General features: G+C 46.2%; 9 protein-coding genes across 9 annotated transcripts; all 9 read right to left on the minus strand.

Annotated features, from left to right (window-relative positions):
• Positions 1-12,048: 12,048 nt before the first annotated feature.
• On the minus strand, positions 12,049-20,070 carry LOC135932624 (mucin-5AC-like; the record flags this gene model as incomplete). The annotated part of the gene is made up of 6 exons (XM_065470117.1): positions 12,049-12,161; positions 14,836-15,463; positions 15,496-15,695; positions 15,858-16,198; positions 16,919-17,588; positions 19,830-20,070. Coding segments are annotated over 6 exons (2,193 nt in total), but the record flags the coding sequence as incomplete, so codon positions are not given.
• A 580-nt stretch (positions 20,071-20,650) lies between these two features.
• LOC134620668 (GATA zinc finger domain-containing protein 14-like) lies at positions 20,651-22,084 on the minus strand (the record flags this gene model as incomplete). Its single annotated transcript, XM_063466932.2, has 2 exons — positions 20,651-21,322; positions 21,569-22,084. Coding segments are annotated over 2 exons (1,188 nt in total), but the record flags the coding sequence as incomplete, so codon positions are not given.
• Positions 22,085-23,482: 1,398 nt separating this feature from the next.
• Positions 23,483-24,055, minus strand: LOC134615935 (GATA zinc finger domain-containing protein 14-like; the record flags this gene model as incomplete). Its single annotated transcript, XM_063460625.1, has 1 exon — positions 23,483-24,055. A coding segment is annotated over one exon (573 nt), but the record flags the coding sequence as incomplete, so codon positions are not given.
• Positions 24,056-25,386: 1,331 nt separating this feature from the next.
• Positions 25,387-27,441, minus strand: LOC134615920 (mucin-5AC-like; the record flags this gene model as incomplete). Its single annotated transcript, XM_063460606.1, has 1 exon — positions 25,387-27,441. A coding segment is annotated over one exon (2,055 nt), but the record flags the coding sequence as incomplete, so codon positions are not given.
• A 418-nt stretch (positions 27,442-27,859) lies between these two features.
• On the minus strand, positions 27,860-28,537 carry LOC134615927 (GATA zinc finger domain-containing protein 14-like; the record flags this gene model as incomplete). Its single annotated transcript, XM_063460617.1, has 1 exon — positions 27,860-28,537. A coding segment is annotated over one exon (678 nt), but the record flags the coding sequence as incomplete, so codon positions are not given.
• Positions 28,538-30,387: 1,850 nt separating this feature from the next.
• On the minus strand, positions 30,388-32,895 carry LOC135932594 (mucin-5AC-like; the record flags this gene model as incomplete). Its single annotated transcript, XM_065470066.1, has 2 exons — positions 30,388-31,688; positions 32,202-32,895. Coding segments are annotated over 2 exons (1,995 nt in total), but the record flags the coding sequence as incomplete, so codon positions are not given.
• Positions 32,896-33,450: 555 nt separating this feature from the next.
• LOC134624124 (mucin-5AC-like) lies at positions 33,451-35,493 on the minus strand (the record flags this gene model as incomplete). Its single annotated transcript, XM_063469097.1, has 1 exon — positions 33,451-35,493. A coding segment is annotated over one exon (2,043 nt), but the record flags the coding sequence as incomplete, so codon positions are not given.
• Positions 35,494-36,291: 798 nt separating this feature from the next.
• LOC134624122 (mucin-5AC-like) lies at positions 36,292-38,391 on the minus strand (the record flags this gene model as incomplete). Its single annotated transcript, XM_063469095.1, has 1 exon — positions 36,292-38,391. A coding segment is annotated over one exon (2,100 nt), but the record flags the coding sequence as incomplete, so codon positions are not given.
• A 1,134-nt stretch (positions 38,392-39,525) lies between these two features.
• On the minus strand, positions 39,526-40,233 carry LOC134624258 (mucin-5AC-like; the record flags this gene model as incomplete). Its single annotated transcript, XM_063469217.1, has 1 exon — positions 39,526-40,233. A coding segment is annotated over one exon (708 nt), but the record flags the coding sequence as incomplete, so codon positions are not given.
• Positions 40,234-68,390: the final 28,157 nt, after the last annotated feature.

The following is a 68,390-nucleotide window of genomic DNA, read 5'->3' on the forward strand; positions in this document are numbered from 1 at the left end:
ATGAAAATTTCACCCCCTTCTGACCATACATATATTGCTTAAACATCACATTGGGAAGACAGGTCGGGAAGGAAGGTCAGAAAACAATTTAATTAATAGATGAGGGGAGAGGAGGAGAAAAAAGAACTACAACCAGACAAAGCTCCCAGAAGACTGAAATGGATCATGGTTGCAGCATGCAAAAAGAAAATGATATCTGTTGACTACAGCATATGCTTTCTCACAGATTACCTTGTGGGAGTAGCTGGACCAAACTCTATTGGTATTTCAAGTTTGAAATCCCTGTTTGACCAGACAAACATTTCAGATGAGGTACCTCTTGACATAAAAATCCTTTTATGTTGTCATAACTTTGTACCCAAGTGGTTAACTAATGTTAAATTCTGCTTTAAATACACTTTATTTGTACAGTTACTTAATGAATCGTATTCCTTAGTTCTGTTTTTTATTCATATATATTTATTTATTTGTTTTATAAGGCAATAGATGGCCTAATCTATTTGCAGTGTGAGGTATGTTGAAAAGCTGGTTTGATCATAATGACATAGCATATTTACGTTTTTTGTAATGTATTTGAAAACATGGGTGTATTTATGTTATTTCTATAGAATTTCCCTCACATTTATCCAATACCAAGCCAAATCACTGGAAAAATTTTGGATGGGTCCACAAGAGCACAAAGTGCATACTTTTTGAAGGTATGACTTGGACTGTGGTAACTATGTTCTTATCACAAAGGGTTTATAAGTTGCCACTATAAACAAAATAGCATTTTCCAAAATTGAAGCCTTGTCAGAAGAACCTGAAAAATACCTTTCTGAAACTTTTTCTGTGTAAAGATTTGCTCAAAAGCAATGCAGACAGATTAAAACATTTCTGTCTCAGTCATCCAGGTCATCGTAGTCAAAGGAGTTTCCAAAGAAAAGCGTCCATATCCATATTCATATCCATCTTTTTACAAAACAGTTTTGTGACATACCCAAGAGGACCATAGTCTATATGAATTCATTTGGAGAGTCGGAGGTCTCTGCCAGTGAGGCATTGATGTTCTGAGGGGAAGGACTGCTGCTTTTTATGACTTATTCAATTTGTTTGCCTTGCCACGCCCGACTGGAGTCATTGTTTGTGAAGTGGTCCTCTATTTTCTTTTATAGGTCAGTTTTGCAGCCCTGATGCCTAGGGCTGCCAACCGTCCCTTGAAAAACGGAATCGTTCCGTATTTAGAAACAAAAGTATTGAGCTGAAAAGAGACGCACTTTGTCAAATGGTTAAAAAAATAATTTCACACACAAAAAACAGAGCTAAAAAAATTCCCCACACTGGGAAGGGTGAAGACAATCGGGTCGCCCAGCCCTGGCCATGAGGTGTCCCTTATTTATTTTTCAGGGAGTTGGCAACCCTACTGATGCCCCTCTAAAGGTCTAGCTATGATGTAGTGAGCACTGCCCCCTGCCCTGAATGCAGCGTCCAGTATTCTGAGGAGGGTGCCGATATCAATGGCTTATTGTTGGGATGTGTCCAACTGCAAACAATACAAATACAAATGCAAACAAACAGCACATGTATTGTTTGTGTGTAAATGTTCATGTCCTGGTGTTCAAATAATGTCCATTCTGTCCATTAGAAAGAGTCCTGCAGCTGGCGGGAAGCAGTGTCTGGCCATGTTTTTATATTCTTAGTGGTTAGTGGTTCCTGTTTTAATAGGTATATATGCTGGTAGTGGTGAAGGAGAGGCACAGTCCTGTAGACATGCCTACTGTTTGTTCTATTGTTTTTCCCTCCGGTGACACTTTCCACATACTGTAAGAAGTCAGGAAAAAATCACCAGCAATGACCAAAATCCTGTCTGGAGGTATCTGCATCTGTTTGCTGTTTGGTTTCCTGAAGTTGTATACGCTAACTGCTGCCACTAGATGTCACCAAAGTCTTCTGTTTGTTTCTGCTCTTTAAAGATGTGTGGCGCAGGGGTGAAACCCTCTAGTGTGATGGGTTGGAGGACGAGTGTCAAGTTGAAATCCAGCTGCAATTTAACATAAATATGAATTTTTCATTGTGTTCATCATATTTCTTTAACTGACCGCCCAGAACTAACCTTGGGTTACAAGATAGTTTAAACATGTAACTGCTGAACATGATTTCCACTCATGTTGGCTGAATATGTTTCATGTTTATGTTGCTGCCCCTTAAACTGGACACACATCCAACTCTAGATGATATTTTATTTATGTTTCTACTTTATTGAATTTGTTATATCTATCTTATCTGGAAATTAATCAGTGCAAGATCAGATTTGATCATTAAATTAGTCTGAAGTTCATCCAACACGTGGAGCTTTTTTCTTAGTTCTTTGGACATACAGTGGGATGCAAACGTTTGGGCAACCTTGTTAATAGTCATTATTTTCCTGTATAAATTGTTGGTTGTTACAATAAAAAATGTCAGTTAAATATATCATATAGGAGACACACACAGTGATATTTGAGAAATGAAATGAAGTTTATTGGATTTACAGAAATTGTGCAATAATTGTTTAAACAAAATCAGGCAGGTGCATAAATTTGGGCCCCACAAAAAAGGAAATGAAATCAATATTTAGTAGATCTGCCTTTTGCAGAAATTCCAGCCTCTAAACGCTTCCTGTAGGTTCCAATGAGAGTCTGGATTGTGGTTGAAGGTATTTTGGACCATTCCTCCTTACAAAACATCTCTAGTTCATTCAGGTTTGATGGCTTCCGAGCATGGACAGCTCTCTTTAACTCACACCACAGATTTTCAATAATATTCAGGTCTGGGACTGAGATGGCCGTTCCAGACTGTTGTACTTGTTCCTCTGCATGAATGCCTTAGTTGATTTAAAGCAGTGTTTCGGGTCGTCGTCTTGTTGAAAGCTTCAGCTTTGTCACTGATTCCTGGACACTGGTCTCCAGAATCTGCTGATACTGAGAGGAATCCATGTGTCCCTCAACTTTGACAAGATTCCCAGTCCCTGCACTGGTCACACAGCCCCACAGTATGATGGAACCACCACCATATTTTACTGTTTTTCTTGGAATGCTGTGTTCTTTTTCCTCCATGCATAACGCCCCTTGTTATGCCCAAACAACTCAATTTTAGTTTCATCAGTCCGCAGCACCTTAATCCAGAATGAAGCTGGTTTGTCCAAATGTGCTTTAGCAAACCTCAAGCGGCTCTGTTTGTGCTGTGGGCGGAGAAAAGCTTCCTCTGCATCACTCTCGCATACAGCATCTCCTTGTGTAAAGTGCTCTGAATGGTTGAACGATGCACAGCGACTCCATCTGCTGCAAGATGATGTTGTAGGTCTTTGGAGCTGGTCTGTGGGTCGACTCTGACTGTTCTCACTATTCGTCGCTTCTGTCTGTCCGAGATTTTTCTTGGTCTGCCACTTCGAGCCTTAACTTGAACTGAGCCTGTGGTCTTCCATTTTCTCAATATGTTCCTAACTTCCATGTTGCTACTCTTCATTAAAAGAGAAGGGAAACTTACAATTGACCCCCTTAAATACTCTTTCTCATTATTGGATTCACCTGTGTATGTAGGTCAGGGGTCACAGAGCTTACCGAGCCAATTTGAGTTTCAATAATTAGTTCTAAAGGTTTTGGAATCAATAAAATGACAACAGTGCCCAAATTTATGCACCTGCCTGATTTTGTTTAAACAATTATTGCACACTTTCTGTAAATCCAATAAACTTCATTTCACTTCTCAAATATCACTGTGTGTGTCTCCTCTATGATATATTTAACTGACATTTTTTATTGTAACAACCAACGATTTATACAGGAAATAATGACTATTAACAAGGTTGCCCAAACTTCTGGATCCCACTGTACATGGATGAACAGCAGCATAGACAACAGTTTAGAAAATATAGCTGAGCAGGTTTGATCCCGACGCACGCTCAGTCATATGAGGTGTGGCTATTGTGTGGTTATCTCGTTGCATAACAAAGCTGCTGTAACAAAACAAATTTCCCACATGTGAGACTAATAAAGGTTATCTTATCTTATAATCTTTCAGCCGCACCTCATAGTTTAGCCTGTTGTGCATTAACAGGCACTCAGAATTAGAATTTATTGTTTTGTGCATTGAAGTCAGCAAACAACTGCAATCTTTTTCAGAGGCTTAGGAGGTGGTTGAGTCTTCACTGAGGAATGCCACATATCCATCAAACAGAAGGGAACACGTCATTGGCAGCTACGACACCATGAAACCTGTCCTGTCTGACCTTTAATCAGCTATTTCTGTCATTAGGTGTTTCTAAAGTATGATTGCGACATAATGGTTTAATACTGATGATCTGTCAACAACATGTTCTAAAAAAAAGTCCTCAGATCTTCAACTGGTGGAGTCCTGTACTGCAGGCGTGTCCAGAGGTTTTATCAGCAAAATTTTCTCTAATCACTGGTGGGAGATGCTGCTGCTTTTAAGATGTGAACGTTTCATTACAAGTAAGAGTCCTGGGTTGCACTTTGTTTTATGGCACATTATCAGATATGATGAGCTGTATCATATCTGATAAAAACATTTTCTTTATTAAACTGTAAACACAGTGACACTCTGATCTGACACCTCACTGAATATGGTGTCATTATTAACCTCATATATGTGTTTTAAATTCAAAACAGACAGTTATTACAAGACAATAATTTTAATGGATCTTTACCTAGCATAGTTTTATTTTATTACAGAGTGATTTGTTGCTCATTTGAAGAAACCTCTTTTTTAAGCTCTACTTTTAAGAAGACAAAATTCCTTTTTGCTAAAGCATATATCTCTGGCTCTCTTCCACAGCATGTCTTCTATTAATAAAAGTTGGGTGGGAAGCATTTTTGGCGATGCTTCATCTTCTGCTTTCCGTTTGTGTGGGACCCCCATCAAAAACCTGTCCGTTATGCTCGCAGTGTCCTAGCATTCTTTTTTTATTCATACACCGCTCTCCCTGCATTGGCTCTGCCCACTTTGGGAACCGTGGGCTCTGTGGAAAAGTAACCCTGAGCACACAGCGGGAGCATTCTGCATCCAAGTGTGAAACAGAAAGTTGCCGTTGCAAACAATGTGAGGATCATGTGTAGAACTGACAGTATGAAGCACGCACTGAATGCATTTATTTAGTAATTTTTTTTTTCAAATGAACTCTCGCTTACATGAAATTACTTTTCAGGTCTGGATTTCATGTTGATGCCAATGGTTTGTATTGTCACAGTAAGAACTTACCTCACTAACTGGAACACCTTTTATTAAAACCACCTGCACACACTGAACACTGAATGGAGGCTGGAGTAGATACAAACCATCATTGTTCTTTTAATTAATAAACTGAGTCATCTACAATTAGAACATGTTTATTAAAAGATAATTAGACCTCCAATTTGTAGTTTTACGTTAATTCGAAGAAAGAAGGCTGGAACTCAAAGACTGTCCTGGAAGCGTGTCCACTGGAGTTGATGTACACAGATTCAATCTGTCTGATCACAGTTTAGAATCATTGTTAAATCATTAAAAGTGATGATTGCAGTGAGTCCACTAAGAAGCAAGCAGCTCTTCATACTTTCCAGTGCTGTTTACTGCACTGCTATCACTGTTTTGCCAGTTCAGTAAATGACGGCACTCCTTCTTAGCCTGTTCAACCTACTTTCATTTCAAACCTGCAGTCAGGTTCTCCTTCAGTGGTCATGGGAGGATTTTAACTTCAACTCAGATGGACTCAATTTGATATACCTAAAAGGGTTTAATTTACCAACAAAGAATCAATAGAGACCATAGAGAGTGAAGAAAATGACCTTCAGAGTGACCAAGAAGGCAACCACGAAGCACTGAAGTCCTACAGAATCATCCTCACAATAAACAGCACATTCATAATAGATGTTTTCATTATGAAAATCACCATAACAAACAACTTTGATTTCTTGGAGCTATAAAGAGATGCTAGAACAATCAAAACAAAAGAGTGAATGAAGACAGTCACCACCCTAAAGTATAGAATATTTCTCTGCATTGGGTGTGTTGCTGCTTAAATGCATCATCAGACTGTAATAGACTGTGCTGTCAGTCAGCTTGTTGGTATTTACCAGGAGAATAAAAAAGAATCTACATGTTTTTATTAAACATGTTCCTGGTTCTGATCACTGACACCAGCAGCTGCTGCACACAATGAATCAAACAAATTTCCCACACGTGGGACTAATAAAGGTAATCTTATCTGTTATCTTAAACATCTCTGCGCAATATTTAGCAAAGACGTCCTACAAAACACTTCATGTAAAAGTAACTTATGTTGACTGAACATTACTCGTCAGTCCATCAATACGGCAGTTATGTGACCCACACTGTAGTGTTGGGGATGAATGTGTGAAATGAACCAGGATTTGTAGTTTGAGATAGAGATATCAAAAAATGTCTTAGGACTGGCTGATTCTGTGATTTTAAAAATAAAGCTTTCCAGTAAAGTGCCATATTTGTCACATGGCAAAAGACAATTAGTCTTTGTTTGTACATAAATGTTTGTACATAAAAAAAAACAATTAATGAAAATAAAAAAGGGATAATTTCATGTTCATAGTCTTACAATTCCCCAGCAGCATAAATCTTGAGCAGTTTTGTAGGAATGGGGTCTAAAAGACACGTTGATGGTTTGGAGGAAGTAATTATTGAAGTTAACTCAGAAAGATCAATTGGAGAAAAAGAGTCTAAATGAACATCAATGGTACTAAAAGTAGCTGTAGATAATGTTACATCTGTGAGATGACAGCCCGTTCTCACTCCCGAGGCATAATATACTGATGATTTGTCACGTCCTGCGGCGTTCCTAAGGAAAGCGAAAGGTGACCGTTTGCGTTCTTATGCTACACTTCGGGTTATGCATGAAATCCAGTAGAACGACGCTCCCACGGTAATGCTTGTTCCAGCCATGTATTCCAGCCCTAACCATAACCTTATCCCTAACCTTAACCAGCACTTTAATATGTTAAATAGTGTTTTCCAAAGCAATTTAAGTAAAACAAATATATACGTGTAGATTCATTCCAAATGGTTCTCATGTTTCCTAATTTTTCTGATCTCGTCATATAGGGACGTGTTGGACGATTTGCCACCTAGTGTAAAATGTTACACTTTGGGAGTGAGAACGTGTTGGAGATGATTATGAGTAGATTAAGAAGTAAAATTATTAACAAGATGATCGACCTCTGTTGGAGCAACGTTCAGGTAGCTGCTCTGCTCTGTGTTGGTACAGGGCATTGAAGATGATAACAGTGGGTGGATTATATTCTTAAACTTAGTTACAGTACTTTCAGAAAGACATCTACTGTGATAAAGTCTACTCTCCACTGCTGTGTAATCAATTATTGTAAATGTAAATGTTATCAGGAAATGATCAGACAGGAGAGGGTTTTCAGGAAACACTGTTATACTGCCTGTATTTATCAGTAATGTACCACAAGCCTTCAAGACGGCAGAAGTTAAAAAGCCATCTCTAGACCCAGCTGTCTTAGCTAATTATAGGCCAATCTCCAACCTTCCTTTCATATCAAACATCCTTGAAAGAGTAGTTGTCAAACAGCTAACAGATCATCTGCAGAGGAATGGCTTATTTGAAGAGTTTCAGTCAGCTTTCAGAGCTCATCATGTCAAAGAGAGTCGGGGTTAAATCAGACAGATATAATTTATGTAGGCTCTCAAATGAGTTATGATCTGATATGGATGAGATCTCAGGTTTCGTTTTAAAGCTGGGAAAACTAAAATGTCTTTTGACTGTAGTCAGAGTGAAAGGATTACTCTCCTGCTGCATATTGAAGGTTTATGTGAGAACAGTGAGCTGTCTGGAGCACAGAATGCGAAGACCAGCACATACAGAACAATGCCTGTGTGTTTGTACTGCACATCCAGAGCCAACGACAGGCTGTCATGTGACTGAGGAGCAGTAAGACACTGCATACAAGACACTGAGTTGAACATGTTTCTCTGTATTCACATAAAAATGCATCTATTTACTCAGAAAAGAGTGTCTTTTTAAAAATCTGGCTGATTTCTGCATGGTTACATAATCTTTCCTTATGAAACCATCCTATCTGATGACTTCATAATGAAATCAACCCAGGCTGGTTCCAGACAGCAAAGCTGACTCTTGAATAAAGGGCAAACATTTGATGCATTTCCGCTCACATTATCGGGACTGACAGTTAACAAAGGAGAGCACAATAGAAGAAATGACACACCTGCTAGTTTGGGAGTTTCTCTCTATAATAATACATCACATTTACAATACAGTATATTTGTCAAGTCATACTCTGAGTTCCTCTGCATGAAAACAAAAAAGAAAGAAAAACAGAATCTAAGAATGGCTGGAAACATATGAGATTGTAAACACATGCTCTGACAAAAGTCAAAAGAACAAACTGGACTCGTACACCGAGTCAGTGTCTGGGGACACAGATGCAAACAATCAGGGAAAAGGGTACACAGATCACATGACTATCAAAATCACACAGCGAACAACTAAACATGGCACCACTAGCAGAGAATGGATGGAGCAACCCAGTATCGCAGCAAAACGTGTAATAGACACGCCAGTCCACCGTGCCCATTTCACTCGTTGCCTGTCCAAAATGTGAACTGCAGAAGTTGCAGTAGCAGAAGGGAGATGCTAATTTAAAGACAAGAAGTTGTTAGCGAGCAGAAAACATACGAAGAACGTTCCAGGGTCCTCAATTGTCAGAAACGATTCGGACTCATTTTTGACAATTCTATGAACGATTAATGAAACCTTTACATTTTTCTTTGGTATCAAATCTTCTCTCGTTTTGTGTCCAAAGCTGCAAGTCCAGAGTTCGTTCACTGGATCTGAATGTGAGGTTAAAATAGTTTTAAAGCATTGTTTGATGAGAGCCAAGTGGACAAATAGGTTTGGATAAACCTTTTCGTCTAATATAATATTTTATTAAGTTTTATTATCTATTTTTAAAATTAATCTTCTAAAGTATGATAAGACATTATGTCATGGTTCTGGGTCATTTTTATTATATTATTATTTAAGGTTCGTTTAAGAGTCTTGAGTTTATTCTACGTTAGTTTCTTGTCCATTTTGGTTCCCTTGTGTCTTTGTCCTCTGTGTCCCTCTCTGTGTGTTCAGTGTTTATGTGTGTGGGTGTGTGTGTGTCCTTGTGTCTTGTTTCCCTTTTCTATGCCCATGTTCCCTCCTCGTGTTCAATCCATGTCTCTGCCTCGCGCTCTCTGTTTCTTTATTCCTCGCCCATATCCCGTCTTCCCAGTCTGTCATGTTTCATGTCTGTGTTCCATTTCCTAAGGTATCTCCACTATAATCAGGTCCCAATTGGACAGTTAGAAATATTATAATTCTGATCATTTATCAGTACATATCCATATTTTTATAACTATGTGTAAAAACAAAGCTGACACTTCTGAAACTTCATCAGAGGTGTGAGCATCACAGCAGATGCCTTTGTGTCAAAGTAACAGGATAAAACACAGAAAAACATGAAGCAGATTTTCCTGGCCTGACTTTTTATAGCAGATAACCGCTTTAAAAATTTTGTGTAGTAGATCAAAAACTGAAGAAAACCATGAATCAGCAGAGGAACATTACCTGATGCTGCAGAAATGAAGCAGAGCAAAGTTACAGAGACACAGCTAAGAGTTTTGCAATTTAGCAACATTTTAAAAAGTTTAAATTTCTTCAGTATCGAACAGCAGAAATTAGGCTTTGTTGTAGGAGGCCGACAGCACTGAAGACAGCAGTCTACTGTTGTGTTCAGTGCAAGCAAATAATACAGAAAACAAAGATTTGAAATGGGAAACTGTTCTTGAAATACACTGAGAGAGAGAGAGAGCTGTGCAGGAAGTGTGTTTTTGTAGTTTGTTTAGTTTGGATCTTTTCTTGCTGCTGGTTCAGTCAATTTTGGTCGAAGTGACGAAACCTGCAGCACCTGAATCTGTGAGATGCCGACTTTCAGCCCCGACGGCGTGTCTGTGTACGTGCCGTTGGGTGAACGATCCACTCTTTGTGTTTACGTCTTTGTGCTGAATCCGTTTACCTGCTCTCATTTACTGTTTTAGCTGTTTGGTGGTTGTTGAAATTGTTCTGTGAGCTTTAACCTGAAATTCATTTATATTTAAAATTTATATTTAAAAATCATTCAGAATTTAATGAATCGATTTCGCGTTATTCAGCCTAAACTCTGTTGTGACAGTGTTGCGTTCCATGCTGAGTATGTTCAGCTTTGCTTCCTCTCTCTCGTCGTGTCTGATTAGCCCCAGCTGTGTTTCTTTTCTGTTTCTGGTTCCCTCATGATTGTGTATTTAAGCCTCTGTTTCTCTCTGTCCGTGGTCACAATCTCCATCATTTCTCTGCTGTGTGTTCTGCCTGTGGTCTTTCCAGTCTGTTTGTATTTGTGGATGCCAGCAATAAAGCTGTGTTTGTCATGTTAAAGTAATGTCTGTGAGTGTGCATTTGTGTCCAATCCTGCCCACTTCACACAGCAAACTGATGACACAAAATGGTTCAATATAACAATACGTTTTTAAAATGTCCTCAGATCTTCAACTGAAGGCTTCAAACTTTCCTTTTTGCTAAAGCATATAGTTGGGGCTGGATCAGGTGACCCAGAATCCTCCCTTAGTTATGCTGCGATAGGTGTAGGTGTAGGCTAGGGTTGGGTATCGTCACTGATTTCTAGAATCGATTTGATTCCGATTCACAAGGTCCCGAATCGATGCGATCACAGAAAAACATGAAGGCGGTTTTCCTGGTCTGGGTTTTTATAGCAGATGACCTTAAAAATATTGTGCAGTAGATCAAAAACGAAGTGAAGCAGAGCAAAGTTACAGCGGTTTTATTAGAGACACAGCTAAGCATTTTGAAATTTTGCATAATGTTAAAAAGTTTAAATTTGTTCAGTATTGAACAGCAGAAATGAGGCTTTCTTGTCGGAAGTAAGTAAAAAGAAAAAAAGAAAAAAGAAAAAAAAAATGTCCGACAGCGTATACTGGTGCGTAATAAGTAAGCAAATAATGCAAAAAACAGAGATTTTAAGATGGGAAAGTATTCCTGACAGAGAGAGAGAGAGAGAGCTCTACATGAAGTGTGATTTTTATCTTGGTGGAGGCAAAACAGCAAAAGTAAGAGGAAATTTGTGACGATGTTTATGTGAAGCGAAATGTGAAGCGTAGTTTGGATCATCTTTGGCTGCTGGTTCAGTCAATATTGTTTGGAGAAAGATAAAACATGCAGCTTCAGAATCTAGCGCAAAAAGGGCGTGAACACAAAGCGCCCACCGACGCTTCAAAATCAGTGAGCTGTCGGCTTTCAGCCCTGACGGCGTGTCTGTGTCCGCATACGTGCCGTCGGGAGAGAAAGGCGACAGCTCGCTGATTCTGATCCGTCGGCGGGTCCGCGTTTTGTGTTTACGTCTTTGTACAGAATCCGTGTACCTGCTCTCATTTACTGTTTTAGCTGTTTGGTGCTTGTAGAAATTTTGTGAGGTTTAACCTGAGATTCTGGCGTTTCAGGCAAAATAAATTTATATATAAAAATCGATTCAGGATTTTAATGAATCGATATCACGTTATCCAAGCTAGAATCGATTTTAATCGATAAATCGATAATCAAAACCCACCCCTAGTGTAGGCTGCTGGGGAATTCCCATGATGCACTGGGTGTTTCTTCTTCACTCACTTTGTGTTTTTTATAGACCTCTCTGTATCATGAATTATTAGTTATTATTAATCTCTGGCTCTCTTCTACAGCATGTCTTTTGTCCTGTTCGCAGCAGATGACCCTACCTGAGCCTGGCTCTGCTGAAGGTTTCTTATTGTGAAAAGGGAGTTTTTTCTTCCCACTATTGCCAAAACGCATGATCATAGAGGGTTATATGATTGCTGGGGTTTTCTCTGCTTTCTTTGTATTATTGTAGGGACTACCTTATGATACAGCTCTTGAGGCAATTTTTGTGATGTGCCGCTATATTAATAAAACTAACTTGAAATGCTTCATCATTGTCACCTCAGTGAGTGTTACTGTTCTGCCTGCAGGATTTCAGGCATGTCAGTACAAGTCACGTCTACAGTCCCACCACGCAACGTAGAGATTTCAGGACTGACAGGATCTACAGCTGTCATGTTGGTGCCTGATTCCACAGAGATTATTAGAAAGAATCTATACCCAAAGCAGAGTCCCAACACACAACACCAGTTTTCAGCAAACCTGCTGAGCTCACGATGAAGACTCTACGTCCATAAAACATAAAGAGAGGAGCAGTCAGGCAGTGCGATGGTTAAAAGGAAAAATCATTCAAAGCTACAGCTGGACTTGGACCCTGAACCTGACGTCCAACAAAACTGTTTCCCAAACTAAGACTAAGCTTGAGAATAAAGTTCTCTGCAAAAGCACATGACAGAACATGACTCATACGAGTAGAAAAATTATATATGAAGCATGAGCTGTCTGAAGCTCCTTGAAGTGCAATTTAAATATTCCAGCTGTGCGGTGCCTTATTTAAACAAAATATAAGAATCATGTAATGGAACTTTTCTTAAGAAATAAATATGGAATCCTTTCATTCACATTAAATAATGTGAAAATAAGTATGATGCATCCCAGTTTACTGAGGTGTGAGAAATACATCCACACGCTTATTGGAAAAGAAACAGCAGAGAAAAGTGAGTTGGGCCGTTATGTGTGAGGAGCAGTGTAGCTATGCTAACCCTCATGCTGAGACGTTACATACCTGTGTGACAGCTGAACAAAAAAATCACTGAAGTGAATCCAAAGAAAGAAAAACAGGGATTTATCAGCCACAAAGGGGGTGACTTTATATTTCAGCTTTACTGGACTGCATTAAGAGCTACACGTGTACCTGAGTTTAAGAACATGCAGTTTTATCTGGCCTGAATGAAACCACTGCACCTGCATTTGGACAAACCAGTCTGGGTTGTGCCTCTCATCTGGACCCCTCCCTGTCAAGCTATGTCATCCACCTCTAGCTGGGTGGGGAGACACACCAGTAGGCAGTATATGTATGCACTCTAACCTGGAACTTACTGGCTGAGTTCCCTGAAGCTACTCCACCATCTGCCTACCTTTCTAACTCCATTCAGAGGAAGGGTCTGCCACATTAATGCCACTCCTAACCAAATAACATTAAACATGTATAAGGGAACTTTTGTTCATATCTTCTCAAGAAGACATCACAGATGAAGGTCAAATGTACCTGAATGAACTTGTCTATCGATCTCTCAGTCAGAATCACACACTAACTATCACGATCCTGGGTCTTATGACCCAGCGGTCTCAGTTTCTTGTGTTTTGTCATTTTTTATTATGATTTGAGTCCACCTTGTTAGTTTAGTCCTGGTCCCGAGGTTGTCATGTTTGGCTTTTGGTTGTTAGATTTCCCCATGTCTTTGCTCCTTATCTTCCTCTGTGTACCTGTGTTCATATAACTCTGAGTATTTTCAGTTCTGTGTCCTCCCTGTCTTTTTATGCGTAATTGTCCTCAGCTGTGCTCCCTGTGTATTGCCATGTCCCTTATTACCGTCTGTGTATTTATGTGAGAATCTCCCTCTGTTTCGTGTCGCATCGTCCTTCAGTTTTGTGTGCATTTCCCTGTGATTTCCCTGTGCCTCCTTGTGAGTTAGTTTTAGTTCTCCCCGGTGTAGTTTTGTATCGCCCTTTGCCTTTCTGTTAATAAAGCTGTGTTTTGAGTTTATCTACGCGTGTTGTGAGTCTTGCATTTGGGTCCTCACCTCCCTGCACACAGCCAGTCCCTGACACTAACATAACTCAACTCATTTAAACATTTCACATTTTCACGTCCTTCAGTTTTTAATCGCTGCACTTACAGGATGTGAGCTGAACAACATAAATAATCTTTATGAGGTACATGTGACATCAGCGACACAGCTACTGAGATGAAGCTCATTTTGCAGCAGAAGTAGTTGTAGTTACAATAGCTGTAGTTGGAGCAGCTGTGTCTGACAGCTTCATGCAGCTGTAGTGAAGAGAAAGTGTTTGATAACTGAACTTTTGGTACCACATGTACACTGCAGTCTAAAGTCTTAGACATATGAAGTTACATTATAATTTAATAGAACTCGTTACTTGTAAGCTGTCCACCACAGCGAAAGCAAGTGTGATGTTTTATAAGCCAGCAACATGAGATAACATCAGCATCCATATAAATATGCACAGGTGGAGTAATGGTAGATATCGTCCTGGTTAAAGGTGTGTACAGAAACAGCTTGAATGCAAGTGTCTCTCTGCTTTTGTCCTCCTGAAACAGCGAACAACACTGACTGTTGCAGTGCTGTTTCACACATGCTCTACTACATTTTACCGCTGTGACTGAACAGGTTTGTAGAGAAACTATTATTAAGAGAAATCATTCTCATCAAAAAACAGTCAGGGTACATTCATTAATCAATGCAAATAGATTTTATTTATGATAGTTTTGAAAAGTGCAATGATAAGATCAGTGTTTCAGTGTTGAGATTGCAGACATCACAATATTTTTAATATCAGTCCCTGATCACACGTTTGGATGATACACATACAAACAACACCTCAGGGAGGAAAACATCAAACATGTCTGGAAAAAAACAACACCCCCCCCCTCCTAAAACTACAATAAATAAGAATTAAAATATGCTTTACAACTTGGTTACTTAAACATTTCAAATCTTCACAGGTACTTCAGTTTGTTGCTTCATTTTCAGGATGTGAACTTAAAAATGTTAAAAATATGAGCTGAGTACATGTGACATCAGAATCAAAACTACTGTAAGGAAGCTGATGTTGTTGACCATGGCAGAGGAGGTGGTTCTTGCAGTAGTTCTGGTTGTTGAGGTTGTTGTAGGGGTAGATGCTTTTGTCGTTGTAGTGGTTGTACTTGTTGTACTTGTTGTTGGGGTAGTTGTGGTTGTTGTTGGGGTAGTTGAGGTTGCTGTTGTCGTTGCTGATGTCGTTGAAGTGGTTGTAATTGTTGGGGAAGTTGTGGTTGTTGTTGGGGTCGTTGCTGATGTTGTTGTAGTGGATGTAGTTGTTGATGTAGTTGTGGTTGTTGTTGGGGTAGTTGCTGATGTTTTTGTAGTCGGGATACTTGAGATTATTGTAGGGGTAGTTGTTGTTGTTGTTGGCGCAGTTGTTGGAGTTGTTGTTGGAGCAGCAGGAGAAGTTGTTCTCGAGGCTACAGTTGTAGTTGTTGGAGAAGCTGTTGTGGTTGTACTTTGGGAAGGTGTTGTGGTTGTTGTTGGGGCAGTTGTTGTGGTTGTTGTTGGGGCAACTACAGTTGTCACTGCAGTTGTAGTTGTTGTTGAAGCAGCAGTTGTTCTTGTTGAGGTTGTTGTTGGGGCAGTTGTAGTTGTTGTTGGTGTAGCAGTTGTGGTTGTTGTTGGAGCAGTTGTTGTTGTTGGTGCTGCAGTTGTGGTTGTTCTTGGGGCAACTGTAGTTGTTGTCGTGGGGGCAGTTGTTGTGGTTGTTGTTTGGGCAGCTGTAGTTGTTGTTGGTGCAGTTGTTGTGGTTGTTGTTGGGGCAGCTGTTGTGGTTGTTGTTGGGGCAGCTGTAGTTGTTGTTGTAGGGGTTGTTGTTGTTGGGGCAGTAGTTGTTGTTGTTGTTGGGGCAGCTGTTGTGGTTGTTGTTGTTACGGCAGCTGTTGTAGTTGTTGCTGGTGCAGCAGTTGTGGTTGTTGTTGGGGCAGCTGTAGTTGTTGTTGTTGTTACGGCAGCTGTTGTAGTTGTTGCTGGTGCAGCAGTTGTGGTTGTTGTTGGGGCAGCTGTTGTGGTTGTTGTTGTTACGGCAGCTGTTGTAGTTGTTGCTGGTGCAGCACTTGTTGTTGTTGTTGGGGCAGCTGTTGTGGTTGTTGTTAGGGCAGCTGTAGTTGTTGTTGTGGTGGCGGTTGTTGTGGTTGTTGTTGGGGCAGCTGTTGTGGTTGTTGTTGGGGCAGCTGTAGTTGTTGTCGTGGGGGAGGTTGTTGTGGTTGTTGTTGTTACGGCAGCTGTTGTAGTTGATGTTGGGGCAGCTGTAGTTGTTGTTGTGGTGGCGGTTGTTGTGGTTGTTGTTGGGGCAGCTGTAGTTGTTGTTGGGGCAGTTGTTGTGGTTGTTGTTGGGGCAGCTGTTTTGGTTGTTGTTGTTGTTGTTGGGGCAGCTGTTGTGGTTGTGGTTGTGGTTACGGCAGCTGCTGTAGTTGTTGCTGGGGCAGCTGTTGTGGTTGTTGTTGGGGAAGCTGTAGTTGTTGTTGTTGGTGCAGCAGTTGTTGTTGTTATTGGGGCAGCTGTTGTGGTTGTTGTTGTTACGGCAGCTGTTGTAGTTGTTGCTGGTGCAGCAGTTGTGGTTGTTGTTGGGGCACCTGTAGTTGTTGTTATTGGGGAAGCTGTAGTTGTTGTGATGGCGGTTGTTGTGGTTGTTGTTGGGGCAGCTGTTGTGGTTGTTGTTGGGGCAGCTGTAGTTGTTGTCGTGGGGGCGGTTGTTGTTGTGGTTGTTGTTGGGGCAGCTGTTGTGGTTGTTGTTGGGGCAGCTGTAGTTGTTGTTGGTGTAGTTGTTGTGGTTGTTGTTGGGGCAGCTGTAGTTGTTGTTGTGGGGGCCGTTGTTGTTGGTGCAGCAGTAGTAGTTGTTGGGACTGCAGTTGTTGTGGTTGTTGTTGTTACGGCAGCTGTTGTAGTTGTTGCTGGGGAAGCAGTTGTGGTTGTTGTTGGGGCAGCTGTTGTGGTTGTGGTTGGGGCAGCTGTTGTGGTTGTTGTTGGGGCAGCTGTAGTTGTTGTCGTGGGGGAGGTTGTTGTGGTTGTTGTTGGGGCAGCTGTTGTGGTTGTGGTTGGGGCAGCTGTTGTGGTTGTGGTTGGGGCAGCTGTTGTGGTTGTGGTTGGGGCAGCTCTTGTGGTTGTTGTTGGTGCAGTTGTTGTGGTTGTTGTGGGTGCGGTTGTTGTGGTTGTTGTTGGTGCTGCTGTGGTGGTTGTTGTTGGGGCAGCTGTTGTTGTTGTCGTGGGGGCGGTTGTTGTGGTTGTTGTTGGGGCAGCTGTTGTGGTTGTGGTTATGGCAGCTGTAGTTGTTGTCGTGGGGGCGGTTGTTGTGGTTGTTGTTGGGGCAGCTGTTGTGGTTGTGGTGGGGGCAGCTGTAGTTGTTGTTGTGGGGACGGTTGTTGTGGTTGTTGTTGGGGCAGCTGTAGTTGTTGTGGTTGGGGCAGCTGTAGTTGTTGTTGTGGGTGCGGTTGTTGTGGTTGTTGTTGGTGCTGCTGTGGTGGTTGTTGTTGGGGCAGCTGTTGTGGTTGTGGTTGGGGCAGCTGTAGTTGTTGTCGTGGGGGCGGTTGTTGTGGTTGTTGTTGGGGCAGCTGTAGTTGTTGTCGTGGGGGCGGTTGTTGTGGTTGTTGTTGGGGCAGCTGTTGTGGTTGTGGTTATGGCAGCTGTAGTTGTTGTCGTGGTGGCGGTTGTCGTGGTTGTTGTTGGGGCAGCTGTTGTGGTTGTGGTGGGGGTAGCTGTAGTTGTTGTTGTGGGGACGGTTGTTGTGGTTGTTGTTGGGGCAGCTGTAGTTGTTGTCGTGGGTGCGGTTGTTGTGGTTGTTGTTGGTGCTGCTGTGGTGGTTGTTGTTGGGGCAGCTGTTGTGGTTGTGGTTGGGGCAGCTGTAGTTGTTGTGGTTGGGGCAGCTGTAGTTGTTGTTGTGGGTGCGGTTGTTGTGGTTGTTGTGGGTGCTGCTGTGGTGGTTGTGGTGGGGGCAGCTGTAGTTGGTGTTGTGGGGACGGTTGTTGTGGTTGTGGTTGGGGCAGCTGTAGTTGTTATCGTGGGGGCGGTTGTTGTGGTTGTTGTTGGGGCAGCTGTAGTTGTTGTCGTGGGGACGGTTGTTGTGGTTGTTGTTGGGGCAGCTGTAGTTGTTGTGGTTGGGGCAGCTGTAGTTGTTGTTGTGGGTGCGGTTGTTGTGGTTGTTGTTGGTGCTGCTGTGGTGGTTGTTGTTGGGGCAGCTGTAGTTGTTGTCGTGGGGGCGGTTGTTGTGGTTGTTGTTGGGGCAGCTGTTGTGGTTGTTGTTGGGGCAGCTGTAGTTGTTGTCGTGGGGGCGGTTGTTGTGATTGTTGTTGGTGCTGCTGTGGTGGTTTTTGTTGGGGCAGCTGTTGTGGTTGTTGTTGGGGCAGCTGTAGTTGTTGTTGTGGGGGCGGTTGTTATGGTTGTTGTTGGGGCAGCTGTAGTTGTTCTCGTGGGGGCGGTTGTTGTGGTTGTTGTTGGGGCAGCTGTAGTTGTTGTCGTGGGGGCTGTTGTTGTGGTTGTTGTTGGGGCAGCTGTTGTGGTTGTTGTTGGGGCAGCTGTAGTTGTTGTCGTGGGGGCGGTTGTTGTGGTTGTTGTTGGGGCAGCTGTTGTGGTTGTGGTTATGGCAGCTGTAGTTGTTGTCGTGGGGGCGGTTGTCGTGGTTGTTGTTGGGGCAGCTGTTGTGGTTGTGGTGGGGGCAGCTGTAGTTGTTGTTGTGGGGACGGTTGTTGTGGTTGTTGTTGGGGCAGCTGTAGTTGTTGTCGTGGGGGCGGTTGTTGTGGTTGTCGTGGGGGCAGCTGTTGTGGTTGTGGTGGGGGAAGCTGTAGTTGTTGTCGTGGGGGCGGTTGTTGTGGTCGTTGTTGGGGCAGCTGTAATTGTGGTTGTTGTGGTTGTTGTTGGGGCAGCTGTTGTGGTTGTTGTTGGGGCAGCTGTAGTTGTTGTCGTGGGTGCGGTTGTTGTGGTTGTTGTGGGTGCTGCTGTGGTGGTTGTGGTGGGGGCAGCTGTAGTTGTTGTTGTGGGGACGGTTGTTGTGGTTGTTGTTGGGGCAGCTGTAGTTGTTGTGGTTGGGGCAGCTGTAGTTGTTGTCGTGGGTGCGGTTGTTGTGGTTGTTGTTGGTGCTGCTGTGGTGGTTGTTGTTGGGGCAGCTGTTGTGGTTGTGGTTGGGGCAGCTGTAGTTGTGGTTGTGGTTGGGGCAGCTGTAGTTGTTGTTGTGGGTGCGGTTGTTGTGGGTGCTGCTGTGGTGGTTGTTGTTGGGGCAGCTGTAGTTGTTGTCGTGGGGGCGGTTGTTGTGGTTGTTGTTGGGGCAGCTGTAGTTGTTGTCGTGGCGGCGGTTGTTGTGGTTGTTGTTGGGGCAGCTGTTGTGGTTGTGGTGGGGGCAGCTGTAGTTGTTGTTGTGGGGACGGTTGTTGTGGTTGTTGTTGGGGCAGCTGTAGTTGTTGTGGTTGGGGCAGCTGTAGTTGTTGTTGTGGGTGCGGTTGTTGTGGTTGTTGTTGGTGCTGCTGTGGTGGTTGTTGTTGGGGCAGCTGTTGTGGTTGTGGTTGGGGCAGCTGTAGTTGTGGTTGGGGCAGCTGTAGTTGTTGTCGTGGGGGCGGTTGTTGTGGTTGTTGTTGGGGCAGCTGTAGTTGTTGTCGTGGGGGCAGTTGTTGTGGTTGTTGTTGGGGCAGCTGTTGTGGTTGTGGTGGGGGCAGCTGTAGTTGTTGTTGTGGGGACGGTTGTTGTGGTTGTTGTTGGGGCAGCTGTAGTTGTTGTGGTTGTGGCAGCTGTAGTTGTTGTCGTGGGGGCGGTTGTTGTGGTTGTTGTTGGGGCAGCTGTAGTTGTTGTCGTGGGGGCGGTTGTTGTGGTTGTTGTTGGGGCAGCTGTTGTGGTTGTGGTGGGGGCAGCTGTAGTTGTTGTTGTGGGGACGGTTGTTGTGGTTGTTGTTGGGGCAGCTGTAGTTGTTGTGGTTGGGGCAGCTGTAGTTGTTGTTGTGGGTGCGGTTGTTGTGGTTGTTGTTGGTGCTGCTGTGGTGGTTGTTGTTGGGGCAGCTGTTGTGGTTGTGGTTGGGGCAGCTGTAGTTGTGGTTGGGGCAGCTGTACTTGTTGTCGTGGGGGCGGTTGTTGTGGTTGTTGTTGGGGCAGCTGTAGTTGTTGTCGTGGGGGCAGTTGTTGTGGTTGTTGTTGGGGCAGCTGTTGTGGTTGTGGTGGGGGCAGCTGTAGTTGTTGTTGTGGGGACGGTTGTTGTGGTTGTTGTTGGGGCAGCTGTAGTTGTTGTGGTTGTGGCAGCTGTAGTTGTTGTCGTGGGGGCGGTTGTTGTGGTTGTTGTTGGGGCAGCTGTTGTGGTTGTGGTTGGGGCAGCTGTAGTTGTTGTCGTGGGGGCGGTTGTTGTGGTTGTTGTTGGGGCAGCTGTAGTTGTTGTCGTGGGGGCGGTTGTTGTGGTTGTCGTGGGGGCGGCTGTTGTGGTTGTGGTTGGGGCAGCTGTATTTGTTGTTGTGGGTGCGGTTGTTGTGGTTGTTGTGGGTGCTGCTGTGGTTGTTGTTGTTGGGGCAGCTGTTGTGGTTGTTGTTGGGGCAGCTGTTGTGGTTGTTGTTGGGGCAGCTGTAGTTGTTGTTGTGGGCGCGGTTGTTGTGGTTGTTGTTGGGGCAGCTGTTGTGGTTGTTGTTGGGGTAGCTGTAGTTGTTGTTGTGGGGACGGTTGTTGTGGTTGTTGTTGGGGCAGCTGTAGTTGTTGTCGTGGGTGCGGTTGTTGTGGTTGTTGTTGGTGCTGCTGTGGTGGTTGTTGTTGGGGCAGCTGTTGTGGTTGTGGTTGGGGCAGCTGTAGTTGTTGTGGTTGGGGCAGCTGTAGTTGTTGTTGTGGGTGCGGTTGTTGTGGTTGTTGTGGGTGCTGCTGTGGTGGTTGTGGTGGGGGCAGCTGTAGTTGGTGTTGTGGGGACGGTTGTTGTGGTTGTGGTTGGGGCAGCTGTAGTTGTTATCGTGGGGGCGGTTGTTGTGGTTGTTGTTGGGGCAGCTGTAGTTGTTGTCGTGGGGACGGTTGTTGTGGTTGTTGTTGGGGCAGCTGTAGTTGTTGTGGTTGGGGCAGCTGTAGTTGTTGTTGTGGGTGCGGTTGTTGTGGTTGTTGTTGGTGCTGCTGTGGTGGTTGTTGTTGGGGCAGCTGTAGTTGTTGTCGTGGGGGCGGTTGTTGTGGTTGTTGTTGGGGCAGCTGTTGTGGTTGTTGTTGGGGCAGCTGTAGTTGTTGTCGTGGGGGCGGTTGTTGTGATTGTTGTTGGTGCTGCTGTGGTGGTTTTTGTTGGGGCAGCTGTTGTGGTTGTTGTTGGGGCAGCTGTAGTTGTTGTTGTGGGGGCGGTTGTTATGGTTGTTGTTGGGGCAGCTGTAGTTGTTCTCGTGGGGGCGGTTGTTGTGGTTGTTGTTGGGGCAGCTGTAGTTGTTGTCGTGGGGGCTGTTGTTGTGGTTGTTGTTGGGGCAGCTGTTGTGGTTGTTGTTGGGGCAGCTGTAGTTGTTGTCGTGGGGGCGGTTGTTGTGGTTGTTGTTGGGGCAGCTGTTGTGGTTGTGGTTATGGCAGCTGTAGTTGTTGTCGTGGGGGCGGTTGTCGTGGTTGTTGTTGGGGCAGCTGTTGTGGTTGTGGTGGGGGCAGCTGTAGTTGTTGTTGTGGGGACGGTTGTTGTGGTTGTTGTTGGGGCAGCTGTAGTTGTTGTCGTGGGGGCGGTTGTTGTGGTTGTCGTGGGGGCAGCTGTTGTGGTTGTGGTGGGGGAAGCTGTAGTTGTTGTCGTGGGGGCGGTTGTTGTGGTCGTTGTTGGGGCAGCTGTAATTGTGGTTGTTGTGGTTGTTGTTGGGGCAGCTGTTGTGGTTGTTGTTGGGGCAGCTGTAGTTGTTGTCGTGGGTGCGGTTGTTGTGGTTGTTGTGGGTGCTGCTGTGGTGGTTGTGGTGGGGGCAGCTGTAGTTGTTGTTGTGGGGACGGTTGTTGTGGTTGTTGTTGGGGCAGCTGTAGTTGTTGTGGTTGGGGCAGCTGTAGTTGTTGTCGTGGGTGCGGTTGTTGTGGTTGTTGTTGGTGCTGCTGTGGTGGTTGTTGTTGGGGCAGCTGTTGTGGTTGTGGTTGGGGCAGCTGTAGTTGTGGTTGTGGTTGGGGCAGCTGTAGTTGTTGTTGTGGGTGCGGTTGTTGTGGTTGTTGTTGGGGCAGCTGTAGTTGTTGTCGTGGCGGCGGTTGTTGTGGTTGTTGTTGGGGCAGCTGTTGTGGTTGTGGTTATGGCAGCTGTAGTTGTTGTCGTGGGGGCGGTTGTTGTGGTTGTTGTTGGGGCAGCTGTTGTGGTTGTGGTGGGGGCAGCTGTAGTTGTTGTTGTGGGGACGGTTGTTGTGGTTGTTGTTGGGGCAGCTGTAGTTGTTGTGGTTGGGGCAGCTGTAGTTGTTGTTGTGGGTGCGGTTGTTGTGGTTGTTGTTGGTGCTGCTGTGGTGGTTGTTGTTGGGGCAGCTGTTGTGGTTGTGGTTGGGGCAGCTGTAGTTGTGGTTGGGGCAGCTGTAGTTGTTGTCGTGGGGGCGGTTGTTGTGGTTGTTGTTGGGGCAGGTGTAGTTGTTGTCGTGGGGGCAGTTGTTGTGGTTGTAGTTGGGGCAGCTGTAGTTGTGGTTGTGGTTGGGGCAGCTGTAGTTGTTGTTGTGGGGGCGGTTGTTGTGGTTGTTGTTGGGGCAGCTGTTATGGTTGTGGTTGGGGCAGCTGTAGTTGTGGTTGTTGTTGGGGCAGCTGTAGTTGTTGTTGTGGGGGCGGTTGTTGTGGTTGTTGTTGGGGCTGCTGTAGTTGTTGTCGTGGGGGCGGTTGTTGTGGTTGTTGTTGGGGCAGCTGTTGTGGTTGTGGTTGGGGCAGCTGTAGTTGTTGTTGTGGGGGCGGTTGTTGTGGTTATTGTTGGTGCTGCTGTGGTGGTTGTTGTTGGGGCAGCTGTTGTTGTTGTCGTGGGGGCGGTTGTTGTGGTTGTTGTTGGTGCTGCTGTGGTGGTTGTTGTTGGGGCAGCTGTTGTGGTTGTGGTTGGGGCAGCTGTAGTTGTGGTTGTTGTTGGGGCAGCTGTAGTTGTTGTCGTAGCTGCGGTTGTTGTGGTTGTTGTTGGGGCAGCTGTTGTGGTTGTGGTTGGGGCAGCTGTTGTTGTGGTTGTGGTTGGGGCAGCTGTAGTTGTTGTTGTGGGGGCGGTTGTTGTGGTTGTTGTTGGAGCAGCTGTAGTTGTTGTCGTGGGGGCGGTTGTTGTGGTTGTTGTTGGGGCAGCGGTAGTTGTTGTCGTGGGTGCGGTTGTTGTGGTTGTTGTTGGGTTAGCTGTTGTGGTTGTGGTTATGGCAGCTGTAGTTGTTGTCGTCGGGGCGGTTGTTGTGGTTGTTGTTGGTGCTGCTGTGGTGGTTGTTGTTGGGGCAGCTGTTGTGGTTGTGGTTGGGGCAGCTGTTGTTGTGGTTGTGGTTGGGGCAGCTGTAGTTGTTGTTGTGGGGGCGGTTGTTGTGGTTGTTGTTGGAGCAGCTGTAGTTGTTGTCGTGGGGGCGGTTGTTGTGGTTGTTGTTGGGGCAGCGGTAGTTGTTGTCGTGGGTGCGGTTGTTGTGGTTGTTGTTGGGTTAGCTGTTGTGGTTGTGGTTATGGCAGCTGTAGTTGTTGTCGTCGGGGCGGTTGTTGTGGTTGTTGTTGGTGCTGCTGTGGTGGTTGTTGTTGGGACAGCTGTTATGGTTGTGGTTGGGGCAGCTGTAGTTGTGGTTGTTGTTGGGGCAGCTGTAGTTGTTGTCGTGGCGGTGGTTGTTGTGGTTGTTGTTGGGGCAGCTGTAGTTGTGGTTGTTGTTGGGGCAGCTGTAGTTGTTGTCGTGGCGGCGGTTGTTGTGGTTGTTGTTGGGGCAGCTGTAGTTGTTGTGGTTGGGGCAGCTGTAGTTGTTGTTGTGGGTGTGGCTGTTGTGGTTGTTGTTGGGGCAGCTGTTGTGGTTGTTGTTGGGGCAGCTGTAGTTGTTGTTGTGGGGGCGGTTGTTGTGGTTGTTGTTGGTGCTGCTGTGGTGGTTGTTGTTGGGGCAGCTGTTGTGGTTGTGGTTGGGGCAGCTGTTGTGGTTGTGGTTGGGGCAGCTGTAGTTGTGGTTGTTGTTGGGGCAGCTGTAGTTGTGGTTGTTGTTGGGGCAGCTGTTGTTGTGGTTGTTGTTGGGGCAGCTGTAGTTGTTGTTGTGGGGGCGGTTGTTGTGGTTGTTGTTGGTGCTGCTGTGGTGGTTGTTGTCGTGGCGGCGGTTGTTGTGGTTGTTGTTGGGGCAGCTGTTGTGGTTGTGGTTGGGGCAGCTGTAGTTGTTGTTGTGGGGGCGGTTGTTGTGGTTGTTGTTGGTGCTGCTGTGGTGGTTGTTGTTGGGGCAGCTGTTGTGGTTGTGGTTGGGGCAGCTGTAGTTGTGGTTGTGGTTGGGGCAGCTGTAGTTGTTGTCGTGGGGGCGGTTGTTGTGGTTGTTGTTGGCGCTGCTGTGGTGGTTGTTGTTGGGGCAGCTGTAGTTGTTGTTGTGGGCGCGGTTGTTGTGGTTGTTGTTGGGGCAGCTGTAGTTGTTGTCGTGGGGGAGGTTGTTGTGGTTGTTGTTGGAGCAGCTGTAGTTGTTGTCGTGGGGGCGGTTGTTGTGGTTGTTGTTGGTGCTGCTGTGGTGGTTGTTGTTGGGACAGCTGTTATGGTTGTGGTTGGGGCAGCTGTAGTTGTGGTTGTTGTTGGGGCAGCTGTAGTTGTTGTCGTGGCGGCGGTTGTTGTGGTTGTTGTTGGGGCAGCTGTTGTGGTTGTGGTTGGGGCAGCTGTAGTTGTTGTTGTGGGGGCGGTTGTTGTGGTTGTTGTTGGTGCTGCTGTGGTGGTTGTTGTTGGGGCAGCTGTTGTGGTTGTGGTTGGGGCAGCTGTAGTTGTGGTTGTGGTTGGGGCAGCTGTAGTTATTGTCGTGGGGGAGGTTGTTGTGGTTGTTGTTGGGGCAGCTGTTGTGGTTGTGGTTGGGGCAGCTGTAGTTGTTGTTGTGGGGGCGGTTGTTGTGGTTGTTGTTGGTGCTGCTGTGGTGGTTGTTGTTGGGGCAGCTGTTGTGGTTGGGGCAGCTGTAGTTGTGGTTGTGGTTGGGGCAGCTGTAATTGTTGTCGTGGGGGCGGTTGTTGTGGTTGTTGTTGGTGCTGCTGTGGTGGTTGTTGTTGGGGCAGCTGTAGTTGTTGTTGTGGGCGCGGTTGTTGTGGTTGTTGTTGGGGCAGCTGTAGTTATTGTCGTGGGGGAGGTTGTTGTGGTTGTTGTTGGGGCAGCTGTTGTTGTGGTTGTGGTTGGGGCAGCTGTAGTTGTTGTTGTGGGGGCGGTTGTTGTGGTTGTTGTTGGAGCAGCTGTAGTTGTTGTCGTGGGGGCGGTTGTTGTGGTTGTTGTTGGGGCAGCGGTAGTTGTTGTCGTGGGTGCGGTTGTTGTGGTTGTTGTTGGGTTAGCTGTTGTGGTTGTGGTTATGGCAGCTGTAGTTGTTGTCGTCGGGGCGGTTGTTGTGGTTGTTGTTGGTGCTGCTGTGGTGGTTGTTGTTGGGACAGCTGTTATGGTTGTGGTTGGGGCAGCTGTAGTTGTGGTTGTTGTTGGGGCAGCTGTAGTTGTTGTCGTGGCGGTGGTTGTTGTGGTTGTTGTTGGGGCAGCTGTAGTTGTGATTGTTGTTGGGGCAGCTGTAGTTGTTGTCGTGGCGGCGGTTGTTGTGGTTGTTGTTGGGGCAGCTGTAGTTGTTGTGGTTGGGGCAGCTGTAGTTGTTGTTGTGGGTGTGGCTGTTGTGGTTGTTGTTGGGGCAGCTGTTGTGGTTGTTGTTGGGGCAGCTGTAGTTGTTGTTGTGGGGGCGGTTGTTGTGGTTGTTGTTGGTGCTGCTGTGGTGGTTGTTGTTGGGGCAGCTGTTGTGGTTGTGGTTGGGGCAGCTGTAGTTGTGGTTGTTGTTGGGGCAGCTGTAGTTGTGGTTGTTGTTGGGGCAGCTGTTGTTGTGGTTGTTGTTGGGGCAGCTGTAGTTGTTGTTGTGGGGGCGGTTGTTGTGGTTGTTGTTGGTGCTGCTGTGGTGGTTGTTGTCGTGGCGGCGGTTGTTGTGGTTGTTGTTGGGGCAGCTGTTGTGGTTGTGGTTGGGGCAGCTGTAGTTGTTGTTGTGGGGGCGGTTGTTGTGGTTGTTGTTGGTGCTGCTGTGGTGGTTGTTGTTGGGGCAGCTGTTGTGGTTGTGGTTGGGGCAGCTGTAGTTGTGGTTGTGGTTGGGGCAGCTGTAGTTGTTGTCGTGGGGGCGGTTGTTGTGGTTGTTGTTGGCGCTGCTGCGGTGGTTGTTGTTGGGGCAGCTGTAGTTGTTGTTGTGGGCGCGGTTGTTGTGGTTGTTGCTGGGGCAGCTGTAGTTGTTGTCGTGGGGGAGGTTGTTGTGGTTGTTGTTGGAGCAGCTGTAGTTGTTGTCGTGGGGGCGGTTGTTGTGGTTGTTGTTGGTGCTGCTGTGGTGGTTGTTGTTGGGACAGCTTTTATGGTTGTGGTTGGGGCAGCTGTAGTTGTGGTTGTTGTTGGGGCAGCTGTAGTTGTTGTCGTGGCGGCGGTTGTTGTGGTTGTTGTTGGGGCAGCTGTTGTGGTTGTGGTTGGGGCAGCTGTAGTTGTTGTTGTGGGGGCGGTTGTTGTGGTTGTTGTTGGTGCTGCTGTGGTGGTTGTTGTTGGGGCAGCTGTTGTGGTTGTGGTTGGGGCAGCTGTAGTTGTGGTTGTGGTTGGGGCAGCTGTAGTTGTTGTCGTGGGGGCGGTTGTTGTGGTTGTTGTTGGTGCTGCTGTGGTGGTTGTTGTTGGGGCAGCTGTAGTTGTTGTTGTGGGCGCGGTTGTTGTGGTTGTTGTTGGGGCAGCTGTAGTTATTGTCGTGGGGGAGGTTGTTGTGGTTGTTGTTGGGGCAGCTGTTGTGGTTGTGGTTGGGGCAGCTGTAGTTGTTGTTGTGGGGGCGGTTGTTGTGGTTGTTGTTGGTGCTGCTGTGGTGGTTGTTGTTGGGGCAGCTGTTGTGGTTGTGGTTGGGGCAGCTGTAGTTGTGGTTGTGGTTGGGGCAGCTGTAGTTGTTGTCGTGGGGGCGGTTGTTGTGGTTGTTGTTGGTGCTGCTGTGGTGGTTGTTGTTGGGGCAGCTGTAGTTGTTGTTGTGGGCGCGGTTGTTGTGGTTGTTGTTGGGGCAGCTGTAGTTATTGTCGTGGGGGAGGTTGTTGTGGTTGTTGTTGGGGCAGCTGTTGTGGTTGTGGTTGGGGCAGCTGTAGTTGTTGTTGTGGGGGCGGTTGTTGTGGTTGTTGTTGGTGCTGCTGTGGTGGTTGTTGTTGGGGCAGCTGTTGTGGTTGTGGTTGGGGCAGCTGTAGTTGTGGTTGTGGTTGGGGCAGCTGTAGTTGTTGTCGTGGGTGCGATTGTTGTGGTTGTTGTTGGCGCTGCTGTGGTGGTTGTTGTTGGGGCAGCTGTAGTTGTTGTTGTGGGCGCGGTTGTTGTGGTTGTTGTTGGGGCAGCTGTAGTTGTTGTCGTGGGGGAGGTTGTTGTGGTTGTTGTTGGAGCAGCTGTAGTTGTTGTCGTGGGGGCGGTTGTTGTGGTTGTTGTTGGGGCAGCTGTAGTTGTTGTCGTGGGGGCGGTGGTTGTGGTTGTTGTTGGGGCAGCTGTAGTTGTTGTGGTTATGGCAGCTGTAGTTGTTGTCGTGGGGGCGGTTGTTGTGGTTGTTGTTGGTGCTGCTGTGGTGGTTGTTGTTGGGGCAGCTGTAGTTGTGGTTGTGGTTGGGGCAGCTGTAGTTGTTGTCGTGGGGGCGGTTGTTGTGGTTGTTGTTGGGGCAGCTGTAGTTGTTGTCGTGGGGGCGGTTGTTGTGGTTGTTGTTGGTGCTGCTGTGGTGGTTGTTGTTGGGGCAGCTGTAGTTGTTGTTGTGGGCGCGGTTGTTGTGGTTGTTGTTGGGGCAGCTGTAGTTGTTGTCGTGGGGGAGGTTGTTGTGGTTGTTGTTGGAGCAGCTGTAGTTGTTGTCGTGGGGGCGGTTGTTGTGGTTGTTGTTGGGGCAGCTGTTGTGGTTATGGCAGCTGTAGTTGTTGTCGTCGGGGCGGTTGTTGTGGTTGTGGTTGGGGCAGCTGTAGTTGTGGTTGTTGTTGGGGCAGCTGTAGTTGTTGTCGTGGCGACGGTTGTTGTGGTTGTTGTTGGGGCAGCTGTAGTTGTTGTCGTGGCGGCGGTTGTTGTGGTTGTTGTTGGGGCAGCTGTTGTGGTTGTGGTGGGGGCAGCTGTAGTTGTTGTTGTGGGGACGGTTGTTGTGGTTGTTGTTGGGGCAGCTGTAGTTGTTGTGGTTGGGGCAGCTGTAGTTGTTGTTGTGGGTGCGGCTGTTGTGGTTGTTGTTGGGGCAGCTGTTGTGGTTGTTGTTGGGGCAGCTGTAGTTGTTGTCGTGGGGGCGGTTGTTGTGGTTGTTGTTGGGGCAGCTGTAGTTGTGGTTGTGGTTGGGGCAGCTGTAGTTGTTGTCGTGGGGGCGGTTGTTGTGGTTGTTGTTGGGGCAGCTGTAGTTGTTGTCGTGGGGGCGGTTGTTGTGGTTGTTGTTGGTGCTGCTGTGGTGGTTGTTGTTGGGGCAGCTGTTGTGGTTGTTGTTGGGGCAGCTGTAGTTGTTGTCGTGGGGGCGGTTGTTGTGGTTGTTGTTGGTACTGCTGTGGTGGTTGTTGTTGGGGCAGCTGTAGTTGTTGTCGTGGGGGCGGTTGTTGTGGTTGTTGTTGGTACTGCTGTGGTGGTTGTTGTTGGGGCAGCTGTAGTTGTTGTTGTGGGCGCGGTTGTTGTGGTTGTTGTTGGGGCAGCTGTAGTTGTTGTCGTGGGGGCGGTTGTTGTGGTTGTTGTTGGAGCAGCTGTAGTTGTTGTCGTGGCGGCGGTTGTTGTGGTTGTTGTTGGGGCAGCTGTAGTTGTTGTCGTGGGGGCGGTTGTTGTGGTTGTTGTTGGGGCAGCTGTTGTGGTTGTGGTGGGGGCAGCTGTAGTTGTTGTTGTGGGGACGGTTGTTGTGGTTGTTGTTGGGGCAGCTGTAGTTGTTGTGGTTGGGGCAGCTGTAGTTGTTGTTGTGGGTGCGGCTGTTGTGGTTGTTGTTGGGGCAGCTGTTGTGGTTGTTGTTGGGGCAGCTGTAGTTGTTGTTGTGGGGGCGGTTGTTGTGGTTGTTGTTGGGGCAGCTGTAGTTGTGGTTGTGGTTGGGGCAGCTGTAGTTGTTGTCGTGGGGGCGGGTGTTGTGGTTGTTGTTGGGGCAGCTGTAGTTGTTGTCGTGGGGGCAGCTGTAGTTGTTGTTGTGGGGGCGGTTGTTGTGGTTGTTGTTGGGGCAGCTGTAGTTGTTGTCGTGGGGGCGGTTGTTGTGGTTGTTGTTGGGGCAGCTGTTGTGGTTGTGGTTATGGCAGCTGTAGTTGTTGTCGTGGGGGCGGTTGTTGTGGTTGTTGTTGGTGCTGCTGTGGTGGTTGTTGTTGGGGCAGCTGTTGTGGTTGTGGTTGGGGCAGCTGTAGTTGTGGTTGTTGTTGGGGCAGCTGTAGTTGTTGTCGTGGCGGCGGTTGTTGTGGTTGTTGTTGAGGCAGCTGTGGTGGTTGTTGTTGGGGCAGCTGTTGTGGTTGTGGTTGGGGCAGCTGTAGTTGTGGTTGTTGTTGGGGCAGCTGTAGTTGTTGTCGTGGCGGCGGTTGTTGTGGTTGTTGTTGGGGCAGCTGTTGTGGTTGTGGTTGGGGCAGCTGTTGTTGTGGTTGTGGTTGGGGCAGCTGTAGTTGTGGTTGTTGTTGGGGCAGCTGTAGTTGTTGTCGTGGCGGCGGTTGTTGTGGTTGTTGTTGGAGCAGCTGTTGTGGTTGTGGTGGGGGCAGCTGTAGTTGTTGTTGTGGGGACGGTTGTTGTGGTTGTTGTTGGGGCAGCTGTAGTTGTTGTGGTTGGGGCAGCTGTAGTTGTTGTTGTGGGTGCGGCTGTTGTGGTTGTTGTTGGGGCAGCTGTTGTGGTTGTTGTTGGGGCAGCTGTAGTTGTTGTTGTGGGGGCGGTTGTTGTGGTTGTTGTTGGGGCAGCTGTTGTGGTTGTGGTTATGGCAGCTGTAGTTGTTGTCGTGGGGGCAGTTGTTGTGGTTGTTGTTGGTGCTGCTGTGGTGGTTGTTGTTAGGGCAGCTGTTGTGGGTGTTGTTGGGGCAGCTGTAGTTGTGGTTGTTGTTGGGGCAGCTGTAGTTGTTGTCGTGGCGGCGGTTGTTGTGGTTGTTGTTGGGGCAGCTGTTGTGGTTGTGGTTGGGGCAGCTGTTGTTGTGGTTGTGGTTGGGGCAGCTGTAGTTGTTGTTGTGGGGGCGGTTGTTGTGGTTGTTGTTGGGGCGGTTGTAGTTGTTGTCGTGGGGGCAGCTGTAGTTGTTGTCGTGGGGGCGGTTGTTGTGGTTGTTGTTGGGGCAGCTGTTGTGGTTGTGGTTATGGCAGCTGTAATTGTTGTCGTGGGGGCGGTTGTTGTGGTTGTTGTTGTTGCTGCTGTGGTGGTTGTTGTTGGGGCAGCTGTTGTGGTTGTGGTTGGGGCAGCTGTAGTTGTGGTTGTTGTTGGGGCAGCTGTAGTTGTTGTTGTTGGGGCAGCTGTTGTGGTTGTGGTTGGGGAAGCTGTAGTTGTGGTTGTGGTTGGGGCAGCTGTAGTTGTTGTCGTGGGGGCGGTTGTTGTGGTTGTGGTTGGGGCAGCTGTAGTTGTTGTCGTGGGGGCGGTTGTTGTGGTTGTTGTTGGGGCAGCTGTTGTGGTTGTGGTGGGGGCAGCTGTAGTTGTTGTCGTTGGGGCAGCTGTAGTTGTTGTTGTGGGTGCGGTTGTTGTGGTTGTTGTTGGTGCTGCTGTGGTGGTTGTTGTTGGGGCAGCTGTTGTGGTTGTTGTTGGGGCAGCTGTAGTTGTTGTTGTGGCGGCGGTTGTTGTGGTTGTTGTTGGGGCAGCTGTAGTTGTTGTCGTGGGGGCAGTTGTTGTGGTTGTTGTTGGTGCTGCTGTGGTGGTTGTTGTTGGGGCAGCTGTTGTGGTTGTTGTTGTTGGGGCAGCTGTAGTTGTTGTTGTGGGGGCGGTTCTTGTGGTTGTTGTTGGGGCAGCTGTTGTGGTTGTCGTTGGGGCAGCTGTAGTTGTTGTCGTGGGGGCGGTTGTTGTGGTTGTTGTTGGGGCAGCTGTTGTGGTTGTGGTTGGGGCAGCTGTTGTTGTGGTTGTGGTTGTGGTTGGGGCAGCTGTAGTTGTTGTTGTGGGGGCGGTTGTTGTGGTTGTTGTTGGGGCGGTTGTAGTTGTTGTGGGGGCAGCTGTAGTTGTTGTCGTGGGGGCGGTTGTTGTGGTTGTTGTTGGGGCAGCTGTAGTTGTTGTGGTTGGGGCAGCTGTAGTTGTTGTAGTGGGTGCGGTTGTTGTGGTTGTTGTTGGTGCTGCTGTGGTGGTTGTTGTTGGGGCAGCTGTTGTGGTTGTTGTTGGGGCAGCTGTAGTTGTTGTGGTGGCGGCGGTTGTTGTGGTTGTTGTTGGTGCTGCTGTGGTGGTTGTTGTTGGGGCAGCTGTTGTGGTTGTGGTTGGGGCAGCTGTAGTTGTGGTTGTGGTTGTGGTTGGGGCAGCTGTAGTTGTTGTCGTGGGGGCGGTTGTTGTGGTTGTTGTTGGGGCAGCTGTAGTTGTTGTCGTGGGGGCGGTTGTTGTGGTTGTTGTTGGTGCTGCTGTGGTGGTTGTTGTTGGGGCGGTTGTTGTGGTTGTTGTTGGGGCAGCTGTAGTTGTTGTTGTGGGGGCGGTTGTTGTGGTTGTTGTTGGGGCAGCTGTTGTGGTTGTCGTTGGGGCAGCTGTAGTTGTTGTCGTGGAGGCGGTTGTTGTGGTTGTTGTTGGGGCAGTTGTTGTGGTTGTCGTTATGGCAGCTGTAGTTGTTGTCGTGGGGGCGGTTGTTGTGGTTGTTGTTGGTGCTGCTGTGGTGGTTGTTGTTGGGGCAGCTGTTGTGGTTGTGGTTATGGCAGCTGTAGTTGTTGTCGTGGGGGCGGTTGTTGTGGTTGTTGTTGGTGCTGCTGTGGTGGTTGTTGTTGGGGCAGCTGTAGTTGTTGTCGTGGCGGCGGTTGTTGTGGTTGTTGTTGGGGCAGCTGTTGTGGTTGTGGTTGGGGAAGCTGTAGTTGTGGTTGTGGTTGGGGCAGCTGTAGTTGTCGTGGGGGCGGTTGTTGTGGTTGTTGTTGGGGCAGCTGTAGTTGTTGTCGTGGGGGCGGTTGTTGTGGTTGTTGTTGGGGCAGCTGTTGTGGTTGTGGTGGGGGCAGCTGTAGTTGTTGTTGTGGGGGCGGTTGTTGTGGTTGTTGTTGGGGCAGCTGTTGTGGTTGTCGTTGGGGCAGCTGTAGTTGTTGTCGTGGGGGCGGTTGTTGTGGTTGTTGTTGGGGCAGTTGTTGTGGTTGTGGTTATGGCAGCTGTAGTTGTTGTCGTGGGGGCGGTTGTTGTGGTTGTTGTTGGTGCTGCTGTGGTGGTTGTTGTTGGGGCAGCTGTTGTGGTTGTGGTTATGGCAGCTGTAGTTGTTGTCGTGGGGGCGGTTGTTGTGGTTGTTGTTGGTGCTGCTGTGGTGGTTGTTGTTGGGGCAGCTGTTGTGGTTGTGGTTGGGGCAGCTGTAGTTGTGGTTGTTGTTGGGGCAGCTGTAGCTGTGGTTGTTGTTGGGGCAGCTGTAGTTGTTGTCGTGGCGACGGTTGTTGTGGTTGTTGTTGGGGCAGCTGTTGTGGTTGTGGTTGGGGAAGCTGTAGTTGTGGTTGTGGTTGGGGCAGCTGTAGTTGTTGTCGTGGGGGCGGTTGTTGTGGTTGTTGTTGGGGCAGCTGTAGTTGTTGTCGTGGGGGCGGTTGTTGTGGTTGTTGTTGGGGCAGCTGTAGTTGTTGTCGTGGGGGCGGTTGTTGTGGTTGTTGTTGGGGCAGCTGTTGTGGTTGTGGTTATGGCAGCTGTAGTTGTTGTCGTGGGGGCGGTTGTTGTGGTTGTTGTTGGTGCTGCTGTGGTGGTTGTTGTTGGGGCAGCTGTTGTGGTTGTGGTTGGGGCAGCTGTAGTTGTGGTTGTTGTTGGGGCAGCTGTAGTTGTTGTTGTTGGGGCAGCTGTTGTGGTTGTGGTTGGGGAAGCTGTAGTTGTGGTTGTGGTTGGGGCAGCTGTAGTTGTTGTCGTGGGGGCGGTTGTTGTGGTTGTGGTTGGGGCAGCTGTAGTTGTTGTCGTGGGGGCGGTTGTTGTGGTTGTTGTTGGGGCAGCTGTTGTGGTTGTGGTGGGGGCAGCTGTAGTTGTTGTTGTGGGGGCGGTTGTTGTGGTTGTTGTTGGGGCAGCTGTTGTGGTTGTCGTTGGGGCAGCTGTAGTTGTTGTTGTGGGTGCGGTTGTTGTGGTTGTTGTTGGTGCTGCTGTGGTGGTTGTTGTTGGGGCAGCTGTTGTGGTTGTTGTTGGGGCAGCTGTAGTTGTTGTTGTGGCGGCGGTTGTTGTGGTTGTTGTTGGTGCTGCTGTGGTGGTTGTTGTTGGGGCAGCTGTTGTGGTTGTGGTTGGGGCAGCTGTAGTTGTGGTTGTGGTTGGGGCAGCTGTAGTTGTTGTCGTGGGGGCGGTTGTTGTGGTTGTTGTTGGGGCAGCTGTAGTTGTTGTCGTGGGGGCGGTTGTTGTGGTTGTTGTTGGGGCAGCTGTAGTTGTTGTCGTGGGGGCGGTTGTTGTGGTTGTTGTTGGGGCAGCTGTTGTGGTTGTGGTTATGGCAGCTGTAGTTGTTGTCGTGGGGGCGGTTGTTGTGGTTGTTGTTGGTGCTGCTGTGGTGGTTGTTGTTGGGGCAGCTGTTGTGGTTGTGGTTGGGGCAGCTGTAGTTGTGGTTGTTGTTGGGGCAGCTGTAGTTGTTGTTGTTGGGGCAGCTGTTGTGGTTGTGGTTGGGGAAGCTGTAGTTGTGGTTGTTGTTGGGGCGGTTGTAGTTGTTGTCGTGGGGGCAGCTGTAGTTGTTGTCGTGGGGGCGGTTGTTGTGGTTGTTGTTGGGGCAGCTGTAGTTGTTGTGGTTGGGGCAGCTGTAGTTGTTGTTGTGGGTGCGGTTGTTGTGGTTGTTGTTGGTGCTGCTGTGGTGGTTGTTGTTGGGGCAGCTGTTGTGGTTGTTGTTGGGGCAGCTGTAGTTGTTGTTGTGGCGGCGGTTGTTGTGGTTGTCGTTGGGGCAGCTGTAGTTGTTGTCGTGGGGGCGGTTGTTGTGGTTGTTGTTGGGGCAGTTGTTGTGGTTGTGGTTATGGCAGCTGTAGTTGTTGTCGTGGGGGCGGTTGTTGTGGTTGTTGTTGGTGCTGCTGTGGTGGTTGTTGTTGGGGCAGCTGTTGTGGTTGTGGTTATGGCAGCTGTAGTTGTTGTCGTGGGGGCGGTTGTTGTGGTTGTTGTTGGTGCTGCTGTGGTGGTTGTTGTTGGGGCAGCTGTAGTTGTTGTCGTGGCGGCGGTTGTTGTGGTTGTTGTTGGGGCAGCTGTTGTGGTTGTGGTTGGGGAAGCTGTAGTTGTGGTTGTGGTTGGGGCAGCTGTAGTTGTTGTCGTGGGGGCGGTTGTTGTGGTTGTTGTTGGGGCAGCTGTAGTTGTTGTCGTGGGGGCGGTTGTTGTGGTTGTTGTTGGGGCAGCTGTTGTGGTTGTGGTGGGGGCAGCTGTAGTTGTTGTTGTGGGGGCGGTTGTTGTGGTTGTTGTTGGGGCAGCTGTTGTGGTTGTCGTTGGGGCAGCTGTAGTTGTTGTCGTGGGGGCGGTTGTTGTGGTTGTTGTTGGGGCAGTTGTTGTGGTTGTGGTTATGGCAGCTGTAGTTGTTGTCGTGGGGGCGGTTGTTGTGGTTGTTGTTGGTGCTGCTGTGGTGGTTGTTGTTGGGGCAGCTGTTGTGGTTGTGGTTATGGCAGCTGTAGTTGTTGTCGTGGGGGCGGTTGTTGTGGTTGTTGTTGGTGCTGCTGTGGTGGTTGTTGTTGGGGCAGCTGTTGTGGTTGTGGTTGGGGCAGCTGTAGTTGTGGTTGTTGTTGGGGCAGCTGTAGTTGTTGTCGTGGCGGCGGTTGTTGTGGTTGTTGTTGGGGCAGCTGTTGTGGTTGTGGTTGGGGAAGCTGTAGTTGTGGTTGTGGTTGGGGCAGCTGTAGTTGTTGTCGTGGGGGCGGTTGTTGTGGTTGTTGTTGGGGCAGCTGTAGTGGTTGTTGTTGGGGCAGCTGTAGTTGTTGTCGTGGGGGCGGTTGTTGTGGTTGTTGTTGGGGCAGCTGTAGTTGTTGTCGTGGGGGCGGTTGTTGTGGTTGTTGTTGGGGCAGCTGTTGTGGTTGTGGTTATGGCAGCTGTAGTTGTTGTCGTGGGGGCGGTTGTTGTGGTTGTTGTTGGTGCTGCTGTGGTGGTTGTTGTTGGGGCAGCTGTTGTGGTTGTGGTTGGGGCAGCTGTAGTTGTGGTTGTGGTTGGGGCAGCTGTAGTTGTTGTCGTGGGGGCGGTTGTTGTGGTTGTTGTTGGGGCAGCTGTTGTGGTTGTGGTGGGGGCAGCTGTAGTTGTTGTTGTGGGGGCGGTTGTTGTGGTTGTTGTTGGGGCAGCTGTTGTGGTTGTCGTTGGGGCAGCTGTAGTTGTTGTCGTGGGGGCGATTGTTGTGGTTGTTGTTGGGGCAGCTGTTGTGGTTGTGGTTATGGCAGCTGTAGTTGTTGTCGTGGGGGCGGTTGTTGTGGTTGTTGTTGGTGCTGCTGTGGTGGTTGTTGTTGGGGCAGCTGTTGTGGTTGTGGTTGGGGCAGCTGTAGTTGTGGTTGTTGTTGGGGCAGCTGTAGTTGTGGTTGTTGTTGGGGCAGCTGTAGTTGTTGTCGTGGCGGCGGTTGTTGTGGTTGTTGTTGGGGCAGCTGTTGTGGTTGTGGTTGGGGAAGCTGTAGTTGTGGTTGTGGTTGGGGCAGCTGTAGTTGTTGTCGTGGGGGCGGTTGTTGTGGTTGTTGTTGGGGCAGCTGTTGTGGTTGTTGTTGGGGCAGCTGTAGTTGTTGTCGTGGGGGCGGTTGTTGTGGTTGTTGTTGGGGCAGCTGTTGTGGTTGTCGTTGGGGCAGCTGTAGTTGTTGTTGTTGGGGCAGTTGTTGTGGTTGTGGTTATGGCAGCTGTAGTTGTTGTCGTGGGGGCGGTTGTTGTGGTTGTTGTTGGTGCTGCTGTGGTGGTTGTTGTTGGGGCAGCTGTTGTGGTTGTGGTTATGGCAGCTGTAGTTGTTGTCGTGGGGGCGGTTGTTGTGGTTGTTGTTGGTGCTGCTGTGGTGGTTGTTGTTGGGGCAGCTGTTGTGGTTGTGGTTGGGGCAGCTGTAGTTGTGGTTGTTGTTGGGGCAGCTGTAGTTGTTGTCGTGGCGGCGGTTGTTGTGGTTGTTGTTGGGGCAGCTGTTGTGGTTGTGGTTGGGGAAGCTGTAGTTGTGGTTGTGGTTGGGGCAGCTGTAGTTGTTGTCGTGGGGGCGGTTGTTGTGGTTGTTGTTGGGGCAGCTGTAGTTGTTGTCGTGGGGGCGGTTGTTGTGGTTGTTGTTGGGGCAGCTGTAGTTGTTGTCGTGGGGGCGGTTGTTGTGGTTGTTGTTGGGGCAGCTGTTGTGGTTGTGGTTATGGCAGCTGTAGTTGTTGTCGTGGGGGCGGTTGTTGTGGTTGTTGTTGGTGCTGCTGTGGTGGTTGTTGTTGGGGCAGCTGTTGTGGTTGTGGTTGGGGCAGCTGTAGTTGTGGTTGTTGTTGGGGCAGCTGTAGTTGTTGTCGTGGCGGCGGTTGTTGTGGTTGTTGTTGGGGCAGCTGTTGTGGTTGTGGTTGGGGCAGCTGTAGTTGTTGTTGTGGGGGCAGCTGTAGTTGTGGTTGTTGTTGGGGCAGCTGTAGTTGTGGTTGTTGTTGGGGCAGCTGTAGTTGTGGTTGTTGTTGGGGCAGCTGTAGTTGTTGTCGTGGCGGCGGTTGTTGTGGTTGTTGTTGGGGCAGCTGTTGTGGTTGTGGTTGGGGAAGCTGTAGTTGTGGTTGTGGTTGGGGCAGCTGTAGTTGTTGTCGTGGGGGCGGTTGTTGTGGTTGTTGTTGGGGCAGCTGTTGTGGTTGTTGTTGGGGCAGCTGTAGTTGTTGTCGTGGGGGCGGTTGTTGTGGTTGTTGTTGGGGCAGCTGTTGTGGTTGTCGTTGGGGCAGCTGTAGTTGTTGTTGTTGGGGCAGTTGTTGTGGTTGTGGTTATGGCAGCTGTAGTTGTTGTCGTGGGGGAGGTTGTTGTGGTTGTTGTTGGTGCTGCTGTGGTGGTTGTTGTTGGGGCAGCTGTTGTGGTTGTGGTTGGGGCAGCTGTAGTTGTTGTCGTGGGGGCGGTTGTTGTGGTTGTTGTTGGTGCTGCTGTGGTGGTTGTTGTTGGGGCAGCTGTTGTGGTTGTGGTTGGGGCAGCTGTAGTTGTGGTTGTTGTTGGGGCAGCTGTAGTTGTTGTCGTGGCGGCGGTTGTTGTGGTTGTTGTTGGGGCAGCTGTTGTGGTTGTGGTTGGGGAAGCTGTAGTTGTGGTTGTGGTTGGGGCAGCTGTAGTTGTTGTCGTGGGGGCGGTTGTTGTGGTTGTTGTTGGGGCAGCTGTAGTTGTTGTCGTGGGGGCGGTTGTTGTGGTTGTTGTTGGGGCAGCTGTAGTTGTTGTCGTGGGGGCGGTTGTTGTGGTTGTTGTTGGGGCAGCTGTTGTGGTTGTGGTTATGGCAGCTGTAGTTGTTGTCGTGGGGGCGGTTGTTGTGGTTGTTGTTGGTGCTGCTGTGGTGGTTGTTGTTGGGGCAGCTGTTGTGGTTGTGGTTGGGGCAGCTGTAGTTGTGGTTGTTGTTGGGGCAGCTGTAGTTGTTGTCGTGGCGGCGGTTGTTGTGGTTGTTGTTGGGGCAGCTGTTGTGGTTGTGGTTGGGGCAGCTGTAGTTGTTGTTGTGGGGGCGGTTGTTGTGGTTGTTGTTGGTGCTGCTGTGGTGGTTGTTGTTGGGGCAGCTGTTGTGGTTGTGGTTGGGGCAGCTGTAGTTGTGGTTGTTGTTGGGGCAGCTGTAGTTGTTGTCGTGGCGGCGGTTGTTGTGGTTGTTGTTGGGGCAGCTGTTGTGGTTGTGGTTGGGGCAGCTGTAGTTGTTGTCGTGGGGGCGGTTGTTGTGGTTGTCGTGGGGGCGGTTGTTGTGGTTGTTGTTGGGGCAGCTGTTGTGGTTGTGGATGGGGCAGCTGTAGTTGTTGTTGTCGGGGCGGTTGTTGTGGTTGTTGTTGGTGCTGCTGTGGTTGTTGTTGTGGGGGCGGTTGTTGTGGTTGTTGTTGGGGCAGCTGTAGTTGTGGTTGTTGTTGGGGCAGCTGTAGTTGTTGTCGTGGCGGCGGTTGTTGTGGTTGTTGTTGGGGCAGCTGTTGTGGTTGTGGTTGGGGCAGCTGTAGTTGTTGTCGTGGGGGCGGTTGTTGTGGTTGTCGTGGGGGCGGTTGTTGTGGTTGTTGTTGGGGCAGCTGTTGTGGTTGTGGATGGGGCAGCTGTAGTTGTTGTTGTCGGGGCGGTTGTTGTGGTTGTTGTTGGTGCTGCTGTGGTTGTTGTTGTGGGGGCGGTTGTTGTGGTTGTTGTTGGGGCAGCTGTAGTTGTTGTCGTGGGGGCGGTTGTTGTGGTTGTTGTTGGTGCTGCTGTGGTGGTTGTTGTTGGGGCAGCTGTTGTGGTTGTGGTTGGGGCAGCTGTAGTTGTGGTTGTTGTTGGGGCAGCTGTAGTTGTTGTCGTGGCGGCGGTTGTTGTGGTTGTTGTTGGGGCAGCTGTTGTGGTTGTGGTTGGGGCAGCTGTAGTTGTTGTTGTGGGGGCGGTTGTTGTGGTTGTTGTTGGTGCTGCTGTGGTGGTTGTTGTTGGGGCAGCTGTTGTGGTTGTGGTTGGGGCAGCTGTAGTTGTGGTTGTGGTTGGGGCAGCTGTAGTTGTTGTCGTGGGGGCGGTTGTTGTGGTTGTTGTTGGGGCAGCTGTTGTGGTTGTTGTTGGGGCAGCTGTAGTTGTTGTGGGGGCGGTTGTTGTGGTTGTTGGGGCAGCTGTTGTGGTTGTGGTTGGGGCAGCTGTAGTTGTTGTCGTGGGGGCGGTTGTTGTGGTTGTTATTGGGGCAGCTGTTGTGGTTGTGGATGGGGCAGCTGTAGTTGTTGTTGTCGGGGCGGTTGTTGTGGTTGTTGTTGGTGCTGCTGTGGTTGTTGTTGTGGGGGCGGTTGTTGTGGTTGTGGTTGGGGCAGCTGTAGTTGTTATCGTGGGGGCGGTTGTTGTGGTTGTTGTTGGGGCAGCTGTTGTGGTTGTGGTTGGGGCAGCTGTAGTTGTTGTCGTGGGGGCGGCTGTTGTGGTTGTTGTTGGGGCAGCTGTTGTGGTTGTTGTTGGTGCAGCTGTGGTGGTTGTTGGGGCAGCTGTAGTTGTTGTCGTGGGGGCGGTTGTTGTGGTTGTTGTTGGTGCTGCTGTGGTTGTTGTTGTGGGGGCGGTTGTTGTGGTTGTGGTTGGGGCAGCTGTAGTTGTTATCGTGGGGGCGGTTGTTGTGGTTGTTGTTGGGGCAGCTGTTGTGGTTGTGGTTGGGGCAGCTGTAGTTGTTGTCGTGGGGGCGGCTGTTGTGGTTGTTGTTGGGGCAGCTGTTGTGGTTGTTGTTGGTGCAGCTGTGGTGGTTGTTGGGGCAGCTGTAGTTGTTGTCGTGGGGGCGGTTGTTGTGGTTGTGGTTGGGGCAGCTGTAGTTGTTATCGTGGGGGCGGTTGTTGTGGTTGTTGTTGGGGCAGCTGTTGTGGTTGTGGTTGGGGCAGCTGTAGTTGTTGTCGTGGGGGCGGTTGTTGTGGTTGTGGTTGGGGCAGCTGTTGTGGTTGTGGTTGGGGCAGCTGTAGTTGTTGTCGTGGGGGCGGTTGTTGTGGTTGTTGTTGGGGCAGCTGTTGTGGTTGTTGTTGGTGCTGCTGTGGTGGTTGTTGGGGCAGCTGTAGTTGTTGTCGTGGGGGCGGTTGTTGTGGTTGTGGTTGGGGCAGCTGTAGTTGTTATCGTGGGGGCGGTTGTTGTGGTTGTTGTTGGGGCAGCTGTTGTGGTTGTGGTTGGGGCAGCTGTAGTTGTTGTCGTGGGGGCGGTTGTTGTGGTTGTTGTTGGGGCAGCTGTTGTGGTTGTTGTTGGTGCTGCTGTGGTGGTTGTTGGGGCAGCTGTAGTTGTTGTCGTGGGGGCGGTTGTTGTGGTTGTGGTTGGGGCAGCTGTAGTTGTTATCGTGGGGGCGGTTGTTGTGGTTGTTGTTGGGGCAGCTGTTGTGGTTGTGGTTGGGGCAGCTGTAGTTGTTGTCGTGGGGGCGGTTGTTGTGGTTGTTGTTGGGGCAGCTGTTGTGGTTGTGGTTGGGGCAGCTGTTGTGGTTGTGGTTGGGGCAGCTGTAGTTGTTGTCGTGGGGGCGGTTGTTGTGGTTGTTGTTGGGGCAGCTGTTGTGGTTGTTGTTGGTGCTGCTGTGGTGGTTGTTGGGGCAGCTGTAGTTGTTGTTGTGGGGGCGGTTGTTGTGGTTGTGGTTGGGGCAGCTGTAGTTGTTATCGTGGGGGCGGTTGTTGTGGTTGTTGTTGGGGCAGCTGTTGTGGTTGTGGTTGGGGCAGCTGTAGTTGTTGTCGTGGGGGCGGTTGTTGTGGTTGTTGTTGGGGCAGCTGTTGTGGTTGTGGTTGGGGCAGCTGTAGTTGTTGTCGTGGGGGCGGCAGTTGTGGTTGTTGTTGGGGCAGCTGTTGTGGTTGTGGTTGGGGCAGCTGTAGTTGTTGTGGGGGCGGTTGTTGTGGTTGTTGTTGGGGCAGCTGTTGTGGTTGTGGTTGGGGCAGCTGTAGTTGTTGTCGTGGGGGCGGTTGTTGTGGTTGTTGTTGGGGCAGCTGTTGTGGTTGTTGTTGGTGCTGCTGTGGTGGTTGTTGGGGCAGCTGTAGTTGTTGTCGTGGGGGCGGTTGTTGTGGTTGGGGCAGCTGTAGTTGTTATCGTGGGGGCGGTTGTTGTGGTTGTTGTTGGGGCAGCTGTTGTGGTTGTGGTTGGGGCAGCTGTAGTTGTTGTCGTGGGGGCGGTTGTTGTGGTTGTTGTTGGGGCAGCTGTTGTGGTTGTGGTTGGGGCAACTGTAGTTGTTGGGGCAGCTGTTGTGGTTGTTGTTGGGGCAGCTGTAGTTGTTGTTGGCGCAGCTGTTGTGGTTGTTGCTGGGGCAGTTGTTGTGGTTGTTGTTGGGGCAGTTGTTGTGGTTGTGGTTGGTGCAGCTGTAGTTGTGATTGTGGCAGTTGCGGTTGTTGTTGTTGTTGTTGGGGAAGCTGTGGTTGTTGTAGGAGCAGCTGTCGTTGTTGTCTGTGCATTGCAGCAGGCTGTAAGGAATCTTTGTGTCAGTGTCATATTTTGCCACACTCAATTGTAAACAATGTCAAAGTCTTTGAAGTGTAAAGGTTTTACTTACCAAAAAAGAGAAAGAAGATTAGATACATATTTGGAATCATGGCCATTTCTCTCTGCACTGATCTCTGAAAAGTTTGTTCATCATGGTTATTATCAGCTAAAGAAAAGATTAAATGCAGAATTTCCCCACATTTGTGTTAATAAAGATTTACTAACTCACTGATAAATTATTATGAGGTTTGAGTTCCACAATGGAAATACATCTTTTAACAAATACCACTTTGATATTCTTCTGTGGTCATTCCTGGTCCCTACTTCAATATTAATTGTATTGTAAGTTTTACTTTACTACGTTTAATCATAAATATCTTTGGTACTACCATTTTGTTAATATGCTTCTCTTGCAGTTTTTTAGTTTTCGTAATTGGTATTTCTCTGCAATCATTTCACTTTTCTCAATAAGGTGGTTGTTAAGGTTGAGTTTCAAATAAAACTTACATAAAAACAAAAGGAATTAACAAAAATGATAATTTTAACGTAACTGATTGTAAATAAATGTACAAGTCAAAAGTTCATTCATATGTTCTTTGACACACTTCGTCTCATATGGAATATATTCCTTTTTTTAAATGAATATGATTTTCATTAATCTCAGTTGTTTATCCACTTTTTTTATAAAAATGATTCAAGATTGTTACTATTGATTTCTAAACATTTTTCATTTTTGATAAACACAAATAGAACAATTAAAACATTTAGAAATATATGAACAAATTTAAATTGCTGCCTAAATTACAAAATGTGTTGCCAAAAGATCATATCCAGAAATACATATACCAATTCAACTTAAGTCACATGTAGATGTCAGATATATATTTAATATTAGGATTACTTACATAGTATTTCTTTGCTTGTATGTCGTCCACTGCAGTGAAAGAAAGTGATGTTCTCTGACTTCATCTCCTCTTTTTATAAGCAGCCAACATGAACCTGAGGACAAATATGTGCAGGTGGAGTAATGGTAGTTATCGTCATGGTTTAAGGTGTGTGCACTAACCTTTTATTTACCTGCATCTCTCTCCTATTGTCCTCCTGAAGCAGTCATCACTTTAATTTTGACAGTCAATAGGCTGTTACACGCACACATATTTCTGGCCTTTTTTTTCTTTCTAACTTGAGCTTCTACATTTTCTCTGTGTGACTAAGTTTACTCTTGTGCTGGATGTGATTGTATCTTCATGGCTACATTAGGACTCTATGTGGTCCATAAAAAATGACCATTTTGGGACAATAAAATCTGACAGACTAAACAAATATTCCGCAATTAGTTTTGGATTAAATAAAGCTCACAACTGGCTGACTAGATTTAGACCAAGAATCAACATTTACAGGTTGGTGGTGCTTGGTGGGCAGTCACTGTCCACATCAAAACAACAATGGTGTCTTTCTTTTTTGTCTTTTTCTTTTACACACTGGTTCATTTAATTAAAGTGAAGAAATTTTCACCAATTTAGGTAAATGAGTCACTTTTAAAAGCGTTCTTGAGAGTAGGGAGTTTGCTTTTTATTTGCTTTTATTTTCTTCTAGGTTATTGCAGCACTTAATGCAGGAAAACATTCCTCAGTTATCAGAGACAGGTGAGACCTGACTTAAAGACACTTACACACTTGTGTTGTAATAAATTTAAAACATCGAGCCAGTAAAAAGTAAGTAGTAAAATTTATTTATATAGCACTTTTTAAGACAATAAGCTATTACAAAATGCTTTACATGAGAATATTAAAGCATATCAAAAAACAATATAACAATATGAAGGAAGTATAAAAGCATATCGACTAAAACAACATATTACACACAAACATTGCCAGAGTGCCTGTCTAAACAGATGTTTTTTAAGCTGTTTTGTTTTGGGGGTTTTTGTTTTTTTTTCTTTTTGCCTGTCCCGTTTGGATCTTTAGCCATCAGAATTGTTGTCTAAAGGCCAAGAAAGATGCCAAGCGGGTTTACTTTACTAATTGGATCATCATGGCCTTGCCATATTGGTCCATTTGATTGACCTTTATTATAATTATGTATTTATTTGATTTGATTTTCGGTTGTTACAGACAGGACAGACATGACTGGGGGATAGGACAGGGAGAAAGAATGAAAGAAAGAGAGGGGGAGGAAAAAAATAGAGGGGAGAAGAGATGGTGAGAAAGGGGGGAAGAGAGAAAAAGAAAAAGAAACAAAACACCTGGATCACCTGTATGGAGATTTAAAAAAACAGAAGAGAAAACAAATAAAAAAGAGCAACATAATAAATACAACACCATCACAATAAACTAGTTAACAGTAGACAACAGTAGACACTAAATATTACATGTTATTGTGCAGCACGCAAGATCGACAGCGCACAATGTGCTTTGAGGTAGCAGCCAAGAAAGGTGTAATTTGTGTCTGTAAACACCCGTGTGTACACCTGTGTGCACACCTGTGTGCATCAGCACGCTTATATACAGAAGGTTTCTCCATGTAACGATCTGCTAGGGAGTGTGGGGAGCCATAGCCCCGTCCCCCAGGGCATGAAGCAGGTATGGAGGAGATCCAGGATCCAGACATCCAGAGGCCCCAGAATACGAGGACCCAAGGAGGACCACCAGGGGGGCAACCTTGCTACCCTCCTGGGAAGAGCTGAGGAGAGCCCCAAAAGAGAGGTCACCCAGCAGCCACGGAGCAGAGGCCAGAGGGGGTTGCAGTGACGTGCCCGCGGGCTCTGCAGGCAGCCAGCTGTGCCAGAGAGGACCGGGCCTCAGGCCCAGAGGCCTGAGGGCACCCCACCCCCTGGAAGGGGCCCAGCCGGGCCACAGGCGCCAGGCCCTGCCAATCGACCACCAGGAGTGAGTCGGTACATACATGAGCGCCCAGCCCCAGACACCAAGAACCACCAACACACCAACGTCTGAGGGCATCGGCCACCAGCAGGGAGTGTGGTGAGGGGAGATAGGCCTCCATACCTCGGAGAGCCTGAGATGTTCCCAGAGAGGTGGAGTCTAAGACCCAAGCTGGCATATAGACACAGATGAACAGGCGCACGCAGACACAAACGTGCATTCCCACCCCCATATACACAAACAAGCTGTTTTTTAAAAGAAGCCACCGAGTCAACGGTGCGTAGCGGGGGAGGTAAACTGTTCCACAGTATTGGAGCTACGGTTTGAAAAGTGCGATCCCCGTTTGTTTTCAGACGGGTCATGGAATAGTCAGGAGACCACTATCAGTGGATCTAAGAATCCACTTTGGAGAGTAGGGTTGGAGAAGCTCGGTGATATAGGTCGGGGCCTCACCTCGTTAAGACATAAATGTAAAAGTGAGGACTCGAAGCCAGTGCAGGGATTTTAACATGGGAGTGAAATGGGAGAAATTTTTTTGTGTAGGTAAAAAGCCTTGCTGCAGCATTTGAGGTGATTTAAGGAAGCCTTAGACCAGGGGTCTCGAACTCCAGGCCTCGATGGCCGGTGTCCTGCAGGTTTTAGATCTTACCCTGGGTCAACACACCTGAATCAAATGATTAGTTCATTACCAGGCCTCTGGAGAACTTCAAGAAATGCTGAGGAGGTAATTTAGCCATTTGAATCAGCTGTGTTGGATCAAGAACATCTAAAACCTGCAGGACACCGGCCCTCGAGGCCTGGAGTTCGAGACCCCTGCCTTAGACAGACAGGAAAAGAGTGCGTTACAATAGTCTAACCGGGAGGAGATGAAGGCATGGACAAGCATCTCCAGTTCAGCTTTGGAGACAATACCCTGAGTTTGGCAATATTTCTTAGATGAAAAAAGCGAAGCAGGTCACGGATTTAATGTGAGCATCAAAAGACAGAGATTGATCAAAAATCATCTCAAGATTCTGAGCAGTGGCTTTTATCGAGGATGACAAAGGACCCAGATGTTGACTAATTTGGGGTTGATACTCTCTGGAGCAAGAATTAAGCACTCAGTCTTGTCTGGGTTCAGCTGCAGAAAATTATTTGTCATCCAACCATTAAATTCCCTTAAGACAGTCCATTAGAGTGGATAATTTGTGTAATTCCCAAGGTTTAAAAGAGATGTATAGTCCATCAATTGATCTGATAAATACATACTATACAGTCAGACTTGCAGTCAGAAGCCACCCTCTGCTGGCCATGAGTAAAATTGCACATGTTATGCATTTCAACATTGGCTTCACTTTTACATGGAAAGTGCAGGGTACAAAAAGTACAGGGTAAGTCCCCTGTACTGGTTGTTGTTGGGGCAGGATGGGCTCAGAGTAGAGCTGCTGCTCCTCCACATCGAAAGGAGCCAGTTGAGGTGGTTCTGGCATCTGACAAGGATGCCTCCTGAGTTAGGTGTTCTGGGCATGTCACGGCCCCGGGGCAGATCAAGGACACCCTGAAGAGATTATATCTCTCAGCTGGCCTGGGAACATCTTGGTGTTCGCTTTGACAAGCTGGAGGAGGTGGCTGAGGAGAGGGAGGTCTGGGATTCTCTGCTTGGGCTACTGCCCCCACAACCTGGCCCCAGATAAGAAAATGGATGGATGGATGGTGTGATGTAGAATGTTGTTAAGAGTTATTAGTGGTCTATTCACTCATCATGGATATTTATGATAATTAGTTCCACTGCTAAGCAGACTTTGCCATTTCGGTTGGTGTGTTGCTGTTTTAATATGATTAGCACTTTAGTGTTTAATGTAGAATAAGCTGTGATTTATCTTATGTAGAGCAGGGCGATATGACCAAAAATATTTATCAGGATATACATTTGAAAATTTGCAACAACGATATAACTGACAATATAATTGACACTAGACAAGATACTTTACAACTCCACAACTTTATTAGTGGAAAAAAACCATCAATGGAAAAAAAACCAAAAAAAAACATCAACGTATTTTCGCTTAAACAAGCAGCTGTTTTTTTATGTGCATTAAAGTTATATAAAAATTTAACAGCGCAAATGCAAATTCCTTGCTGACAGTTTAACCAAAAGGCATTTCCAGTGGAAACTGGCCGACATATCCTCAGCATCACCATGTATAATATCCACAAAACTTAAAAAGAGATTATACACACACAATACGGTATTATGTTGAATTTTACATTCAGTATTTCAGATTTTTTGCAGACAAGCTAAAGAAGAGCTAACCAGATGTTTCCGTTAATCCTCAACTCACCGTTTCTGTCACGTTTGCGGGGCAAGCCGTGTGTAAATTATTAAAGAACCCTTTATGCAGGCAGCTCAGATGCAAGTGAGTTTATTTATCAGATGATGATACAAACAGAAATGGCGAGGGTGAGCATTAAACTAAGCAAAAACCTAAACTTGGAAAACTAACAGAAACAGAGATGCAGGGAGACACGGAGAGAGAACCTGAGATGTCAGCAGGAGATACGCAGACGAACCAGCAATGCACACGAGAAAACACAGGGCTTAAATGCACACAGGGCAATCAGGAAATGAGAAACAGGAGGGAGACACGGCTGGGAGTAATTGGACATAACGAGACAAGGGGAAGCGAAACCAGAAACACTGACGAGAGACGCAGACCTACAAAATAAAACAGGAACTCACACATGCAAAGACACAGACTAAGGAACACGGACTTTACACAGAGGAAGACACAGGCAGAAATGACTAAACACTAAACTGAGGAAGAACAGAAACAAAAACCAAAATATATCACAACAATAAAAAAACACAACACGGTGGGTCAAAGACCCAGGATCATGACAGTTTCAGTCATAGACTACATCTACTGGAAAACGCAGAGTCGAGTTTTCTTTCTAAGCTGTTTTTTGTTGCATTTTTTAACTCAGTTGGATTGGTGAGGGATTGATTCTACGATATCAAGCGTCTAGACTAACATCAAAAGAGCTAGTACCTCAGTGTTCCAACATCTGGAAGAAGCAACAGCTATCACAGCTAGAGATTGACAAGGTACAACACAAATGCTACGGCAAGGGGAAGCCAGGACATCATGTTGGAGGGGGAGATAAAATCATGTCCACTCGCTGAGATTAGATACACAGCCCCAAGAAAAACTGGTGCCCAGAGATGGGCAGTAACGCGTTACTTGTAACACGTTACTGTAATCCGATTACTTTTTTCAAGTAATGAGTAAAGTAAGGGATTACTATTGCAAAAAAAGGTAATTAGATTACTGTTACTTGCCCGCAAGCACGCTGTGTTACTGCGTTACTAAAACTGTGATTTTTTTGCAAGAGTGTCTCATGACAATGACGTAAGCGAGTGCGACGTTCGTGGCAACAGACATGTGGAGATCAACAATATATTGTATGATATTGAGATCATACAATATATCGAGTGTGGGAGAGCGTGTGACCGTGCAGCGTTTAAAGCGTGGAACTACTGACCTTACTTTGAGTTTGATGCCATAAAAAGTGACAAAAACATTAGTGTCCGCTGCTCACTGCGTGGGAAGAAAACTTATTTTTACAGCGAAAAAACCCTAAACCTCTGCGCAAGCACCGAGTGCGCTGCCACGGGAATGTGACATTCACAGAGAAACTCCCGGATCCTTCCACTGACCGCTGCGGCACACCTGCACCAGGGCAAACCTCCGCCTGCCCCACTACTGCTAAACAGGTGAAAATAGAGCAACAGGACCGCTGAGTCTGTGATTTTATTTATTTTCTGCTGTGTTTTACTTGCATCTATTTGTAAGAGTGTAAACACAAAAACTATTTTATTTTATGTGCTGGAATGTGCAGAAAATAGGTTTAAATGTTAAACAAATTTCTTCCAGTCAGAGAATGTTGCATATAATTTAATGTTTGCTTGATGCATAAAGTTAAAAGGTTAAAACTAATAAAACAAGTTAAAAAGAGACTTTTTCATTTGATTACATTTTATATGATGGATTATGCAGAAAAAGTAGAATTGGGCTGAAAGATCTATCGCTTTATTACCTATACAGGTTGTAAATCATGTTTTTAAAAAGTAACTAAGTAACTAATTACTTTTGAAAATAAGTGATCAGTAAAGTAACGGGATTACTTTTTGGGGAAGTAATCAGTAATTAGTTACTGATTACCTTTTTCAAGCAACTTGACCAACACTGCTTGTGCCAACCCTTTTCCTCTCTGCATTCCAGACAAGTTGATCTTTTAGAGGTTTTTGTAAAACACATTTTAATATGGCCTTGGTAAATTGTGCCAAAACATAAAAAAAAATTGTTCATTTTAGCAGTTACACTTGGTTTATGGTGAATAAACAATATATATTATATATATTCGGCAGTTAAAGGTTTTAACTGTTCTGAAGCACACATGCGTTGCTCTTAGCCAATGGACTGCTGCAAAGTGACACATTGTCCCGCCCACCATCTCCGTCTGAGAGAGCACAGCAGTGTTGCCAACTATATTTATCGGGTTTTCAGACCCCCTTAGCAACGTCTTTTCTAAAAAGCGACTAGCGACAAATCTGGTGACTTTTTCTGGTGTTATTGGAGACTTATGAAAGCACCTATTGCTCTTACTCTCCACACGCAGTGGGTGCTGCCGTGGGCACCTCGCCCGTGCCAAAGCACTCACAGGCAGCAGGTAGTCCTCACGGAGCAGCCCCCCCCCTAGCTGATGTCAGAGCAGGAGATATTCACCCTCACTCCTACAAAGTGCAAATGTATCGCAGCAGTAAATGTACATTTTTCTTCGTCTAAAATAAATCAAGGCACTACTAGTGGTGTGCGATACTGCATATTTTGGTATCGATCCGATACCAAGTAAATTCGGGCCAGTATCGCCGATACCAATACCGATACGATACTTTCCAATAAATAAGGTGGATGCCTCATTGAATTGCTAAATTGCAATTAATTTTCATGACCTTAAGTGTTTTTTGTGATGTTTCCTTTGGTATTATTAATTAGTTAAAACCCAGGACATAATTAGGAGAAATAATTTATTTATAATGAAATAAAAAATGTTTTATTATTGTGGCAGCTTGTGGTCTGCGATGCCGCTGCAGGTGAGATGGACTCACCTTCACTGCATCTACAATCATGCCTCTCCGGCTTAAAACCTGTGCGCTGCTTGTGCTGTTGTTGTTTTTGGTGTTGATGTGCACAGCTGGCAGCAGGAGGGCTACTGTAGTGTAGGCTACTGTTACAGCAACCGTGTGATCACTGTAAGGGTGGACAGCGCGCGGCTCGGGGTGAGCCGAAGGCTGGCGCGCCAGCGGGACCTGCCAAGCTGGAGACGGAGGTCGAGGTGTGCGGGGGTCCTGCCACGCCTAAAGGTGGCATGCTGTCCATTTCGGCACGCAGGCTGCATGGTCCTGCGTGCCGGCCGTCTGCCCAGCTGCCTGTGAGCCCCAGCTCACAGGCAGCTATGTCGGGGGGGTATGTCGCAGGTATGTCGCAGGGCGTGTTCTGCGATGCCGCTGCAGGTTTGGTGGTGGTGATGTGTACAGCTGCCAGCGGGAGAGCTGAAGCCGTTGAATGTACTGTTACAGCAACCGTGTGATTATTGTAAGAATAAATGATGCTGCAGAGCATGAAAATGCCATCAGGTCTGCTGTGGTGGCGAGCTTTTTTTCTTTTTTTTTAATCTTAAGTGCACGCAAACCAGTAAACAAATTAAAACAAATACTGTTGATAAACTATAATACAAACATTACAATTAAAATTCTCAACAACAAAAACATATAATTAATATGTAAACAACTTAACAACCCCCAAAGTGTCTAAGTCACGTGATGTGTCAGTGCAACACCGAAACATAAGAGTGGGGGAGAGGGAGCAAAGTGTGCCTGCTCTCCGCTGACACAGGAGCGGTGAGTCCAGCAGAACTCAAAGTAAAGAATCGATCTCACCAGGCTAGTATCGATTCGATACTGATGCCGACTTGGGATCGATACTATCGATATTTGGATCGATCCGCCCACCACTGTAAAATACATCATTCCCATCATTGAAAACTTAGAAATCGGATGTCCTTGCAGAGCCTTAAGTCCATCTTGTACATCCGAATTCGACTGAAGCTGTCTGGTGAGGCGTGCTATGTCCATTTTGTTTGTTAATGGTTAAAAATGCTCTTCTTTTTACTGTTACTTTTTATGGATCACAAGGCTTAAAACTACTTAAAAAGACACACACACACACACACACACACACACACACACACACACACACAAAGTAACTCCGCCAGAGTGCCTATTTCGGGTCACTTTTGCCGGTCCCAAGTCCAGATTAAGGGGTACGGTTGGAATTGTGACATTAAAAAAACAATAATTGCTAAAAGAAATTTAATTTGTAGTTCTAAACATATTCTATACTTTTGAGTGTTTTTTTTACTCACTTTGTGTCTCTTCCACAATGTTATTTCTCTCTCCTACAGCGTCTGTTACAATTACGTGGCCATGACCAATTATGCATATTAGGCGATGAATAGCGATTTTCCTTACTGAGGAGTTGGCAACACTGGAGCACAGGCTTTTTCTCAGATACCCATAGGGATGGGTACCGGTAGTAACCAGACCGAAAAGCAGCGCACATTTCGGTGCTTTATTTCGGTGCTTTTTTTTCCCTGAGCCAATTCTAGCCAATCATTTTACGTTTCCGAGGATAGTAGGCGGGCCCAGGTACGTACGTTCTTTTAGAGCAGAGCTACAGATTAAAAATGGCCAAGGCGAAGCGGTCAAAGTCTGGCTGTACTTCACAGCAAAAGATGCAAACCCAGCAGCCTGCAACAAGTGCTTTAAGGTGATACTGTGATACTGTCAAAGGAGGTAACACCTCAAATCCGATGAAACACCTGGCGACGCATAGCGGTTTTTTTTTAAAGCCGAGAAATGCACCGTATTTGATAGCTTGCTGCGAGACCTCACACTGTGCACATCTACTGCGGGTGTGGTGCCTGTTATCGGACCCGGAGTTAGCAACATCCCCCAAGAACCCGAAGAGTAGAGTCCTGGCCCCTAGCCCTGCCAGTGTAGCAGAAATGATGAGGATGATGATGGCAGCAGCAGCCGTTCTTCTCTGCGTGAGTAGCTTAATGTTGTTCGTGTGTAATTCACGTTGAGTAGGCTAACCATGTTATTACATTAATGCATGTAAGGTGAACTAGCAAACACCGTCGTAGTTACATGCGGCTGTCTTCTTGTTTGATGGCAGATACTCCCTTCACCCTGGCCAAAAAGGCTAAAATGACCAAAGAAAAAGTGGAAAACAGTTAAACATGAGAGGTTTTTGGACAAAGTTTGTGTTTTTTCCATTGATTAAGCACTGCTTCCAGCCAAGAGTGATACCATATATGCCCTATAGCTGAGGAAAAGGCTAACATTGTTATCTTTTTACAAAAAAAACAGCTAAACATGAAAGGTTTTTGGACCAAGTTTGTGTTTTTTCCATTAATTAAGCACTGCTTCCAGCCAAGAGTTTTACCATATATGCCCTATAGCTGCAGAAAAGGCTAACATTGTTATCTTTTTTTTTTTTCTTTTTTTTTTACAAAAAAACAGCTAAACATGAGAGGTTTTTGGACAAAGTTTGTGTTTTTTTCATTGATTAAGCACTGCTTCCAGCCAAGAGTGATACCATATATGCCCTATAGCTGCAGAAAAGGCTAACATTGTTATCTTTTTTTACAAAAAAACAGCTAAACATGAGAGGTTTTTGGACCAATTTTGTGTTCTCCATTCTTTAAGCACCGGTTTGAGCACCGGCACCGTTTCAAAAGTACCGGTTTGGCACCGGTATCGGATAAAACCTAAACGATACCCATCCCTAGATACCCATGAGCTCTGAACACATTAGCAAGGGAAAAAAGAGACGGAGAGTCACCGAAAAAATGTACAGAAATGAAGAGTTAGCTCTTGCTGCTTATGCTAATACTGCTTTTATGCACGTGTACTGCTAAAATGATGTGTTAAGTTCACAATGAGTAACTAGTTCTGGTTCTCGTCACATTGTTTGGTCGTAGAAAGTCAGGGCTCAGACAGCACCATCTCGCGCTCCTGCACTGTCCTCTTGTGAGATCAGTGAGCAAATGATTTTACCTGTTCGTTTTACATATTTTCAGGCGAGAATGTAGCTGTGTAAAGTTCAAATATCTGCTCGGTTTATCAAGACACCACATGTTTGCAGAAGTGCTCCGACGTGATCTGATTAGTCCACTAATCGCAAAAATAATCGGTGACTAGTCGACTATCAAAATAATCGTTTGTGGCAGCCCTAGAGCACCCCACCCAACCACCACAGCTTTCTCGCTTCCATTGCCACCATGTGCCCCATTTACATTTCTGTCTGCCCCCTCATACAGGGCTCTAGACTAACTTTTTGACATGGGCGCACCAGTGCGCCTAACTTTAAAAATTTAGGCGCACCAGCACAAAAGTTAGGCGCGCTCAAATTTTTCAACCGCATCGCTTAACACTGCAGTTTTACATGTGCACTTTTTTTGGGGGGGGGGGAGTTGCAGTCCATACAGACAATATTCATTTCTAAATTATTAACTAACAATCTTGTGCTTAAAGTGCTTTGTCAATATTGTAGAAAATGTTAAACTTAATCATCATCTTGGCCTGACGACCTGTTTGCTGCTGCCTGCTGCTGAAAGGCAGTGGGGAGAGGGGACACAGGGAGAGGGCAGTGCATTTATTGCAGCATATAATGTGTTTTCTGGATACACTGCTGCTTTTTCAGCATTCAGAGATTGATGGCACTGTGTCAGAGCTGGCTATGAATTTCAGACGGATCAGGCCTTAACTTAACAAAAAAGTTATCAATAGTTCTTTTCTTATTACCCAAATGTTAGCCTATTCTCTCTCTGTTTTTAGTTTCCACGCCCCAAGCAAAACACACATTAAGAGGCTCTAATGTCTGTGTCTCAATCCCGCGGCCCATGTCACCTCTACTTGCAGCCCGCATAATGACGTGAAGAAATATTTTAAAAAATTATTCACAAAAATGATTTAATATGAAGGCAACAGGCAGAATGCTACAGGCATAGCCCTAAAGCATGTAGCCTGATGGGCAGTGTAGTCCGTGCTGCAGGGAGAATGGACTGTCATACCCGTTATGTGTCTGTGAGCGAGGGAGGGAGAAAAAGGAAAAGTACGAGCTGTCACCGAGCAGAAACGGGAGCTGGAAGCATGTAAATATAATAATAACCACTGCAGCCAAGAAGAGTGCCTCAGTTGTAAGTAAGCTATTAAGACTCGACTGTACACTGTGTTTGTGTTTTCCTCCGAAACAATAAGTTCTGTTGGAGCAGCCTTTCAACGCCTCTCTCTGTCTCTGCTAGCAAAGTTGACCCACACAACAAAGTAAAGCTAGTTTTCAGCTATGAGCCCGACACGAACCCCACGTATTAGCCAGAGGTCCCTTTACTACGGTTCGGAGCCGCGGACCTGTTTTATATACGCGCGGAATAGTTTTCTATACGAGATCGCTGCAAAAAGTGCAGCCTTACCTAATGTCCACCTACTGTTACTCATTTATATTAAGATTTAAACATCTAGCTGGTATTGGTATGGAGAGTAACCTTCAGTAATAGTAATAAATCACACAGCAACAGTACATTCATGTAGTTGTAAAAAGCATGATAATATATTAAGTAATCCAAAGTATTCAGAATACATTACAAAATACATTTTAGGGCATGTAATCTGTAGTGGAATACATTTTAAAAATAACCTTCCCAACACTGTCTGTGTGACTGTTGTCTTGAAATAGCCCGCGTGTTAGCCACTTGTACCTATCCTTTGCGGTTTTACCCCAGAAATGACGTCACATTTTTGAACTCTATTGAAAAACTGCAGGAGTTCTTAATTTTAGCCCAAGGTGTTTCACATTCATGTGTAATTTCTTGCTATCGCTAGAAAGGAGGGGAGGAGTGTGCAGTTAACACACAGCAGATACGTTACCTGGAAATAGTGCAGTAAAGCTACAGGAGGTGATGGCTGATGTTGTTCGGCGGTTTGGCGAACAACATCAGCCATCACTAACCCTAACCCGCTGAGAGGCTGTTTAGTGTCAGACTGCAGGGCTGCACAGCCTCTTCTGTCAGCTGTTGCTTCATTCATTCACACAAACTTTTTCTTCTTTTGTCGGCATCGACGGTGACCTCCTTATTTACCCTACAAGCTTTGAAAGCTGCCGCTTGTTTCCACCTAGAAAAGCAGAAAAGGTCATTCCTGCTTCCCACTCAGTCAACTTTTTTTTTTTTACCATTTTTCATGTTCTTTGATAAACCCATCTCTATCCTCTGCAGCACAGCCATTTTTCCTTATCTCCTATTCCTTCTTTCTCCTTCCCTTTGTTAGGAAAAAAAGAAGCTAGCCCTGCAGCTTTTAAAAGATGTTTCTCACACGGTCTTTCCTGCTGCCTCCTCCATTTGCTCTGCCCATCGGTGGCCATGCCAACAGCTTCAGGCCTGTTTTCTTTTTGGGGTCTTCAGCTTGTGCTTCTGTCGACTTAAAAGGAAGGCTGAAAATCATCAAACTGGCTGCTTTTAATGTTTGCTGTCACCAGCAGGAGCAGAGGTTTGCCTTTAAGGATGGATGGAGGAGAGGTGGCAAGCACCAAAGAGCAAAGATGTGTCTGTCAAGGTTTTTTCTAATGAGTTACAGCAGTGCCACAGCGGGAGTGACACAGACCAACATGCAAGAAACAAACGCTGGCAGCAGCGAAGCGTTCAAAGACACTGTGAAGCAGACGAGACTCCTCAGAGGGTTGCTCGCTCTCACCCACTGCTGGCTGAACAGGAAATTACACCGTGAGGTCACAGCAGGCTGGAAGCGCCGATGGATCAGAAAACAGGGAAGGTGAGACGAGGAGAAAATTATCATTGGTGAAACAGAAAAGCTTTGGAGCCTTGAGATGTTCAGAGAAATCACTTCTCTACGTGACAGAAATATGTTTTTCCTTTAGTTATAGGACGTAGTTCACAGCAGCAGGGTGTATTTTGTCGTTGGACTGGATGGACTCTGGTATTGTGGCGCTCAGAGCTCTTAGGGCTGATCTCCTGTCGGGGATTACACTCATCAGTTTGACTTTGTTGTCATTTTATTCCTTTTTTTATTTACTGGTGGATTTAAGTGTGGAGTAGCAGTATTTGCAGAAGAAAATAGGCTTTCAAGTACTCAAACACAGCGCTGTTTGAGTACTTGAATGGGAGAGAGACAGACACTGTCCAGTTCCGTCCACACTGAGAGTGTGGCGCCTTTGGAGTGCTGATGTAAAATTACTGTGGTTACAGCGTCACATGTCCCAGTCCTCGTATCTGCTCTAATCTTTAGTCTCTCGTCCAGTGTGTTTCCCCTGCTACGTCTCTCTGTTACTGAACTTCAGTCTTGGCATCGCTCTCATGCAGTTATGTTGTTCGTTTTGTCTTTCAGTATTTTTACTTCATACCTTAGCTATTCTTCTCACCCCCTTCTTTGAATCTTGATTGTGTTTACCTGTCTGTTTATTCGTAGCTGGTATCCGCTAATATATGCTAAATACTGGATTCTATACAAGAATTTCACCAAATTTGGAGCGGAGACTTCTTGGATAGTCTGTTTGCAAGCGGCTTTATGGCTCCAACAGCACACTCACTCCAATTAGCTGAGGTGAAGCCTAGCAGGCAGCTAGCAGCTACCGCTGTCTGTGTCACCATCCACCTGTCGGTCAAAGAGGTCATGACCCTAACAGCACCCCTACAGACCAAAACAGTGTTTAGTAGCAGGCTGTTAATGTCTGCTGTGATGCTGGAGACTTTAACATGGGGACAGACTCACTGCTAGAGACATCTACATGTGGCCATTGAGGGAACTGCAGTTTTTGGCAATTAGATGCCAATTGAATGTGTTCGTCTCCAATTTTTACTCAATCTTTTGACTTCCCTCTCAGCATGGCATCAGGTTGTAGTTTATAACCATACAGCCTGCTAATGAGACAAGCATTCAAGATAAATACACTCACATCATGAGCATCTTTTCGTCTGTTTCTAGCTGTGATCTCGTGTGTTATTTGGGGCTCCTTGACAGTCGGGACTGGACCTGGAATGCTAAAAGCTGAAGCTGAACACACCACTCAGTCTGTGTTCTGACAATTCAATTCAATTCAATTTTATTTATACAGCGCCAAATCACAACAAAAGTCGCCTCAAGGCGCTTTATATTGTACAGTAGATCGCACAATAATAAATACAGAGAAAAACCCAACAATCATATGACCCCCTATGAGCAAGCACTTTGGCGACAGTGGGAAGGAAAAACTCCCTTTAAACAGGAAGAAACCTCCAACAGAATCAGGCTCAGGGAGGGGCGGGGCCATCTGCTGTGATTGGTTGGGGTGAGAGAAGGAAAACAGGATAAAGACATGCTGTGGAAGAGAGACAGAGATTAATAACAGATATGATTCAATGCAGAGAGGTCTATTAACACATAGTGAGTGAGAAAGGTGACTGGAAAGGAAAAACTCAATGCATCATGGGAATCCCCAGCAGCCTACGTCTATTGCAGCATAACTAAGGGAGGATTCAGGGTCACCTGGTCCAGCCCTAACTATATGCTTTAGCAAAAAGGAAAGTTTGAAGCCTAATCTTAAAAGTAGAGATAGTGTCTGTCTCCTGAATCCAAACTGGAAGCTGGTTCCACAGAAGAGGGGCCTGAAAACTGAAGGCTCTGCCTCCCATTCTACTTTTAAATACTCTAGGAACAACAAGTAAGCCTGCAGTGTGAGAGCGAAGTGCTCTAATAGGGTGATATGGTACTACAAGGTCATTAATGCTATCATGCTATCTTCAAAAAAGGGCAGAGTCGGCTTTTCCTACTGAGGCGACTCAGGTCCTTCAATGTTGGTAGGAAAATGCTGACCATGTTCTATCACTCGGTGTTGGAGGGCGTCGTGTTCTTTGCGGCTGTGTGCTGGGGCAGTGGGGTGAAGACAGCTGATGCCAACAGGCTGAACAAACTGATTAAAAAGGCTGGTTCTGTCCTGGGTGTCAGACTTGAGAACCTGGAGGAGGTGTCTGAGAGGAGAATGCTAAAAAAGCTTGGTGGCAATAAGACTTTTTAACTCTTCCTCACTCTGTAGGTGATTCTCCTGAGACGATTACCTATGTTATTCTGTTCCCTCCCAGACCGTGCAATATTACCCAAGAGTACTTATTGAATATTTGTTTTCATCCCCGATCATACGCTGCTACTCCCTTTATTCTATTGCACAATACTTTGTCACTTTCTAGAATCGCCTGCACTGATAGTTAAGTTATTTATTCACCAGGATATAGTTATGTATATTACTTCGTTAGAGTTATCCGATACTATGTCTTGCACTTTCCTTCTGTATATTACTGTACACTATTCTTATTGTATATATTGTATATCTTATATCTTATTCATCTGTTCCTCTGTCTCTCCTGCTGCTTTGAGCATGTACATGACAAAAGAATTTCCCTCGGGATAAATAAAGTTGTTCTTATTCTTATTCTTATTCTTAAGATAAGATGGGGCCTGATTATTTAAGACCTTGTATGTGAGGAGCAGAATTTTGAATTCAATTCTGGATTTAACAGGAAGCCAATGAAGGGAAGCCAATACAGGAGATATCTGCTCTCTCTTTCTAGTCCCTGTCAGGACTCTTGCTGCAGCATTTTGGATTAGCTGAAGGCTTTTCAGGGAGTTTTTAGGACTTCCTGATAGTAATGAATTACAGTAGTCCAGCCTGGAAGTAATAAATGCATGAACTAGTTTTTCAGCGTCACTCTGAGACAGGATATTTCTAATATTAGAGATGTTGCACAAATGGAAGAAAGCAGTCTTACATATTTGTTTAATATGTGCATTGAAGGACATGTCCTGGTCAAAAATGACTCCAAGGTTCCTCACAGTGTTACTGGAGGCCAAGGTAATGCCATCCAGAGTAAGAATCTGGTTAGATACCATATTTCTAAGATTTTCAGGGCCGAGTACAATAACCTCAGTTTGATCTGAATTAAGAAGCAGAAAGTTAGCGGCCATCCAGGTCTTTATGTCTTTAAGACATTCCTGCAGTTTAACTAATTGGTGTGTGTTACCTGGCTTCATGGACAGATAGAGCTGGGTGTCATCAGCATAGCAGTGAAAATTTATGCTATGTCTTCTAATGATGCTGCCTAAGGGAAGCATGTATAATGTAAACAGAATTGGTCCTAGCACTGAACCCTGTGGAACTCCATAATTAACCTCAGTGTGTGAAGAGGACTCTCCATTTACATGAACAAACTGGAGTTTGTTTTATCTGTGGAGGACATCCACAGATAGAGGTGGCAGACTGACACATGGCAAGAACACAGACAGACACACAGGAACATGTTGTGGGGCATAAACCAGAATACAGACTCACACATGGTGGGGTTTGTTATTTTAGAATAAAGGCTTTGATTCCACAGCCATCTGCTTCATCGATGGGAACCTCACAGTTGGAGAAACAGAGGAGGAAGGAAGGGATGGAAGGCAGTTAAAAGGATCATTCAGTGGATAAAAAGGATGGATGAACAGAAAAGGGACTGCTCAGCTCCACTGATGAAACGACGATCACCGAGATGGACGAAGTTGCTTACAGTTTCATGCTTGGGGTGAAGCAGTTAAACTGTTTGGAGGACCACTGAGAAGACTCTGCAGTTCATCCAGGCTGCAAATGGACTGTGTGTGTGTGTGTGTGTGTGTGTGTGTGTGTGTGTGTGTGTCTGTGTGTGTCTGTGTGCGTTGGTGTAGTACTACTCTGCTACCTCTAACAGTATTTTCACTACTTTTCTGTAATTTTTCCTCATGTTTATGCTAAATACCTAAAAATAAAAATGAAGGTGACAATCAAGTTGTCAGAGCTGAAAATATCTGTAGGTACTTTGGTTGAAGCATTACTTTTAATCTACGGCCATCACTGCTGTTATAGAGTTCTCCCACAGGCTTCTCTGTTAAAATATTTTAGGATTTTGTGTTTGATATCAGCTCTAGTTTAAATACGATGCCCATTTTCTGCTGCCTGTCTTGGTTTGGGCCTCAGGGGCATTGGTTTAGCCCAGATCTCCTGCTCCAAAGCCCCCTCCTCCAGCTCCTCTGAGGGGATACCGAGGTGTTCCAAAACACTTCCCATGTAAGACATGAGGTCTCCGAGTCAGATGACTGAACCGCTTTGGCAAATTGTTTCTGGGTTAGGAGCCAAACCAGGTGCAATTAAAAAGACTTCTGTGAAGAAAAAGTAAACATCGTCCAAAGCTCCGGGGCCCCACACTGAACCAGGCCTGAATGAGCCTCGTGGCTCCGTCGTCCTCTGGACTCCCCATCAAACCTTAGCTGTCTGATCCTCTGCTCTTCTAACCGGCTAAATACAGTACAACTGGTTTCCCCAGTAAAAACGCCGCCTGTTAAATGTTCAGAACAAAGTCTGTGTGTTTGTTGACTCGCAGAGCAGAGCATTGTGCATCTCCTGTGAGGTGTGTATGTGTGTGTGTGTGTGTGTGTGTGTGTGTGTGTGTGTGTGTGTGTGTGTGTAGGCCAAAGAGCTTTCACAGAGCTGCAGCTAATAAAGGTTAAATGAAAAGATTAGAACAGGCTGAGCAGCTGAAACAAGGCGACCGGGGGAGGTCGGATGGCAGCGATGAAGGAGGCACGCTCCTCCTCCTCCTCCTGTCCACTGTGATGATGTTATTTTTTTAAAGCAGTGAAAGCTGATTATGGACGCAACATCAACTCCATTATAGATTTAAGAAATCCTTCTGCTTAACCGGGCCATCAATCATTCTCAACAGTGAAACATTATTTACAGCAGCTGCACTCAGAGCCTCAGGCACAGGTTTTAAAAGGCTGATTGGATTTTATTTATTGGCACCACCATGGAGCTTTTCAGCCATGTGGGCGAGCTGTGCAGGTTCGTGTGGTAATAATTACATTGTTTTTTAAACTGGCAGTTTGACTTTAATTCTCATTTTGCGTATTGAGTAAAAAAAAAAATCAACCGTGAGAGCAGAAGAAGAAGAAATCAGCATCAGGTCTATATTCCTTCCAGCTGTAATATCAGTATTGTGCACGGTCACTGAGACATGGCTTTAAATCAAGAGCCTTTATGGTACATCAGTTTAGGTTGTCTTATAAGTTTCTTGCTTTGATAAAAAGATTTGAAGTCAAATCATCAAAATGTTTCCCTAATCAGACTCTTCTTCAGCTGTTCTTGTCCAAACAGAGCAGAACTGAGTCATTTTCCTGTAAATCTCACTCTGCTCGTTACATAAAGGAGCATTAAAGGGAACAAAAGAGCAATTTTCACCCTCGATTTCTGCCAAATGACATGAAAGATAAACTCTGTCCTCCTCTGAACCGTCAGCTCTCTGCTCCAAAAGGTAATGAACTAATTAGGAAGGAGGCTGACCTGGGACGACTGCTCCCGCATCAGCTCTAATTCAGTCGCTTGTGGCTCCGAAGCTTCCAGTTAGTTTCACTTCTTTGATGTTTGAAACAGAAAAAGAAAAAGAAATACATATATATCTCGGACATTTTCTTTTTTCAGCTGCACGAGGACGAGGTGGTGACTCCTGTTAGCCAGCAGCAGATTTCCGGTGACCTGCACAGCCGTGACAATTTTCCCTTTGAAGATCATTTTTCCATTAGAACGAGGAGGTGCAGAGGTGACAGTCATTACACAATGCTGATGAAAGTTGTGCGAGGCGTTTAATCATGCTGCATTGGTTCCACATGAAGATACAGCAGGCAGACTTATGCACAGAACTAATATTTTTATGATAACAAAGGGAGAACAAACCTCTTCAGATAAGAAGCTGAAGGCAAAATTACTCACGAGTTGCTTTTTGGAAACTCAGAGGAGAGAGTCACACCTGCAGACATTCAGCTGGCCCGACCATCAACTAGTAGGCTTGGCAAGCCCCCAAAATTTACCCCCAGCAAGACTGTCCCCCCTCACCTCCAGTCAGTCTGTCTGGTGGCTGCTCCTGCCTAAGCCTTGCTCTGCTGGAGGTTTCTTCCTGTTAATAGCTACAAGCATTTAAATAATACATTTTTCCTCCCCACTTTCACCAAGTGTCTGCTCACAGGGGGTTGTCTGATTGGTGGGGTTTTCTCTGTAGAACTGTTGTCTTTACCTTACATTATCAAGCCCTTTGAGGTGACTCTCGTTATGATTTGGTGCTGTATGAAAGTAAAGTGAAAGGCCATAGATTTATTAAATGCATTTACAGAGACTTGTACCCGACCAGAAGTCAAAGGGAGTTTTCCCCTGCTAGCTCTCTGCCAGCTTGACCAACAGAAGGCCAAAGGTCAAGTCAAGCCTCAAACTCCATACCCCTCCTGAAAGTCAGCTGCCTCACCAACCTGTTGGCTATTATATGCGATCTGAACAATTGATGAAGGAGATTGCTTAGTTGGAGAGCTCATTGGTTAGGTCATAACTCTGCCGGTCTGAAAACTCACTGTTATACACTCAGACCAGCTGGATACAGTGGGTGGTGAGAGGGAGGTCTGAACCTGATGCTACTCACCTGGTTCGTTTGCTTCATTGACTTCAATAAAATGTGATTCAATATTTGGATTTTGTGACTTAGGACCTCTGCTCATAATACCACAGTGAGGTGGAAGAGTTCACTGTGAAGACAAAAATATAAAACTGACAGACTGAAAGAAAACAAAGATTGTGTTTTCATGAGAAGAGAAATATGAATACTTTTATACTCGAGGGAAAGATCCCACAGTGCTACGTGGTCAAGATTTTATTTTCTGACCAAGGTCAGGTTGTTCTTTCCTGCCGCGGTGGATGTGTGTTTGTGTTTGTTGTGGCGCTCTCGTGTACTTTGTGTATCTGGTCTTTTGTGCTCGTGCATTAACGTGATGGGTTCACTCCCAGCTGGTCCATTAGCACGGCAGCGATGAGGCTCTCTTTAAAACTCTGATAACACACAGCTGTCCATCAAAGTGCCCGAGCACAATTAACAGCTGCGTGCACATTAACGAGCTGATGCATTCACAGGGTAATACAATCAGAGATCCCTCCGTGAAAGGTAATGAGTCGAATCAGTGTTATTAGTCCCTTTGTCCCAGTCAGGGACACATTAGCACAGCCACGAACACAAACCTGCAAAATGAGGAAACACACGTGTGCACAAAGAAAGAAAATAAACTGCAGGTAATAAAAACATTACACTGAAAGATATATAAGGTAAAATGTCTTCTCTTTCAACATAAATAACCATGTTTAACACTACAATGCAAAAAAAGTGCATTATTGAAAGCATGACCATAGCTGCTAGCTGTCTGCTAGGCTTCACCTCAGCTAATCTGAATCACTGAGTTGGACCTCTGGACCACGTCTGTGCTTTTTGGACCTTTTTAAAGAATGTTAATAATGTCCAATAATGACTCATGTGCGTCTAATTGTACCAACAGACAATCCAAGATGTCTTGGGTTTAGTTTGGGTGAAATTCTAGGACTTTGTTTAGATGTTACTGAACACAGATGTATGTGTCTGTGTGATACAGTGTGATACAAGGACTGAGTATCATGAAGCGCTGCGAGGAACCAGGACTCAAGAGGCAAAACAAGAGCTCAAAAACTGCTTTATTGCAGGTGATGTTCCAAAATCACAAAAATATAAAAAACGGAAAGCTGGAGCTAGGAATGCAAAAAAATTGAAAACCAGGGAGGACATGACTCCAGAAAACACAGCACAAAGAACACCTAGCAGTGACAGGAGACAGCGGGAGACAGAGACAGTGAATACAAGGCAGGTGATGAAGCTAATGAGGGATAACGAGCCAGAGGAAGACAAACCTGACATAGACGGAAGGTTAACAAACATGGAGACATGACTATCAACAGTGGTGCGGAGTAACGGAATACATGTACCGCCATTACGTATTTAAAATAAAAAATGTGAGTAACTGTATTCCGTTACAGTTACCATTTAAAAAGGTGGTATTCATAATACAGTTACTTTGTTGAAATAAATGGATTACACGGCGGTCTTTTCCCCCACAGCAACAGAGAAGGCTCGGTGGAGCGATAAAAGACTGAACTGTATCACTGTTATTGTTTAATAGATTTTTTGTACCTTAACTGGGTTCCGGAGGCAGTTTATAACTTTAGCGAGGATCGGGAGATTAATCAGTTACGCTGCATTATTGACGTCTGCAGTCGGGTGCTCTCATGTTCGCTCTGTTTACGTAGCTCTGTTAGCTCGGTAATTTTGGACAATAGGCTGTTGACAGAGTAACGTTAAAGTTCGGTTTAAAAGGTTAAAACAATGCTTCTGTAGTTGTGTCGAACTGTATGCACTTGTGGGAGTTACATGGTACATAGAAGTTACTCTGTCTTTTGCAGACAGCAAGATGTAGACTAATTAACTTTAGCATAGCTTCCCGTCACTCATTAACTTGGGGGGCTGAAACTCCCCACATGGATTTGGGCAACCAAACAGAAAAGAGTGTTGCTGCTGCTGAGCCGTCTCTTGGTCCGCCAAAACAACTTGATCAAGTGTGTGGACGCATTTTACAGTCAGTGCTGCAGATGAAACCAAACTGATATGTAATGTGTGCAAAAGTCAGATCAGCAGAGGCAGAGATATCAAACATCTGTCAACATCTGTTATGCATAATCACATGCACTTAAAGCATCTTATTCCTGGTACTGTCTGCCAACCCCCCGCCATAAGCACCAATCCCCCCCACCAGCACCACTACTAAAGAATACTTACACTATAACGTTAATTAGAAGTGTGATGCAAAAAAACTGGATTTTTACGCCTATTTTGAAAGTTTGATCGCTAACACAACATTCCTTCTTCATGACTTTTTCACCTCCCAGGAGTTGGATTTTTACATTTGTAACTGAGACGTGGCTTCATGCTGAGGAGTCTGCTCCTTCTTCCACTTCTTCCACCCAGCTATTCTTTTTTTTAGCTCCCTGAAGATCTCTGGAAAAGGCAGTGGACTAGGTTCTCAAAGAGTGACCTTTGACCTTTAGATGCAGGTGAACAGCTGAGTCTTGTCCTGTCGAGGTGGCTCTTCTATGTTGTGTCATGTGTTTATGAAGTGGCTGTTTGGTCTCTCCAGTGTGGAGGTCTGAGTATTCCTCGCTGCACAGCATACACTACATTGTTAAGTTTGTGTTTGGGATCCAAACCCCTTTTCACACCTTGGTTTGTGTGATTAGGCAGAGGACCAGCAGGGGGAAAACTTAGAGAAGTCCAGATGCTTTTCTTTCCAAGCTCCTCTGTGAGACGTGTGCACATAGATGATCTTTCAAGTGTTGCACATTTTATCATTGCTTTTTAAAAACTGTGACTTGTGCAATTTGGACTTCTACTCGAGCTTGACTACTGAGAACCTTACCAACTGTTTATATTTCCCTCTCTGCTGTATTGGACTGTATTGTCTCTTTTATAACCAAACAGACTAAGCCTTCCTCTCAGCCCTTGCTGTAAGATACAACCCATGATCTAAGATGCTAGTGCAGATGAACTGAGAGAAAGTGGAAAATGACAGAGGAAAAGCTTCAGTCAGGTTTTAGATCACAGCACAGTGACTGCTCTTTTGTTCTTAATGATCTGCTTTTAACCGGTGACTCTGGTAGCTCTGCAGTGTTAGTGCATCTCGACTCGTCTGCTGCCTTTGAGACTGTGGACCACAAGATCTATCTTTAGAATATTTCTTTCCACTGCTTTGCTGATGACATCCAGGTGTATGAGCCCATTCAACTGAACAGCAGAGATCCTTGGGAGCCTCTGCAAAACTATCTTAGCGACATTAAGTCCTGGATGAGGATACATTTCCTAAATCTTAATGAAAGAAAGGCCGAGGTCATATGCTTTGGGAAATTCGTAAACCTTGAGTGACACTCAGAGGCATTTGGTTCCTTACTGTCATGTTGCTGTAAAAAAACCAAAAATACTTATTGAACAATTATCTTTGCAGTTTTCGCCTCTTAACAGGTGATAAACAGTATGAACACATCACCCCAGTACCTTCATCTTCTCTACGTCCATCTTAGAAGTGATTTTAAGTAGTTATTGCTAACTTATAAAGCTTTAAACAGACTGGCACCTGTGCGCCTGTCTGAGCTGCTTCACATTCACACACCTGTGAGAGCTCTGAGGTCATCTGACCAGATGCTCTTACACAAACCTAAAACCACATTAAAACAGAAAAGTGATCGAGCTTTTGCAGCCAAATATCTATGGAATAACCTACCTCCTCTGCACGGCTCACACAGTACACATCTTCATTAAATGTTTTATTTACTAATTATTATTAAATTTTTTACATTTATTCTCCTTAGCATTTGGCACCAACATGAAAATAACATTTACCAAAAAAAAAGGGTGGATTGACATTTTTTTGTATTTGTTCTAATAGAAGTGTCCTGATATTCACGGTCCTGGGTCGGTGACCCAGTGTTTTGAGTTTTGTTTTGTTTTTTGATCTTTGATTTCATCATTGTTATCATTATTAGTGTTTAGGTTTCTTTCTCAGTATTTCTAGCTCTCTAGTTCTTTGTTCTGTGATTTCTAGTTCCTAGGTTTCCTGAGTCCCTTTTGTTCAGTGTCAAGTCTGTGCTTCCTGTTTTATTTTGATAGTCCCTGTCCTGTGTCCTGTGTGCAGTGTTTCTTCCCCTTTTCTTGTTAGCTCTGATTTCTCCCAGCTGTGTTTCTCTCCCATTCCCTGATGGCTCCAGTGTGGATTTAAGCCCTGTGTTTTGCTTGCTCTGTGTCGTGTTGTACGTGTTCATGCTGTGCGTTTGTCTTGTTTGGCTGTTAGTTTCCTCGTGTTTAGTTTCCAGTTTGAGGTTTTGTTTTTTGTGAAGTTTACTTTTATGGAAAGTCTCCCAGCAATAAACGCTGCCGCTTTAAGTTTAACCTTCCATTTCCAAGTCCTGCATTTGGGTCCTTTATCCTGCCTGCTGCACAGCACCAACATGATAGATCGAAGCCATGTTCCGGAGATCTTTGCAGCAAACCTTGTGTTTCTGTGCTGTTTTCTGTGAGGTTGTGTTGTAAAGCACAGTAGTCAGCCTGAATAGTAACTTTCAGCTTCTGACAAACCTGATTTACTGCTGTGTTTAAATGTGTGTGTTGTATGTCTTACTTTACATCTGCAGGTCAGTTCCTGTTATTTTACAGCAGGTCCTGACCTTAACGCTGCAAACGTCTGTCAACATGCTTTTCACTGCCCTAAAGTCTTACTTTGCAGGTCAGAGGTCAGAGGTCAGGGTCTACAATAACTTTATTCTGAGCGCCTCATCTATGAGTGCACGTCTGAGAAATCGTTTCCTGTCCGGCTAACAATATTTCTGTCATGCACATGTTTAGTTAGTTTTTAGGAACATGAAGATGTAATCAAAAGTCTATTTAGTGCTTTTAAATGGCCTTGTGCGTCTTTTTCATTCATCATCGGTTCATTAAACTGGCTGTTACCTCTATTATGCAAATCCACGAGGGAACAAGCTGAGGCTCAGTTGACTAAAGCAGAAGTACTGTACTCTGCAGAGACTTGCATGAAGCCACTGTCTGAGGAATCTGGTAGACTGGCAGCGATTTGTCTGAACTTTTGGCTTCAAAACACAGCTTGTACACACATGGACCTCATTATTTGAAATTCTCCCACAATAATTATGAACATCAGCGTCTGGAACTAAATGTCTATGACAGGAAATACAAAGCGGCAGATAATCCGTCTGCTGCAGTCATACATTTGTGAGTGTGCAGCTCTTCACTTCCCTGCAGCTGTCTTCTTATTGCAGCTTCCTGTTTCCTTGCATGTGCATCCAAATGGCCTTCCACTATTGACCATATGTTCCTGCACAGTCTGCCCTCTGTAATGCTTCTGCCCACACACGGCCAGCTAGTGAGTTATTCTGGAATAATTGTGTTAATAAGTTATTCGGTTTGCACTCCTCTACATGCCTCGTTAGCAGACATGTAGCTGGAGCATCAGATAGGACGTGGACAAGATAGAGTGGAGGTCTTGTTTTATCTCATCACCATCAGCTGATGGTGCTGTTGACCTTTGTTGCTACTATGTCGGGACTGCAGCGCAACTTTGCCTTTGAAGTGTTTTTTTATCTGAATTGGGATCAATTAAAGACCTGATACTCAGAGATTCTTCAGTTTCTGTGTAGAGGCATTCTCAGGCTGTCAAGAGACTTACGGTTGCAGGTTCAATTAATGTTGCTCTGGAGATTCTTTGGATATCAAGTGCACTTTCAATACACTGCACGCTTAATTACATCATGATCACAGAAACACTTAAAACATGGAACGCACACAAGCTGTGGTGGTGACACTACATTAAAAATCTGAAGGTTTTATTTTGTGCGAGGTACTGCTGTCCACTGGGAGCACTGTGAATTTGGCCACAGCCTTACCTTTACAGCAAATGCTTTTATTTTGTAGTTCCTGTTACACTGGGCCAATGGTGTAAAGATCTCAGAACACCTGTTCAACCAGTAATATTAACTTTGATCTGGCGACAGGCTGCACTTACCACGTCTGCTTGATTGCGCTGTGGGCAGATACACATCTTTCAGAAGCATTAATCTCCCACCTTATTTGCAACATTCTTGCATTTAACAGTTTTTTATGTTCTTTATAGATTTGTATCAACATTTCAGCATCAGCATCTAATAATGTCTCTCACTGGTGTAGAACGCACTCATAGGGATCATTTTGTGCAGAAGAAGAGTCACGTGATATATGAGACATCCATTTATTAAAAAGCAGAGAGCCGAGCTTAACCGAGATATCTGCCATCTCCAGCTGTGGTTTTAGGATTTGTCGGGCAGGTCTGTGTTGAAGTTCCTTTGTAATGTAACCCCCTGTTGTGTCTCATTAGAGTTAGTTTCCCCCTCCTCTTTGATGGTTAGCTCCGCCCTTATTGTCTTCACCTGCTTTGGATTGTTTTCACCTGTGTTCTGCTCCCTCCTGTTTCTCATTGGCCAACAGTCCTCTGTGTATATATGGTCCTGTGTTCCTGTTTTTTGAGTTCATTCTGAATGTGGACTTTGTCTTCTGTGTGTCCTCCAGTTTTTCCTGGATGATGCTTGTTTTGACTAAGATCAGCTATTAGAGCTGATGTTATATTATCTTGTTTAATAAGCCAGTGCAGCATACAGTACAACACACCACACCACGAGGAAAAAAGGCACCTTTTAATCTTACCTTTCAAATGAACTGTCAAACATTCAGTTTTTCATGTGGCTTTTCCAGTTAGTTCTATGAAATCATGGACATGACCCTAAGCCTAAATGCTTAAACCTAGAGGATGTGCCTTGAGGTGACTGTTGTTGTAATTTGGCTCTATATAAATAAAACTTAATTGAGGTGAATGTTAAGAAGCCACATTTTTCAGCTTCCTCATTATCATGTGAGAGCAGCAAAACAGTAGTCATGTAGTCATTGCTGATGATGTAATGACAAAGTAAAAATAACTTGCTGTTTTAACCTTTATACACTGTTCATATTTTACGTCTTCAAAGTAAGGTTTGTATGTATTCAAGTGTATCCAACAAATGCTGACCCACCGTTCAAAACTTCAAAAAAGTACGGTGTTTGTGACTGGAGGATTATTTCTTTGCTGTAGCAATT

The sequence above is a fragment of the Pelmatolapia mariae genome, linkage group LG3_W (assembly GCF_036321145.2).
Source record: "Pelmatolapia mariae isolate MD_Pm_ZW linkage group LG3_W, Pm_UMD_F_2, whole genome shotgun sequence".
In the NCBI taxonomy this organism is placed as follows: Eukaryota; Metazoa; Chordata; class Actinopteri; order Cichliformes; family Cichlidae; genus Pelmatolapia; species Pelmatolapia mariae.